Here is a 72,089-nt window from a genome sequence, read left to right on the forward strand (position 1 = left end):
CGCAGTAGCCGCACGTGCATCAACAAAGTAGTGCCAAGCGTGCACCTGTGTCATAAGTAAAGGGCCGGCTGGCTTGACCGTTAAAGGGTGCTGTAACCCCCAAAGTACACTCCAGTCCAAACCAAAAAAAAAATTATTTTCTGTGTTTGTGAATTGTGTGCGCAGTAGCCGCACGTGCATCAACAAAGTAGTGCCAAGCGTGCGCCTGTGTCATAAGTAAAGGGCCGGCTGGCTTGACCGTTAAGGGTGCTGTAACCCCCGAAAGTACACTCCAGTCCAAACCAAAAAAAAAATTATTTTCTGTGTTTGTGAATTGTGTGCGCAGTAGCCGCACGTGCATCAACAAAGTAGTGCCAAGCGTGCGCCTGTGTCATAAGTAAAGGGCCGGCTGGCTTGACCATTAAAGGGTGCTGTAACCCCCAAAGTACACTCCAGTCCAAACCAAAAAAAAAATTATTTTCTGTGTTTGTGAATTGTGTGCGCAGTAGCCGCACGTGCATCAACAAAGTAGTGCCAAGCGTGCGCCTGTGTCATAAGTAAAGGGCCGGCTGGCTTGACCATTAAGGGTGCTGTAACCCCCGAAAGTACACTCCAGTCCAAACCAAAAAAAAAATTATTTTCTGTGTTTGTGAATTGTGTGCGCAGTAGCCGCACGTGCATCAACAAAGTAGTGCCAAGCGTGCGCCTGTGTCATAAGTAAAGGGCCGGCTGGCTTGACCGTTAAGGGTGCTGTAACCCCCGAAAGTACACTCCAGTCCAAACCAAAAAAAAAATTATTTTCTGTGTTTGTGAATTGTGTGCGCAGTAGCCGCACGTGCATCAACAAAGTAGTGTCAAGCGTGCACCTGTGTCATAAGTAAAGGGCCGGCTGGCTTGACCGTTAAAGGGTGCTGTAACCCCCGAAAGTACACTCCAGTCCAAACCAAAAAAAAAATTATTTTCTGTGTTTGTGAATTGTGTGCGCAGTAGCCGCACGTGCATCAACAAAGTAGTGCCAAGAGTGCGCCTGTGTCATAAGTAAAGGGCCGGCTGGCTTGACCGTTAAAGGGTGCTGTAACCCCCAAAGTACACTCCAGTCCAAACCAAAAAAAAAATTATTTTCTGTGTTTGTGAATTGTGTGCGCAGTAGCCGCACGTGCATCAACAAAGTAGTGCCAAGCGTGCGCCTGTGTCATAAGTAAAGGGCCGGCTGGCTTGACCGTTAAGGGTGCTGTAACCCCCGAAAGTACACTCCAGTCCAAACCAAAAAAAAAATTATTTTCTGTGTTTGTGAATTGTGTGCGCAGTAGCCGCACGTGCATCAACAAAGTAGTGCCAAGCGTGCGCCTGTGTCATAAGTAAAGGGCCGGCTGGCTTGACCGTTAAAGGGTGCTGTAACCCCCGAAAGTACACTCCAGTCCAAACCAAAAAAAAAATTATTTTCTGTGTTTGTGAATTGTGTGCGCAGTAGCCGCACGTGCATCAACAAAGTAGTGCCAAGAGTGCGCCTGTGTCATAAGTAAAGGGCCGGCTGGCTTGACCGTTAAAGGGTGCTGTAACCCCCAAAGTACACTCCAGTCCAAACCAAAAAAAAAATTATTTTCTGTGTTTGTGAATTGTGTGCGCAGTAGTCGCACGGGCATCAACAAAGTAGTGCCAAGAGTGCGCCTGTGTCATAAGTAAAGGGCCGGCTGGCTTGACCGTTAAAGGGTGCTGTAACCCCCAAAGTACACTCCAGTCCAAACCAAAAAAAAAATTATTTTCTGTGTTTGTGAATTGTGTGCGCAGTAGCCGCACGTGCATCAACAAAGTAGTGCCAAGAGTGCGCCTGTGTCATAAGTAAAGGGCCGGCTGGCTTGACCGTTAAAGGGTGCTGTAACCCCCGAAAGTACACTCCAGTCCAAACCAAAAAAAAAATTATTTTCTGTGTTTGTGAATTGTGTGCGCAGTAGCCGCACGTGCATCAACAAAGTAGTGCCAAGAGTGCGCCTGTGTCATAAGTAAAGGGCCGGCTGGCTTGACCGTTAAAGGGTGCTGTAACCCCCAAAGTACACTCCAGTCCAAACCAAAAAAAAAATTATTTTCTGTGTTTGTGAATTGTGTGCGCAGTAGCCGCACGTGCATCAACAAAGTAGTGCCAAGAGTGCGCCTGTGTCATAAGTAAAGGGCCGGCTGGCTTGACCGTTAAAGGGTGCTGTAACCCCCAAAGTACACTCCAGTCCAAACCAAAAAAAAAATTATTTTCTGTGTTTGTGAATTGTGTGCGCAGTAGCCGCACGTGCATCAACAAAGTAGTGCCAAGCGTGCACCTGTGTCATAAGTAAAGGGCCGGCTGGCTTGACCGTTAAAGGGTGCTGTAACCCCCGAAAGTACACTCCAGTCCAAACCAAAAAAAAAATTATTTTCTGTGTTTGTGAATTGTGTGCGCAGTAGCCGCACGTGCATCAACAAAGTAGTGCCAAGAGTGCGCCTGTGTCATAAGTAAAGGGCCGGCTGGCTTGACCGTTAAAGGGTGCTGTAACCCCCAAAGTACACTCCAGTCCAAACCAAAAAAAAAATTATTTTCTGTGTTTGTGAATTGTGTGCGCAGTAGCCGCACGTGCATCAACAAAGTAGTGCCAAGCGTGCGCCTGTGTCATAAGTAAAGGGCCGGCTGGCTTGACCGTTAAAGGGTGCTGTAACCCCTGAAAGTACACTCCAGTCCAAACCAAAAAAAAAATTATTTTCTGTGTTTAGCCGCACGTATATATCAAATCGATATAACATAAATGGAGGACCAAACTTTCTCCGATAAAAATAAAATAGAGAAAGATCAAGAACCACTTCCTCCTAGTGCTGAAGCTGCTGCCACTAGTCATGACATAGACGATAACATGCCATCAACGTCGTCTGCCAAGGCCGATGCCCAATGTCATAGTAGAGGGCACATACAATCCCAAATGGCAAAGTTCAGGAAAATGACCTTGAAAAAGACATTTAAATCAGCTGAAGAGAAACGTAAACTTGCCAATATGCCATTTACGACACGGAGTGGCAAGGAACGGTTAAGGTCGATCCCTAGTATGTTCATGACTAGTGGTTCAGCTTCACATGACGATGGAAGCCCTCCTCCCACTAAAAAAATCAAAAGAGTTAAGCTGGCAAAAGCACAGCGAAGAACTGTGCTTTCTAAGAAGATATCACAAATCCCCAAGGAGAGTCCAAGTGTGGTGGTGGTTGCGATGCCTGACCTTCCCAGCACTGGACGGGAAGAGGTGGCTCTTTCCACCATTTGCACGCCCCCTGCAAGTGCTGAAAGGAGCACCCACAGTCCACTTGCTGATATGCAAATTGAAGATGTCACTGTTGAAGTACAACAGGATGAGGATACTGGTGTAGCTGGCGCTGAGGAGGAAGTTGGCGAGGAGGATTCTGATGGTGATGTGGTTTGTTTAAATCAGGCTCCGGGGGAGACAGTTGTTGTCCGTGGGATGAAAAAGCCCATCACGGTCATGCCTGGGCAGAAGACCAAACATTCCACCTCTTTGGTCTGGCAATATTTCTATCCAAATCCGGACAACAACTGTCTTGCCATATGTACCATATGTAAAGGTGAAATAAGTAGGGGTAGGGACGTCAACCACCTAGGAACATCCTCCCTTATACGGCACCTGCAGCGCGTTCATAAAAAGTTACTGTCAAGTTCAGAAACTTTGGCTAAGACCGTAAGCAGTCCAGGGACACCTAAATCCCGTTGTCCTGTTGTATCCAAGCGCCTGCAAACCACACCGTCAACTCCCTCCTCGTCAATTTCCTCCTTAGTCAGGATCGGAAGTAGTCCTGCAGGCCATGTCACTGGCATGACTGACTCTCCTATCCGGGATTCCTCTGGAGGATCCTGCATTGCTACGCCTACTGCTGCCGCTGCTGCTGTTGCTGCTGCTGGGAGTCGTTCATCATCCCAGAGAGGAAGTAGGAACACCACTACTTTTACTAAACAATTGACCCTCCAACAGTCCTTAGCGAGGAGGATGAAGTACGACAGCAGTCATCCTGAAGCAAAACGTATAACTGAGGCCTTGACTGCTATGTTGGTGTTAAACGTGCGTCCGGTATCCGCCATTAGTGCAGTGGGATTTAGACAATTGATGGAGGTAGTGTGTCCCCGGTTCCAAATCCCGTCTAGATTCCACTTCACTAGGCAGGCGATACCGAGACTGTACAGAAACGTCAGAAAAAGTGTCCTCAGTGTCCTGAAAAATGCCGTTGTACACAATGTCCACTTAACCACGGACATGTGGACAAGTGGAACAGGGCAGACTAAGGACTATATGACTGTGACAGCCCACTGGGTAGATGTATCACCTTACGCAGCAACAGCAGCAGCGTCACCAGTAGCAGCATCTCAGAAACGCCAGCTCGTTACAAGGCAGGCTACGCTGTGTATCACCGGTTTCAGTAAGAGGCACACCGCCGACAACCTCTTAGAGAAACTGAGGGAAATCATCGCCCAGTGGCTTACCCCACTTAGACTCTCCTGGGGATTTGTGATATCTGACAACGCCACCAATATTGTGCGGGCATTACATCTGGGCAAATTCCAGCACGTCCCATGTTTTGCTCACACAATAAACTTGGTGGTGCAGAATTTTCTGAAAAGCGACAGGGGCGTGCAGGAGACGCTTTGGGTGGCCCGAAAAATTTCTGGCCACTTTCGCCATTCAGCGACTGCGTGCCGAAGACTGGAGCGCCAGCAAACACTCTTGAACCTACCCCGCCATCACCTGAAGCAAGAGGTTGTGACGCGGTGGAACTCAACCCTCTATATGCTTCAGAGGATGGAGGAGCAGCAAAAGGCCATACAAGCCTATACATCCACCTATGACATAGGCAAAGGAGGGGGTATGCACCTGACTCAAGCACAGTGGAGAATGATTTCCGTGTTGTGCAAGGTTCTCCAGCCCTTCGAACTTGCCACACGTGAAGTCAGTTCAGACACAGCCAGCTTGAGTCAGGTCATTCCCCTCATCAGGCTTTTGCAGAAGCAGCTGGAGAAAGTGAAGGAGGAGCTAAGACGGAGCGATTCCGCTCGGCATGTGGGACTTGTGGATGAAGCCCTTCATTCCCTTTGCCAGGATTCCAGGGTGGTCAATCTGTTGAAATCAGACCACTACATTTTGGCCACCGTGCTTGATCCTAGGTTTAAAGCCTATGTGGTGTCTCTCTTTCCGGCCGACACAAGCCTGCAGAGGTGCAAAGACCTGCTGGTGAACACACTGTCAGCTGAAGCGGAACGTGACACGTCAACGGCTCCTTCTTCATTTTCTCCCGCAACTGGGGCTGCCAGGAAAAAACTTAGGTATCCTAAGCAACCCGCTGGCGGTGATGCAGGGCAGGCAGGACCAAGTTTGGACATCTGGTCCGGACTGAAGGACCTGGCAACAATTTCTGACATGTCTACTGTCACTGCATATGATACTGTCACCATTGACAGAATGGTGGAGGATTACATCGGTGACAGCATCCAAGTAGGCATGTCAGACAGTCCATACCTGTACTGGCAGGAAAAAGAGGCAATTTGGAGGCCCCTGTACAAGCTGGCTCTATTTTACCTGAGTTGCCCCCCCTCCAGTGTGTATTCCGAAAGAGTGTTTAGTGCAGCCGGGAACCTTGTCAGCGAAAGGCGTAGGAGGTTGCTTCCACAGAATGTGGAGAAGATGATGTTCATCAAAATGAATTATCAGCTCTTCCAGGGAGACCAGCCTCCAGAAGGTACAGAGGGACCTGTGGTGGTGGATTCAAGTGGGGACGAGTTAATACTTTGTGAGGATGAGGATGTACACACTGAAGAGGGTGAGGAATCGGTGGATGAGGAGGATGAGGATGACATCTTGCCTCCGTAGAGCCAGTTTGTGCAGGGACACATTAATTGCCAGCTTGTTTTGTGGGGGCCCAAACGAACCAATCATTTCAGCCACAGTTGTGTGGCAGACCCTGGCGCTGAAATGATTGATTTGTTAAAGTGTGCATGTCCTGTTTATACAACATAAGGGTGGGTGGGAGGGCCCAAGGACAATTCCATCTTGCACTTCTTTTTTTTCTTTGCATTATGTACAGTTTGGGGCCTAGTTTTTCTAACTGCCATCCTGTCTGCCACTGCAGTGTCACTCCTAGATGGGTCACGTGTTTGTGCCGCCCACTCGTGTCGCTTAGCATAGTCATCCAGCTACCTCGGTGCAACCTTTTGGACATGAAAACACTATTGTGAGGTGTGAGGTGTTCAGAATAGACTGGAAATGAGTGGAAATTAAGGTTATTGAGGTTAATAATAGCATAGGAGCAGAGAAACCAACAAATTCTGTGATTTTAGCTGTTTTTATGCTTTTTTAAAAAAAAATACAGATCCAAAACACAAAACCCAGAACCCAAAACACGGAAGGGTGGTTTTGGCAAAACCAATCCAGATCCAAAACACGAAGAAAGATCCAGATCCAAAACCAAAACACAAAACACGAAAAGTGGCCGGTGCACACCCCTAATATATATATATATATACATTCAGGTGCATAAATATTGGGACATTGACAGAATTTTCAGATTTTGGTCTCTATTCACCAACACAATGGCTTTGAAATGAAACAAACAAGATGTGCTTTAACTGCAGACTTTTAGATTTAATTTGACGGTAATTACATCCAAATCAGGTGAACGGTGTAGGAATTACAATGGTTTCTATATGTGCCTCCCACTTTTTAAGGGGCCAAAAGTAATGGGACTATCAACTCAAAAGCTATTTCATGGACAGGTGGGGGCTATTCCCTCGTTATTTCATTATCAATTAAGCAGGTAAAAGGTTTGGAGTTGATTATAGGTGTGACATTTGCATTTGGAATCAGTTGCTGTCGACTCTCAATATGAGATCCAAAGAGCTGTCACTATCAGTGAAGCAAGCCATCATTAGGCTAAAAAATCAAAACAAACCCATCAGAGAGATAGCAAAAACATTAGGTGTGGCCAAATCAACTGTTTGGAACATTCTTAAAAAGAAAGAACGCACCGGAGAGCTCAGCAACGCCAAAAGACCCAGAAGACCACGGAAAACAACTATGGTGGATGACAGAAGAATTATTTCCCTGGTGAAGAAAAACCCCTTCACAACAGTTGTCCAAATCAAGAACACTCTTCAGGAGGTAGGTGTATATGTGTCAAAGTCAACAATCAAGTGAAGACTTCACAAGAGTGAATATAGAGGGTTCACCACAAGATGTAAACCATTGGTGAGCCTCAAAAACAGGAAGACCAGATTAGAGTTTGCAAAACAACATCTAAAAAAGCCATTACAGTTCTGGAACAACATCCTATGGACAGATGAGACAAAGATCATCTTGTACCAGAGTGATGGGAAGAGAAGACTATGGAGAAGGAAAGGAACTACTCATGATCCAAAACATACCACCTCATCAGTGAAGCATGGTGGTGGTAGTGTCATGGCGTGGGCATGTATGGCTGCCAATGGAACTGGTTCCCTTGTATTTATTGATGATGTGACTGCTGACAAAAGCAGCAGAATAAATTCTGAAGTGTTTCGGGCAATATTACATGCTCATATTCAGTCAAATGCTTCAGAACTCTTTGGACGGCGCTTCACAGTGCAGATGGACAATGACCCGAAGCATACTGCAAAAGCAACCAAAGAGTTTTTTAAGGCTAAAAAGTGGAATGTTATGCAATGGCCAAGTCAATCCCCTGACCTGAATCCGATTGAGCATGCATTTCACTTGATGAAGACAAAACTGAAGGGAAACTGCCCCAAGAACAAGCAGGAACTGAAAAAATTTGCAGTAGAGGCCTGGCAGAGCATCACCAGGGATGAAACCCAGCGTCTGGTGATGTCTATGCGTTCCAGACTTCAGGCTGTAATTGCCTGCAAAGGATTTGCAACAAAGTATTAAAAAGTGAAAGTTAGATTTAGGATTTCATAGTTTGTCCCATTACTTTTGGCCCCTTAAAAAGTGGGAGGCACATATAGAAACCGTTATAATTCCTACACCGTTCACCTGATTTGGATGTAATTACCCTCAAATTAAATCTGAAATTCTGCAGTTAAAGCACATCTTGTTTGTTTCATTTCAAAGCCATTGTGGTGGTGAATAGAGGCCAAAATATGAAAATTCTGTCAATGTCCCAATATTTATGCACCTGACTATATATATATATAGTCAATATATATATATATATATATATATATATATATATATATAGTCTATGAAAACTGGGATGTTTGTATTTTAAGCAGGAGGTATCAGAAAAGTTACCACAGGGATAACTGGCTTGTGGCAACCAAGTGTTCATAGCAATGTTGATTTTTGATCCTTCAATGTTGGCTCCTCCTATCATTGTGAAGCAGAACTCACAAAGCGTTGTATTGTTCACCCATTAATAGAAAATGCTAACTGGGTTCAGATTGTCATGAGCATCATTATATATAACCATGAGTATTTTATGTCTTGAATGCAGCCTTGAAAAAAGGACACCTATGCGTCTTGAAACGTCGGCCAATGGGTGGTGAGCTGTGTCTATCTTTTTTTTTTTTTTAATAATTCAGCATGGTAATGTTTGGTTTTTCAAATGATAAATGTATGATGTGAAAAGGTGTTTCTATGTGGTGCATTTTATCACAAGATCTACAACAACTGCTGGCGGTTTGATACAATTGTCTATTACATTTTTGTATACAGCAGAGGTTCCCAAACCCGGTCCTCAAGGCACCCTAACAGTCCGGGATTTAAGCATATCCATGATTGAGCACAGATGGTTAGATAATCAAAAGACTGAGGACCTGATTCAGCAAGGAACGCAGATGCAAATGCAATAGCGATTACGGCCGCAGTCTCACTGCAAAAGTATGCTAATCCATTGCGATCGCAATGAAATCTCAGCACAAGCCCTTACCTTACTCAGGAATTACAAACTTCAGTGCACGCTATGAGACCTCAGGTTGCGTAGGGCATGGCAGTGGCTAATTTAAGAACGCCCCTGCAACGGCGTTCAAACGCACTGGCACGCCTGCATTTCGCCAACCACCCTCCTGTTACCACCCACAAATGGCACTTTCTGTCAATCACTGCAATGGGTCTGCATAGTCACTGCGATCGCAGTCCCGATCGCCATGGCTAGTTCATGCACTGCGATGCATACGCACGTGCAGTATGCAACAATCGGCCGATTGCGTATGTATCAGCAACTGCGTTCCTTGCTGAATCGGGCCCTGAGGTACCAAATTAGTCACCTGTGCCCAAAAAAGCATTGTTATGGTTAAAACTTGGATTGTTAGGGCGCCTTGAGGACCGAGTTTGTGTACCTCTGGTATATAGTGTTGCACTTGCTGCATGTGATCTATACTTGTTTAATATACTGTAGAATTCTGGAGTTTTTTAAAAATCCTAAATGAGTGCCATATATGTTATTCAATCTACATGTGTGTTTTAAGATTATGAAGGCACCGGAGTATTTGAATAATTTATAAGATTTTTGCTGTGCTGCGTTATATGCACATATAATATTTATTTATTTATTTAATTAGTTTTGAACGCTTGTAACTTCCATGAGCAAGTTCGCACCATTCCCTGCAGAATGGCGGCTACAGCCACACCAGCTCACTCCAATGCCCATGTCCAATGCGTCTCGGCGCATGCACATCTCTCCGATGACATGAAAATTTTACATTTCTGTGAAAAACTTTGAATATATGACAAAACACAATGAAAATGTTTGCTAGGACTGCAGGTTTTCGCAAACACTAATCAAACACTAATCCTCATAGGGACCAATGATAAATTCAAACAATAATGTTAGTTAACGGCATGCAATGTCCTATGTTATCACAGAGTCTCCTGTAGCTGCCCACAGTTACATATGTTTGCAACTGTATTTCAGCACCATACACTGTATGCCTAGTTGTTCCCTGATTGGACTGTTGCAGTGCATTCACATAGTCTTCATAGCTGGCTCTGCTGTGATTACATAATAATATAATAGAGTAAGTATAGCGCATTGTGATTGGATAGTGATGTCACAGCAGAATGAGCGCAGTCCAATTACTGTGTAACAATCACCTATAGCTTAAACTTTGGCCAATGTAAGCTATGTGAAATCTTTATGATGCTGCTCAGCTTGTGTGATTGGATGAATCTCTGCACCGATAATGTACAGCACCCTTCTGTGACCAAGTCCAATATAATATAACTAGCTGAAGTACCTGGCGTTGCCCAGGTTTAAATCTTCAATTTATTAAGCTAGGCATCGCAGACCAATTGCCACCCCTCTGTGAAGTTTTCATCCAAATCCATACAGTGGAAGGCCCAGATCACGATCCCCGGGTCAAAGTTCTGCCTAGCGTAGGCCAAAGGGAGGTCCGACCAAGACCTAATCTTCAAGTTATTAAGTTAGGCATCCCAGACCAATTGCCACCCCTCTTTGAAGTTTCATCCAAATCCATCCAGTGGAAGGCACAGCACAGGCTTCCCGGGTCAAAATTTGGCCCAGCGCACACCAATGTGAGATCCGACCAAGACCTCAAGCCCCTAGTATGTCTTCTGGGATCCAATGTTACCACCATTTTTGTCCAAATCCATCCAGTGGAAGGCTCAGAATAGGCTCCCCAGGTCAAAGTTCTGCCCAGTGTACACCAAAGGGAGCTCCGACTGGGACTCTAACCCCCTTAAAACTTGTCCAGGATCCACCTGGACCACCTCGCGTTGGTTTCATTCCAATTGAATCCATAAACGGACAGACAAACAAACAAACAAACAGACCATTGAATTTTATATAATAGGTATAATATCAAGTTGCAAACAGCTGCTCTGTGCTCTAAATTTGCTCATTGCAAACATCATGTAACCTAAGCTATGTTACAAAACTTGGAACTGGATCATTTTTTTTTAACTGGGCTTTTTCCTTTTTCTGTGACTCTTCTTGAAGTTTATATACTGTATAGCACTGACTAATCGATAAGCTACATGTATTAACTATTAAGTATACCGTATCAAGTATTGAAAGTTGACACATTAGCAATTGTACTAGCCTGACATGTGTACATAGTAGATAAGAGCTCCCAAACATTGGACCAGATGTGAAGTTTGCAGATCGCACGGGAACCTGCAGGTGTCTGGAGAGGAGCCATGTGAAGGAACAGGCTGCTGAGTCTCTGCTGATAAGCGTCCTATAAATGAGCCCCACATTATGCCGTGGATCTTTCAACGCTTCTAAAAGATCAAAGCAGAGGTAACATCAGCTCATTATGCTCCAACTCTGGGTGTGGATGTTCCTGGGGGTTGCAGGTAACCTCTATAAACACGAATACTCATATTACTGCTTTCTCTATATGTTTAGTGTCCAGAATCTAGAATAAAAGTGTGTATGGAGTGGACCATTAAAGTCAGATTAGAAAATATGTATGCTAAAGCTGTAGACATTTGAAAATTCTCAGTAGACTTTTTCAAGTTGGCGGTCATCATACTGCAGGTCAATAGCATGACCTAACTAAACAGAGGCACAAACCAAGCATCTTGAAAGGTATATCGATCTAAAATTAAGCCTATTAATGCCGAATAAGTGGCAGGAAGCAAGCTGCTGTATAGTTAGGCTGCTTGAGCTCTGGGCAGTAACAATACTATGACCACTCTGGAGGGGGTGAATGTGGACTTTCATTTTTAGATACATAGAAGAGTTGTATCAAACTTTCTAAAGAGAAGTGGACAAGAGGAGAAGTTGCAGCCAAACAGCTTCTAGATATCATTTTATATAATGTTCTTGATAAATGCTAGCTAGTAGCTGATTGGTTGCTATGGGCAACTTCTCCACTTGTTCACTTGTCCACTCTTTAGAAGGTTTAAAACATTTCCCCCTCTGAAGAGAATAGCTCATCCTGGCTGGGATCAGCATCTTGGTACTTTATTGCCTTAACCTATGGTTCAAAAGGTTAGCTTTGGATATTTTGCCTCTCGGCCAGTATACTGTACAATTGTGATTTATATTACAATGACGATTGATTCCTTTGCAGCTGCGGCTCCTCTGGGTGATGATGATGATAAGATTATTGGAGGCTATGAGTGTCCCCGCAACTCCCAGCCCTGGCAGGTTTACTTTACCTACAATGGAGAACGCTGGTGTGGAGGGTCTCTAATAAATGAAAGGTGGATCATATCAGCGGCTCACTGCTACAAGCAGTAAGTACAGTACATGCTACTTCAGGGCAATAATACTCTTCTGTATCGTCCTATACATAGACCAGAAGAGTGGATCTCAGCATTCAGAATTATTGTTTCAAATCTTTATTGTTTCAGTCATATTTTTTTTGCACTTTTCTCAAGTAAAATAGTAGGTGGAAGGACTTGTCTTTATCATTTTTATACCTTGATTTGGAAAAACACATGTGGTGGGTCAGGTTGCCTTGGGGTATCTCTGAGCCTCCGATGGGATATTTAATACATGTGCTCTGAGGTCCGGAGCGGCCTTCGCTTCCGTTTTAATTTTCTCCTTCCTTTTAAATGTATTTTTTAACACAGGGCCTGAATCAGAGAAGTACAATAATGACACCGCGTCTCCTTATGTTGAACGCAGTGATGTGTGAAAATGGGCAAATGTCGCAGACACCAAGATTTGTAATGAGACGCCCACCGGCGGCTTTGCAAATCAAACTAACTGCGTCCAAAGACGCAGCATTGGACACATCCTTCAATATTTGGCTACCTGAGTTACCTTATGGTCGCTCGGAATGGCCAAGGGAACTGAGACGCTGGAGCCATGTTTTCTGCATACGGGATCGCAGACGCAGTCTCCGACATGCACCGAAAATGGTCGCGACACATCTGCATTTTTGCTATCATTCCCCCATTACCTCCTACAAACACTTTGTGATTGTCAATCACACTGCGCTGCACCTGCCAAAGATAATTTATCTTGACGCATGCGCAGTGAGACTCAGATGTATGTGCAGACCACTAATAATCGGCATTGCATTCATCTCTGAACCTGACCCAAAGTGTTGGTCATCGATCATCGGTACAATCATCCGATTGTCAGAAGATGGAACTGGATGCTCTGTAAAATATGCAGTTATGTTCTCCTGATGTTTTATTTTTATCCTATTATGTGGGTTTTATATTATCTCTGCTTGTACCCACATATATATAGTTTGCTAGTTAAAACTGGTTTCAGTATCATACTGTTCTACCCTTTCAGTCCTTTATCTCTTGATCTGACCCAGCTTTTTTTGAAACAAATGAAAATATTCTTACTTTATTTTTCACATATCATTCCGTAGCCCATGTATGGTAGATTGTAATCACCATATGCAGGGACTGCACCTGTTTCCATGTGTGCTAGAGGCTGTAGTAAAACACACACACGAGTTGATTTATTACGGTTTCGTTTTTTTATCTCAACATCAATAACAGATGAAAACAATTCAAAAAGTAAGGGGGAGATTTATGAAAACTTGTAGAGAGATAAAGTGGAGAGGGATAAAGTACCAACCAGTCAGCTACTAACTGTAATTTTTCCAACACAGCCAGTAACATGACAGTTAGGAGCTGATTGGTTGGTACTTTATCCCTCTTTACTTTATCTCTCTCCAAGGCTAAAGCTGAGTACACATTAAATGATATGTGAACCACACGATACGTCGGGCGACTGCACGGTTGACGGGCTGACATATCGGGTGGCCGGTACCCATTAGATGATCCGGGACCTGACCGCTCAATATGTTGGCCCCTACAGCATCTTGTTACTTGGGGTTGTCAGTCGCATAGACAGATTGAGCAGCATGTAGGGACGAGCTGACGGGAGCGTGCATGGCCTAACATTAAGCGATTTTGACAATATATCGGATAGAACCGTTGGATCGCCCAAAATATCGTCTAAAGTGTACCCACTTAAGTACATCTCCCCCACAGCATGCTTGTCCACCCTCCCGATTCGGCCGCTTCCGACCCCTCGGAAAGGCAGGCAAGCCTCCTGGTCCCCGGCGACCCGTCTTCACCCCCGCCACTGCGAATACAGTATGATCCCTGTCAGCAGGGGGGGGCGTTGATGCGATTCACGCTAAATCGCGTCATTGTGGCCCCGTCCCCTGCATCACAATGCCATTAATATCGGCATTGTGAAGAGGGGGCCGAGCCGCGATCACGCTGTCACGCGCATGCTCCACCCCTGTTGACGAGTCATTTTCCCGGGTCACGCCCCCTTTTGAAGCGGCACGCCCCCCCACAGAGGAAGCCCCTCTGCCCCACAGCCTGTAAATACAGTTAGAAGCTTATTGGTTGGTACTTTCTCTCTCACCAAGCTTTGGTAAATCTCCCCCTTAAGTCTCTATAACAGACAAAAACAGTAGTAGGGACACTGAAAATACTTAGGGGATGCTTAATTAGTGATGATGGCCATAAGGTGTTAGCGTTCTGACCGGTTTTCACGAACACCAATGTCACAGATGTTTCTTCACACCAAATAAAGGTGCACTAGAAAATCTGCACTGTTGCTGTACGGTAATTTTTGGTGATGTGCGCAGGAGCACGTTGTGACTGCTCATCGCTTATAATTGAATACGCCCCATGTAATGTAAGTAAAAATGCAGTTTGGTTACATAAACTAGCTAGTCCAATCGCTGGATAGCTGTCATAGTTTGTACGGATGATACTGTTAAATAAAAGGAGATTTAGATTATGTTGAACATGCACAAGACTCTATAAAGCTATAAAGTGCCTCATTGTCCTTGTCTTCTTTGTGTAGACCGAAGACCCTTATTGCTCACTTAGGAGAACATGATACCTCCACAGAAGAGGGGACGGAGCAGCACATCCAGGTGGAGAGCGCTTTTCAGTACTTCTACTACAGTCAGAGTTATCTAGACCATGATTTCATGATGGTTAAACTAGCTAAGCCTGCCCAGTTTAACCAGTTTGTCAAGCCTATACGCTATGCTGTTAGTTGTCCAACCGTTGGGAGCCAGTGCCTAGTGTCAGGCTGGGGAAATCTGAGGACATCTGGTGGTAAGTTTATACTCTTACTAATTCTTATACAAAGATTGGGTCAGATTTATAATTAATATAAAAGTAAAAAAAAACATTTATGCCAGTGTAATTATAGCATCAGTTCGAAAAAAATGTGACTAATACCCCTTTCAGGCATGCCGAGATTCCCGGGAATTTGGCCTGCCTCCGCCAAATTCCCGGTATGTCGCGTATGTCTGAAGGTACCTACCCGGGAAGAACATGTTCCCGGGTAGCCGACCCTCCAATCGACCAGGGAATTTCCCAGGACTTAAGTCCCAGGAAATTACCCTGCTCATGTCTGAATGGTGATACCCGGGAATTTACTCCTGGGTTTCACCAAACAGCTCCTGATTGGCCGGCCACGGCTGCCTGCTGCATGGTGATGACATCAGCAGCAGCCGGAGTGAGACAGGAGAGACGGCGGACATATTGCAACAGAACCGTGGTCTGGAATTGGTGAGGAGAGGGGACAGGAGAGGAGTGGCAATAAAGGCCTTTATTAAATAAAACTTTGTTTTGAAAACACAAATGTTGTGCCATAATTTTTTTAAGTTACACCGTTGAATTAATGTTGCATGACCTCATTAATGTGTGCCAGAAAGCGTCTACTTTAAATGAGAAAGCTGTGATCTTCTGTGTAGAAAACAGAAAAACCCGGCTTATGTCTGATAGAGGTCTACCTGGGAATTTCCCAGGTAGAAGCTGTAGTGTAGGAGGGTCTCGAGCAAATACACCGGGAATTTGCACAGGAGAAATTCCTGGGTCTGAGCAGGACATTTCCTGGGTCATATGTCTGTAAGGAGTATATGGTGAAATAACCACAAAAACAATATATATGCACCTCTTTATGTTTTCTCTTTCCATTAAAAAAATTATAATTAAACAAATTGGGAAATAATAATAATAGTTATTTTATATATATATTCAGATAGAACTGTTGATGCATAGGAACAGAGCCGGCCCTAGGCAATGTTTAGTTCTGCCTCTGACCCAGCCCCCTCTCCCTGTCTCACAGCACTCATCACCCAGCAGCACACATCACAGAGACAGCCAACAACACCCATCACCACTCTCCCACACAGCAATCATCATCCAGTACGAATCACCCAGCACCGCACCCCCATACAGAACCCCTCTGCCCTCTCCCAGCACAGCACCCCTCACCCAGCAGCACAGATCACAGACATGCCCAACACCATACGTGCCGACTATCTGGCTGCCCCTTCCGGGAGGGAGCTGCCAGATCGGCATTACTGGGGGGCGTGGCCAGCAAACGGGGGCGGGGCCGGCCAGATGACACATTTTGTGGGCGGAGTGGGGGGTGGAGCCACACAAGCGCATCATTTTGGCCCCGCCCCCGCTACACACTGCCGATATTACAGGCAGTGTGATGCAGGGGGCGGTGCCAAAATGACGCGAATCTCGTCACCGCCCCCCTTCGCTGCCAGGGTTTTACAAACAATTGGGGTGGGACAGGAGGGGTCGGCGGCAGCCGGGAGACTTGCCTGCCTTCCCGGGAGGTCGGGAGCGGCACCCGATTTTCGGGAGGCTCCCGATTTTCGGGAGGGTAGGTAAGTATGCCCAACACCCATCACCAATCACCCCACAACCGGCCAGCACACAGCACCAGCACCCCTCACAGCAGTCAGCACAGCACCCCTCACTACATGCTGAGCTGACTTTGATCAAAACATATTTATAACAGTCACTTACTTTGCAGCTCCTGCTGAATCCTCCTCATGCGCTTTGTGGGGGTGGCTTTGTAGTGGTGACGCTGGTAGGCTGCAGGGAGTCAGTGCAGGCTCAGCCTGCTCGACTCCGCAAAGGCCCATTTGAGAAGGAGCAGCTGCTGCTGGGCATGAGCAACAGCCCTCCAGTGACCAGTGGCCATTTTTGTTGATGCACAGTGCCCACTGTCCCTACTGTGCACAGTCTGCTACTCTGCTCCAGCCTCCCTGGACCCGCTTGCTCCCGCAGCGGCAGCCCACTGTTGTTGGCTGTGAGCTGCTTGCTGCAGCTGCTGCCCGATCAAAGCTGAGAGCTCCGATCGTGGCCGCCTAACTACTAGCAGAGCCCTGCCATCCAGGTGCCCCGCCCCCGCAACCGCCGCCAGCTGTTCCGCCACGACCAGCCCGCTCACTGTCTGCTGATGCCAGGCCCGATCAGAGCTCAGCTGACAGCTCCATTCGTGCCCGGCAGCAGCAAACAGTGGACGCTGCACAGCGGCTGTAGCAGCTACCCCAGCCGGCAACAGGTGCGCCATGCCTCAGTGTCTGCCCCAAACCTCCGCTGAGCAACGACCCCAGGCAGGCATGGATGCCCCTAGGCATTCCAAATACCATTTGATGGTTTATATATGTTTTGCTATATTTGGCAAACATCCGTTACTATGGGGACACTGGAAGATACAAAAATAACATAACACATCAACTAACTAGGGGACCCAGTCACAGCGAGGAGACAGCGCAGAGCACTCTCCTCATCAATCATCAATTAGTTTTTACGTTTCACGAGGTTTGGCAGATCTTTCTAAAAAAAATCTTGTTATGTATTTAGTTGAATTTAAAAAATGATGACGGAAATCCTCTCTATCTGAGTCTCTGGTCTCTGTAACAGCACTTGGCACAAATACAGCAATTGGTGGCTAATACATTGTAAATTGGTGCTTCATGTTCAAGTCAAAAGTTTGTGACATTAGATAGGGTTTACTAGGCGCGGACTAGGTGAAAAAACAAGTACCATATTATTTCCCATATTAACATGTTGCCATGGATCAACCCTTAGGCCCTGAATCACAGGTGGATGCTAAATCATACAGGCTGCAATTTATTTGTTTCACAGCTGTCATAATACATACTTACCTACCCTCCCGATTCGGCCAGGAGCCTCCCGAAAATCGGGTGCCGCTCCCGGCCCCCCGGAAAGGCAGGCAAGTCTCCTGGCGCCAGCGACCCACCTGCATAAACCCTGGCAATGGGGGGCCAGTGACGCGAATCGCGCTGAATCGCGTCATCGTAGTCCCGTACCCTGCATCACAATGCCATTAAGCCTCGGCATTGTGAAGAGGGGGCGGGGCCACGATGATGCAATCGTGCTGTCACGCCCTATGCCCCATCCCCAATAGTGTGTCAACCTCCAAGCCACGCCCCCTTACTCCCACGCCACGCCCCCTTCTTGCCGTGAGACTCCCCCTGTGTGGTTGCCCGACAGCTCCCTCCCGGAAGGAGGGAGCTAAATGTCGGCAACCCTGTAATAACATGCAAATGCTAGTATCAGCTTTCCCTGTGTGTATCTGCGAGCGCTGGAGAGTGAAAGCCCTGAGACGCCCACTTTCAATGTCCGATGTCAGTACAAATACTCAAACTGTCCATCACTGGCGCACCATCGCGATCACCACAGACACTTAATACGCCCTCTGGCTGGCGCAGTGTCTCCTTCTGAACTTTCTCTAAACATGTTCTATGTTGCTGCGACTCTGCGTTTGGGAATACAGCAGCGTTCACTGATACACCTGTTGCACTCCCATAACACAGCCATGAGACAGCCTTTTTTTGCAGTCCCTTCAACTTGCCTCCCAGTAACCTCCCAGGAACGGCCATGACTTTCCGCCGCCAGCTCAAATGGGAGCGATTCTATACACAGCAGCATAAACTCATTGGAACAAATGCGCATTAGGGGTTTCCAAACCTTTTCACGCCTGCACAGTAGAAAATACTGGCTTAACTACGCAGACATCGACACATGCGTCCACCTCTGAATCAAGCACGTATTGGGAGATGTATAAAACTTTGGAGAGAGATAAAGTGGAAAGAGATAAAGTACCAACCAATCAGCTCCTAACTGTCAATTTTTATAGGCTGTGTTTGAAAAATGAGTTAGTAGCTGATTGGTTGGTACTTTATCTCCATCCAAGGCTTAGTACCTAGACCACCTTAATCACTATTTGACAATCTGATATAGTATAAATATCAAATGCATTCCATGACTGCTAAAACTGATACCTATGATAAACAAATGAGTTAAAATATAAAAATAAAATGTATGAGGTATAATTATAATACATAGGTTTATTTTGCAGTGCAGTATCCTGATTCTCTGCAATGCCTGAATGTTCCTGTGCTGTCAGAAGCCAGCTGTAAGGCTTCTTATCCAAACAAGATCACTTCAAGTATGTTCTGCGCTGGTTACTTAGAAGGAGGAAAGGACTCATGTCAGGCAAGTATAGACAAGGGCAAAAATAGAAACTATTTGAAATGCTTAATGGACTGACAAATTACGAACTGAGGCCCTGATTCAGAGCAGGACGCTCTGACAGAGCGCTCGCTCTAAATCAGGGCCGGCCTTCTTGTTTTTTAGAGCGGCCCCCTGGCCACTTGCATAGCTGTGGGTGACAACCCACAGCTATAGCGAGCGGCCAGGAAGATGGTCAAGACCATCGCGACCATCGGGCTTGCGACTAAACCCTTGTGGTAGGGTCTCGTTGCCGCAAGCCCCAGAGAGATTTTTTCTCAAACAGAGCCGAAATCTCTCCCACTGACATCACTCGTGATGTGTTTGGGGCAAGCCCCAAACGGAGGCGTTAACATGGGAACGCCTCCGTTTGGGCAGCCACTCCCCCGGTCCGCCCACCAAAGGGGGCGTGCTGTCACTCAACATCGACAGCACGCCCCCTTGGTACGAGACCCGGAGCGACGGCTTGCCCGTCGCTATCCGGGTTTCGCGCATGCGCACGACGGAGCCGGCTCCGTCGTGCGCATGCGCACTGGGCCACCATCGATCCGAGCGGGTCTGAATCAGGCCCTGAGTTTCTGGTTTAGATTATGTTTTTATTTTTGAGAATTGCAAAATTGGAAGGGCTGACAGGTTACATATTATGACTAATCCCCTAACCATACAGAATATACTATGTAGCTAAAGTGATATAGGGTTACATATATAACACATCTATTATATCATCACCTATGGAGTCAGTCTAGCACCTGCTCACTGAGGAGTGGGGCCTCCCTGCAGCTCTCTACTGAGCCGCTCAGTAGAGAGCTGTAGGGAGGTCCCGCTCCTCACTCCCCTCACAGCTCTCACTGGCTGCTTGATTACCACACAGCTCCTCTTCTCCCCCCAGCAATGTTTGGATTTCAGGAATGTTCTCTAAGTCCTGTAAGCGCCTGGAGCAGCTAACCCACCCCCAGCACTCTTACTCATCTGTGAGCCCCCAACCATGAACCCTTCATCCCGTGGTCCCATCACCTGCAGGGAGAAAGGACAGAGATTAGAGAGGGAGAAATTGGGGATAAGAGTTACGGGGTGATAGATGACAGAACAGAGAGGGACAAGGGGGGGGGGGGGAAGAGATGAGAAAGATACATTGGGGGGGAGGAATGGTTAGAAGATAGAGGGAGTCAGAGTATAAAAAAACCCTGCAATGCTAAGCACAAAACCTAGCGACTCGGTGAATGACAGGTATATAATACTTATATTAGTACATACATGTGCCATTAGTAATAGTAACTATATTATACATACTTATATGCAGATTGCTTAGTAATTCTTAAAAATAAAATAATAATAAAAAATACCAGGTCATTGGATAGAGAGATAAATTAGGGAACATATGTTGTTGTTATAAGGAAAACGGATAACAATAATGCTAAGTCTTCTAATCTTGTGCAGATGTAACCAGGTAATCAGGGCCACAACTGTGTGTGTGTGTTTGTGATGTAGTAGTGTGGAATCAGGTGCATGTTTAGTGTGGATTTGGAGGGGATATCTATCCATAATGTTATTTCCTATTTCCCTCATTGTGTCAATGTTCTATCCTTGCCACAAACATATTCAGCGAACTAGAACTGCACAAATATATATGCCTGCACAGCAGATTCTAGTTTCACCTCAGGTTTTGGTAGCAACTAGCAGGGCAGGCTCAGAAGAGAGTCACATGGTGCCACATGTAATATACAGAACCATACCTGGTGCCACATGTAATATACAGAGCCATACCTGGTGCCACATGTAAAATACAGAGCCATACCTGGTGACATGTCCACAGCAATATATAAATCCAAGACTAATGTGCAGAGCCATATCTATCGCCAAGGCTAATATGCAGAGCGCTATCTGGTGCCAAGTTTAATATGCAGAGCTATACCTGGATCTACAGTAAGAATGACTGGCTTTTTCACTTTATCACTGCACTCCCTCCTGTAAATACATAACTGGTAGAACCTACTGCTGACTCAGGGGCTTGGTGCGCCAGGATCCTTCTTTTCGCTATCTAGCACTTGCGGTTAAACTTCCCACTATGTGGTCCTCTGCTGATCATATTAGCAGAGTAACCAGGTGTAGGACACTGGGTCTGTAATCCAATAGCATAGTTAATGTGATATATACAGCCAAAGGCAGTACAATGGGCCCTGGGTGTACAGATGTTAAGTGAGTTGTGCAGCAGAGATCCTGACAGCGGTTAGTCCACACATGTAATAACTTAACCAGGTTTTAGGTTTATTAACCAAGTAGAATAACAAGTTGCATGTAGGCAGAAGGTTAAACAAGTGTAGTAAGGTATTGGATGCGGCTTGGAGCGTAAGGGTATTGCTGGGCATTGTAGTGCGTTGGGTGGTAAGATGTTATACACCTTGGTGATTAATGACGCTATATGCCCCTACACAAATGGTGGTGGTACAGAGTACTTGTGGTACACGACACGTAGGCCACTGTATGGCTGGCTTACGCTGGGGATCTCATAGGGCACATGCACAAGCATGGAATGCTAGGGAGGAAAGACGCGCCAACAGGGTGCACATGCGCAGTAGCACATGTCAGAGGTCAGACCTCCTGCTTAGCTGCAGCGGGTCCTAGAGACCGTCGGTTCTGCTGCTATTTTGATTGAGCCAGCGCTGAGCTCTCCTCATCCAACAGATCAGAGCTGGATTAAGAAATCATTGGGCACTAGGCAAAATAATATTTTAGGACCCCCCCATAACATTAATAATCCACCCCAATATAACATTAATACCCCATGCACAATAGCCCCTTCCTTCACCTTGACCACCTTCACCAGTCCCAACCTAACATTTTAAAACAACTCTACTCAACATTAATAACCCCGCTATTAGCTACACAGGGGCATGACTAGACCTAGGGGAGCCCCAAACCAAGATTTTCATGGCCCCCCCCTAGGTTCCCGCCTCCCTTGCTCAGCATTCTCCCCACGCACTCCCCCCGCACCCACCTCGCTCCCCTCTCCCCAAATAACCGACTGACTGATGCTGGGAGGAGGCGACCACGCCTCCTCCCAGCATTCCTGTGTACAGTTTGCGGTATGGCTGTGTATGCCACCGCACTGCCTGAATTATGCACGCCCCTATAACAGCATCCCAACGCACAGGTACGCTCGCGTTCACCTGACCACCCCCCGCCACCCCCCACAAATGGCACTTCCTGTCAATTAATATCGGAAAGGTCTGCGGACACACTGCGTGTAGTTTGTGTACCCAAACCCGTTTGCACTGGCTAGTTCGTGCACGCGCTGTGCGATGCATACGCAAGCGCAGTGCAAAAACATCGGCCAAGTGTGTGCGTTCTCTCCTATGCGTTCCTTGCTGAATCAGGTCATATGTTGGAAAGATTAAGTTAAACAAGACCTGCAAAACATCAAAGTCTAAATTTCGCTAATTTATGAAAAACATAAATATATTTTATTTAAATCTTTCCAAATTGCCACCTTACTTTTTAAACTAATTCACTTGAAACCGATGACATCACTGATGGATTGTGCATTTGAAGGAGGCTTTATTGTGCCTTATTGTGATTACTATACAATACTGTGGTGTAGTAGCTTGAATGGGATGTAGTCAAAAGGTCGACAGTAACATGATCGACAGTCGTAATGTTGACACCACAATGAAGACTGTTTTTGATGTTGATATTTGGCCTGATTCAGCAAAGATCGCAAGTGCAATCGGCCGATTGTTGTATTCTGCGCATGCGTATGCATCGCAGTGTGCATCGGGACCCATCGCTAACCCATCGCAGAGTGATTGACAAGAAGTGCCATTTGGGGAAGGTGACGGGGGTGGTCGTCGAAATTCAGGTGTGCCAGTGCGTTTGAACGCTGTTGCAGGGGCGTGCATAAATTATCCACTCCATTTACAGTATAATAGCTATTGTAGTCACAGTTGCGATCCGTACTGAATCGGGCCCCTTGTTAAAATGTCAATAGGCAACTGGTCGGCATTGTCAGAATGTCAACAGATGAAATATCAACATTGTCAGAAATTCAACATTGGGGTTAGGCTGCGGGTAGGAGGGTTAGGCTGCAGGCAGGAGGGTTAGGGTCAGGCTGCCGGTAGGGTTGAAGTTAGGCTGCGGGTAGGGTTAGGTTGCAGGGGGGTTAGACACTAGGCAGAGTTTGGCTGCAGGGGGGGTGTTTGGTTTAGGCACTAGAGGGAGGATTAGGGTTAAGGAGTAGGGGTTAGGGATAAGGGAGTGATACTTACCAGAACGCCGGGGATCTCTTACTCGGAAGTGATGGTCACATGACCTCCGGGATTCGGAAGACAACGCTGCGACCATCGGGAGCAAGATGAGTCCTTGCTGGGCCACCAGGACACAATGGCGACAGTTTAACATGTCTACATTTCATCACTGTCTATATTATAACCATATTGACATTCTCATGCTGACATGATGAATGTCAGCATTTCATACCCAAACCGCTTGAATTGTAGGTAGATAGAAAATGTTTTGCACTGTGATAAACTTTATTATCAGACACCAGAGACGTGATATCAGACATCACTCATGTCACAGTATGGGAGTTACACATACACAATGGAGACTGTGACAAGCTGCTTTTTCACTTTGAATCATCCTTAATTTGAAATATTGTGGGAAAGTTGTTTTGCAATAAGAGTTCATGACATTGCAAATTCATAATGAAAGCCCAACTTTATATAGATTACATACCATGATTTATCTATATTTGTGCAGGGCGACTCTGGGGGACCGCTGGTTTGCAATGGAGAACTATATGGAGTGGTGTCATGGGGGCAAGGGTGTGCGCAAAGAGGATACCCCGGCGTCTACACCAAAGTCTGCAACTACATTGACTGGATACAGCATGTTATTGAGAATTATTAAAGATGAACACGAAGAGAGCAAATAGAGTTGTATTAAAGCATCGTACATGAAGTTTCCAGTGTTTATGAAGTGTGTATGTTATCGTCAACTGCCTGTGGTTGCTGAGACTGTCATAATAACAATAATGAAACACCAGAAGGTATCAACCACAAATGTCTTTAAAATAGTAGTTTCTTACAATAGAGTAGAAAGAATGTGGTAGCGATACAGCATAAAACTGAGATATGCGAGGACACCTGTTCAGAGAGATCTAACTATATAGAAACATTCTGTGGCAGTTTAAAGTTGTTCTTTTATTATTGACTTTATGTTTGCAGCATAGTTTTATTAGGTATTTTTAGAAACAGAAATCTGCATTATATATCAGGACGTGCCCAGAATGAATCCAGAAACGTCCTTTAAGAATGATTTCATTTAAAACCACGAATGAGTGAGAGATGACCTTTGTAGTTCTGCCTGTCACTTACATCTAGTGGGTAGAAATAGCTGTGCTCTTAGGTGCAGCAATGAGCGCTCCTTAAAATTGGCCACATCCACCTCTTTATCTCATTTCATTAATCTGTGCTTCATAAGCGAAACAAACAGCGCACCCTCTCGCCTACTCACACCTCTCAGGGCCAGATTAAGGTTTGTGGTAGACCAAGGACGGGTGACTTGTGCCTCTACACATTAAATTCTCAAAATTCTATACTGAAGATGTTGTTAAATATAACATGTAATACTTCCGGATCACCTGACACAGAACCTCCAGTTCACATTGTGCCAACGCCCCCTATGCTGGTGATGTAGCTATGTGCGGGGGCCGCTGAGCGCCTGCTTCTGCCACCCTGTTGTTAATCCGCCACTGCTTCTGCTCCTACGTAAACTCCACCATCCTATGGGCTTCGGTGGAAATCTAAGGTACTAGTGGTATAACTAGTCTATACTTGCCAACTGTACCGGAATAACGAGAAGACTCACAAGTTTTGGCTTGTGTTGAAGATGGAGACTGCCACTGCGCAGGGAGACTTCATTCCCTGTACCAAAATGGCCACCATTGCCAGACACCTCCTTGCTGCATTAGCTATCCCAGCACTGTGACCAACGTCGCAGGCTGGTATCACCATCAGAACCATTGCGACTGATGGTCACGATGGTTGCTCCTTCGGTCAGGCTGCGAGAGCTGAAGCTTCCCACAGCCTGACCAGGTGCTGGCCATGCAAGAGGCCAGGAATCTGAGTCTGTTGACACAGACCCAGGCCTCATTCCTCCCGGAAAATGGGGTCTACACCCCCCTCCCCGTTTCCAGTAACGGTGACAAGGCACGCCCCCTCTCTGCCCCCCAATCATGTCACTCATGCTGTGGCTTGGGGGGGTCTGTGAGCGAGATCGTAGGACATGTTCTGCACATGCGCAGAATGGTCCTGTGCAGGCGCACAACCCAAACAATCGTAGATGTACGTTCATAGTCGGATGAACGTATATCTCTGAATCAGGCCCTGTGTCATCAGCAGTGGAGCTGACTAGAGTACAGAGGCTGCACAATTATGTCTGTGAGAAGTATGCATACAGGAGCACGTCATCCAACCTGTACACACACATTTCCAACATCTTGGATTCCTGGGAGAGCAGGTCACCCTCTTGCATCCAGCCAACTTCCTAGTCAGCAGGACGGTGGGAGTGTAATGGCACAATTCTGAGTGAATCATATCATCATGGTTCCCAATCCCACCCCTAACTAAACTAAGATTCATGGTATTGTACTACAGTGGGCGGGGCAATGATGACACAACCCAGCGAGTCATCATCGTGGGGCGTGGTCAATCTTTGATTTCTATAACTTAATTGTCATTAGGTAGGGTTTACCTTCTAAACTAGACTTTCAGTAATGATATAAAAGTAAATAATCTCTGGCAGTGTTATCCTGTACCAATTGCAGCCAGTCATTGTTATCCTTCCTGTGCCATGCAGGCAACTTCCTACTTCACTTTCAGTTTTACACATATTGAACTTTCCACCTCATATAATACAGAATATGATGACTCCATCACCTCTTACCCAATATTATTTGTCTGTAGAAACACCAGGGAAAACATGGGGTTGTTAATATAATTTTTACTTTCAATTTGAAACTCATTTGTAGGTTACTTTGCCGTCCGCAATAGGTTCAGTCACTGCAGCTGTATAGATCAATGGGGATAAACAATGCTCCCATATGCTGGTACAATAACATAAATGCCTTCATTCATACATATCCCACTTCTTATTCTTGCCCCTTTAGGACAGCTCCCAGGAGGAACTGCTGTTGTCAACAGTGTGGGGTGGGTGAGGGTTTAGGGGGAGTGGAGGAGCAATTGGTGTCATTATGGCCTCTCCTTTAGGGATAGTACCTTTGGATTGTCAGATTTATGATCATGGCACGTGGTAAGGATCATGCACAGGAGTGCAGAGAAGGGGGGGGAGTAGGAGCTGCCATACCCCCTCCCTCCCTCTTACCTGTCAGCAGCCGTTCTTCTCAGCTCAGCAAACGCTGCTGTGTACTGGGCTGCAATAGGGCCAGGGAGGCTTCTGCTGCTGAGTCTCCAGGGTCTGTGCGCTCCCCTCCCCTGGATTTGCCCCTGGCTGCGGGACCACAGTGCCCCTTTTTTCAGAGCGAAACAGCACTGCAAATACTATTATTTTCTAGCTTTTTTTCTAAAGGGGGTGTGGCCATGCCTCCAGCGATTAGATCACGTCCCCAAAAAGTACCAGGGCTTAGGGAAGCTCTCTACGAGCCTGGCCATGCACAAGGGTGAGGCCTCTGAGCCACCTTTTCTTGGCAGATTTCAGCCCATTTTCTTAACACTCTAATAATGACTGGCTCTCTGTCTGACATGGTATGATGGTTAAGTGGAGATGCATTGCTCGAGGAGATAGAAGTGGGTACATACAATTGATTTGCATGGAACAGTGCAAGCACCATTCAATGACCAAATCATCCCAAAAATTGATAGGATTACCCTTGTATATACTCATAGCATTACAAAAGAATGACATCCAGTTCATGCAAATTCAGAGAGAACTTGAACAAGTTTTGAAAATATTTTGGTCTCTTATTATAATACTGTCCTTTTAAATTCTTTATGTGGCTGCAGTTGCTTCAAGCACTGTCAGTAACCAAAGGGTAAAGGTCGATTACTAGATTTGATCAATAAAAAATTGATCTAAAAAAACATCAAAGTTGTGTTTCAGGGGATAAATCGCACATTTACTAACACTTAAAAATCTATATTTAAAACAAAGGGCCTGATTCAGACCCACTCGCAAGCAGCTGTCCGCTCGCAAGTGGGTCGATGTTGTGCTCTGCGCATGCGCACGACGGCGGGAGCTCCGTCGTGCGCATGCGCCAGACGCGACGAGCGAAGGACTTTCCTTCGCTTGTTGTGTCTGATCAAAGGGGGCGTGCTGTCGATGTTGATTGACAGCACGCCCCCTTTGGTGGGCGTGCCGGGGGCGTGCCTCCCTGACGGGGGCGTTCCCACGGGAACGCCTCCCGTCAGAAGCCGGCCCACTGACATCACTAGTGATGTCAGTGGGAGTGATTTTGGCTCTGATAGAGCCAAAATCACTCCGGGGCTTGCGGTTGAAAACCTCAACCGCAGGCTCCGGCTCGCAGTTTCGATGGTCGCGATGGTCAAGACCATCGCGGCCATCAAACTGCACGCTCGTATAGGCTGTGGGTAGTGACCCACAGCTATACGAGCGTCCAGGAGGACGCTCCATTTTTATGGAGGGCGGCCCTCATTCAGAGCGTGCGCTCTGCTCAGAGCGTACGGCTCTGAATGAGGGCCAAAATCTGTTAGTACATGTGCCACTGAAACACAAAATCGACCATTAGTAAATTTATCCCCTAGTGTTTTAAGCAGGATAGTACATTTGTTTTCCTCTAAAATGATTCTTATTTTGGAAACCACTCAGATGTAATTTGAAGAAACTATATTTTATGCTTTATTTTATATTTGTAACTTTTTTTGTTTCTTTGGTTTAAATAATTCCACCTGTCATTGGAACAGACTGCTGAGTGATCTGCACACACTGGGCCTAATTCAGACCCGCTCGCGAGCACTGAGCGCTCGCAAGCAGGTCGATGTTGGCCAAGGGCGCATGCGCACGAGGGAGCCGGCTCCGTCGTGCCCGGATAGCGACAGCCAAGCCGTCGCTATGGGTCTCACTACAAAGGGGGCGTGCTGTCGATGGTGAGTGACAGCACGCCCCCTTTGGTGGACGTGCTGGGGGCGTGGCTGCCCAGACGGAAGCATTCCCATGGGAACGCCTACCGTCTGTGGCCGGCCCCACTGACATCACAAGTGATGTCAGTGGCAGTGCTCTCGGCTCTGATAGAGCCGAAAGCACTCCAGGGCTTGCGGCAACGAGACCCTACTACAAGGGTCTCGTCGCAAGCCCGATGGTCGCGATGGTCTTGACCATCACGACCATCTTTTTGGCCCCTCGCTATAGCTGTGGGTGGTCATCCACAGCTATGCGAGCGGCCAGGAGGCCGCTCTAAAATTCAGAGGGACGGCCCTGATTCAGAGCGAGCGCTCTGTCAGAGTGTCCGGCTCTGAATCAGGGCCACTGTGACATAAAGCTGGCTCGCCCAAATAGATGCTGCGCTGTGTCACTATAGATGCAGAAACAAAAACAAAAGTTGGTCACAAAGTCAGGGGCGGATTGGGAATTTAAAGTGGCCCTTGAAAATTCAATTAAAGTGTCCCTATGCGCGCGCCCCAAAAAATGGGCGTGGTCTTGTGCCAAAGGGCGTGGCCTTGTGTTTGCAAACCATTCTCCCTGTTTCGTCATGCTGGGGGCATGCCCACTGTCCCTCTTCAATGAATAACCAGACGGAGCATGTGAATGAGTATTTTCTTACCTATATGATTTCTCTGCAACAGGGACCCTCTGAAGAAATTAATGCTTCCTAGACAGGCAGTGTCTTGAGTCGGTATTCACAACTCATGCAGGAGATCATATGGTCTGGAAGCCGCCTGTTTGTGTAGCAATAAAGCCAATGTCATCAACATATAATGGTTATATAGTCTATGTTCAATAATGAATAAAAGAGAGGAGTACCATGGGGCTGTGCTGGGCCAGTACCGACAGTGCCATTCCTGGTACAGATCGCTGCACCCTATTTTGCTGGTACAGACCGGCAAAATGGGTTATTAAAAAAAAACAAGTGTAAAGAAATTAAACACTGCTCAACTGTACATCTTGTTGATAAGCTGTGGAGTGCCGCCGACTTGTATCTTTTGGCATTTGTTGTTCCCGGGATGGCACCTACTCATTTATTTAGTGGCGTGCTGGTAATTTTTGTGTATATATATTAGGGGTGTGCACCGGCCACTTTTCGTGTTTTGTGTTTTGGTTTTGGATCTGGATCTTTCTTCGTGTTTTGGATCTGGATTGGTTTTGCTAAAACCACCCTTCCGTGTTTTGGGTTCTGGGTTTTGTGTTTTGGATCTGTATTTTTTTGAAAAAAAGCATAAAAACAGCTAAAATCACAGAATTTGTAGGTTTTTCTGCTCCTATGCTATTATTAACCTCAATAACCTTAATTTCCACTCATTTCCAGTCTATTCTGAATACCTCACACCTCACAATAGTGTTTTTATGTCCAAAAGGTTGCACCGAGGTAGCTGGATGACTATGCTAAGCGACACGAGTGGGCGGCACAAACACGTGACCCATCTAGGCGTGAAACTGCAGTGGCAGACAGGATGGCATTGAAAAACTAGGCCCCAAACTGTACATAATGCAAAGAAAAAAAAGAGGTGCAAGATGGAATTGTCCTTGGGCCCTCCCACCCACCCTTATGTTGTATAAACAGGACATGCACACTTTAACAAACCAAACATTTCAGCGCCAGGGTCTGCCACACAACTGTGGCTGAAATGATTGGTTCGTTTGGGCCCCCACAAAACAAGCTGGCAATTAATCTGTCCCTGCACAAACTGGCTCTACGGAGGCAAGAAGTCGTCCTCATCCTCCTCATCCACAGATTCCTCACCCTCTTCAGTGTTATGTACATCCTCATCCTCACAGAGAATTAATTCGTCCCTGCTGGAACCACAGGTCCCTCTGTACGTTCTGGAGGCTGGTCTCCCTGGAAGAGTTGATCATTCATTTTATGAACATCATCTTCTCCACATTTTGTGGAAGCAACCTCCTACGCCTTTCGCTAACAAGGTTCCCGGCTGCACTAAACACTCTTTCGGAGTACACACTGGAGGGGGGGCAACTCAGGTAAAATAGAGCCAGTTTGTACAGGGACCTCCAAATTGCTTCTTTTTCCTGCCAGTACAGGTACGGACTGTCTGACATGCCTACTTGGATGCTGTCACCGATGTAATCCTTTAACAGACAGACGCACGCTTGTCGCTGCTGCTTTGAGGATTCAAGTGCGGCTACAGCCCACACAATTCACAAAGACAGAAAAAAAAAAAGAATATTTTTATTGTTTGTGGAGCACACTTTGAGGGTTACACCACCCTCTAACAGACAGACGCACGCTTGTCGCTGCTGCTTTGAGGATGCAAGTGCGGCTACAGCCCACACAATTCACAAAGACAGAAAAAAGAAGAAGAATATTTTTATTCTTTGTGTAGCACACTTTGAGGGTGTCACCACCCTTTAACAGACAGACGCACGCTTGTCGCTGCTGCTTTAAGGATGCAGGTGCGGCTACAGCCCACACATTTCACAAAGACCGAAAAAAAAAGAACAATATTTTAATTGTTTGTGTAGCACACTTTGAGGGTGTCACCACCCTTTAACAGACAGACGCACGCTTGTCGCTGCTGCTTTAAGGATGCAGGTGCGGCTACAGCCCACACAATTCACAAAGACAGAAAAAAGAAGAATATTTTTATTGTTTGTGTAGCACACTTTGAGGGTGTCACCACCCTTTAACAGACAGACGCACGCTTGTCGCTGCTGCTTTGAGGATGCAAGTGCGGCTACATCGCACACAAGTCACAAACACATAAAAAAAATAGTTTTTTATTTTTTGGAGCACTTCGTGAGTTACACCACCCTTTAACAGACAGACGCACGCTTGTCGCTGCTGATTTAAGGATGCAGGTGCGGCTACAGCCCACACAATTCACAAAGACAGAAAAAAGAAGAAGAATATTTTTATTGTTTGTGTAGCACACTTTGAGGGTGTCACCACCCTTTAACAGACAGACGCACGCTTGTCGCTGCTGCTTTGAGGATGCAAGTGTGGCTACATCGCACACAAGTCACAAACACATAAAAAAATTTTTTTTGATTTTTTGGAGCACTTTGAGAGTTACAACACCCTTTAACAGACAGACGCACGCTTGTCGCTGCTGCTTTGAGGATGCAAGTGCGGCTACAGCCCACACAATTCACAAAGACAGAAAAAAAAAGAACAATATTTTAATTGTTTGTGTAGCACACTTTGAGGGTGTCACCACCCTTTAACAGACAGACGCACGCTTGTCGCTGCTGCTTTAAGGATGCAGGTGCGGCTACAGCCCACACATTTCACAAAGACAGAAAAAAAAAGAACAATATTTTAATTGTTTGTGTAGCACACTTTGAGGGTGTCACCACCCTTTAACAGACAGACGCACGCTTGTCGCTGCTGCTTTGAGGATGCAGGTGGAATCTAGACGGGATTTGGAACCGAGGACACACTACCTCCATCAATTGTCTAAATCCCACTGCACTAATGTCGGATACCGGACGCACGTCTAACACCAACATAGCAGTCAAGGCCTCAGTTATACGTTTTGCTTCAGGATGACTGCTGTCGTACTTCATCCTCATCGCTAGGGACTGTTGGAGGGTCAATTGTTTAAAAAGTAGTGATGTTCCTACTTCCTCTCTGGGATGATGAACAACTCCCAGCAGCAGCAACAGCACTAGTAGGAAGTGGTTCTTGATCTTTCCCTATTTTATTTTTATCAGAGAAAGTTTGGTCCTCCATTTATGTTATATTGATATATATACGTGCGGCTAAAGCGCACACAAACACAGAAAATATTTTTTTATTTTTGCTGGAGAGTACGTGCACTTTGTGGGTTACACCACCCTTTAAGAAATGAGCCAGCCGGCTCTTTACTTATGGGACACAGGCGCACGCTTGGCGCTGCTCCTTTGTTGATGCACGTGCAGCCACAGTGCACACAAGTCACAAACACAGAAAATATATATTTTTTTGGTTTGGAGTGTACTTTGGGGGTTACAGAACCCTTTAACGGTCAAGCCAGCTGGCCCTTTACTTATGACACAGGCGCACGCTTGGCACTACTTTGTTGATGCACGTGCGGCTACTGCGCACACAATTCACAAACACAGAAAATAAATTTTTTTTTGGTTTGGACTGGAGTGTACTTTGGGGGTTACAGCACCCTTTAACGGTCAAGCCAGCCGGCCCTTTACTTATGACACAGGCGCACGCTTGGCACTACTTTGTTGATGCACGTGCGGCTACTGCGCACACAATTCACAAACACAGAAAATAAATTTTTTTTTGGTTTGGACTGGAGTGTACTTTCGGGGGTTACAGCACCCTTAACGGTCAAGCCAGCCGGCCCTTTACTTATGACACAGGCGCACGCTTGGCACTACTTTGTTGATGCACGTGCGGCTACTGCGCACACAATTCACAAACACAGAAAATAATTTTTTTTTTGGTTTGGACTGGAGTGTACTTTCGGGGGTTACAGCACCCTTAACGGTCAAGCCAGCCGGCCCTTTACTTATGACACAGGCGCACGCTTGGCACTACTTTGTTGATGCACGTGCGGCTACTGCGCACACAATTCACAAACACAGAAAATAATTTTTTTTTTGGTTTGGACTGGAGTGTACTTTCGGGGGTTACAGCACCCTTAACGGTCAAGCCAGCTGGCCCTTTACTTATGACACAGGCGCACGCTTGGCACTACTTTGTTGATGCACGTGCGGCTACTGCGCACACAATTCACAAACACAGAAAATAATTTTTTTTTTGGTTTGGACTGGAGTGTACTTTCGGGGGTTACAGCACCCTTAACGGTCAAGCCAGCCGGCCCTTTACTTATGACACAGGCGCACGCTTGGCACTACTTTGTTGATGCACGTGCGGCTACTGCGCACACAATTCACAAACACAGAAAATAATTTTTTTTTGGTTTGGACTGGAGTGTACTTTCGGGGGTTACAGCACCCTTTAACGGTCAAGCCAGCCGGCCCTTTACTTATGACACAGGCGCACGCTTGGCACTACTTTGTTGATGCACGTGCGGCTACTGCACACACAATTCACAAACACAGAAAATATATTATTTTTTTAGCACTTGGGGGGAGCACCCCTGATGGACAGAGCACCCCCTGGACAACACTACAGCACCTCTTTAGGACTGGGACACTGCACAGGACTTTGGAGTGGACACAGCCCCTATGGAGAACTGACTGCACAACACAGTCCAGCCAGCCCCTATGGACTTTGAAGTAGTGGACACAGCCCCTATTAACAACAGCAGCACAGCACAACACAGCCAGCCCCTATGGACTTTGAAGTAGTGGACAACAGCAGCACTACACTACACTACACAGCCCTAACTCCCACCCTCCCTCTTCACTGTCCACAGCCGAGTGAGAAAATGGCGCCGACGTGGGTACCTTATATAGGATCCAAAACCCGCGAGACTCGGAAGGCGGGAAGATGACGTTTTGCCTCGATTTCAGAATCCGAGTCAGGCGGGAAAAGTCGAGCCTGACTCGGATCGGACTCGGATCGGGGGGGCTCGGGGGGGTTCGGATTTCAGAAATCCGAACCCGCTCACCCCTAATATATATATATATATATATATATATATATATATATATATGGTCAAAGAAGCAAAAAACAGTGAATAAAGCGTAGTTAATATTTAATCAAAGTGCATAAAAGACTTACACACAAAATAAAGATAGTCCGGTACTCATGATCACCGTCAGCATAGGGCTCTCATATACAGCAAGGAGATGCAATCACTGCCGCCGTTATACCTAGCGGTACAACGCAAAGTCCCATCTCCGGATCAAGTTCATAGGACTCCACTTCCCATCAAGCAGCGCCACAGCATCGTGACGTCACCGGTAGCCACGTCCAAACGCGTTTCGTCTTTCCGACTTCGTCAGTGGGTGTGGCCTATCGACGAGTATCTGCCCTTTTTATACTGATGTTGTTTGGTGGTAACCAATCGGCATGCCATAACACTATTTAGAAGCCGATTTAATTTATAAAAACTGTCATAACATAATTACCGATTGAATTAAAAATAGTTCATAAAAGCTCATACATGTTGCAAACACAGTCTCTATCACAACAGTATTATTCTTACTAGACACAGCACTACATGAATGCACAATATCATTATATAAAAAGCGGATGAGCAGAATCCCACTATAAAGGCTCCAACAGCGGTGGCAGCCATTTTGTTGGAGGTAGGTATAACCATATATTATTAGTATTTGTTACAGCAGCTCTTTATAGGGATCGACCCTTTACATAATTTAAGATGATATTAACATATAGCAGCTACTTTCATAGGAGGTAGTTGAGGCGTCCAATTAGAAAGTCTATTAGAAAAAATATTCATATTTAAAAGTGGGAGGATAATCAAATTTGATAGAACTAAAAAATAGAGTATATAGTGGGAATAACGCTATACATAAAATCCATATGACTTAGCTACACCATACATATATAATTAAATTTAATAGCCACAAGAAACTACAATTGAAGATATTTAGCACTGGCATACTGCCATTTAGCATTGTTTGTCAATAGAAACACGTTTATTACAAAAGGAGTGATCTGCAACATAATTAGTCAGAAAAATATGGCTAGTAAAGCGGACTGGAATTAGAAAGTCGATGTTGCAATATTACTGTACTACAGTCTTTGTAGCAGCATTATTATATAGTACAGATAATCATATAGAACCAACACAATTTTATAACATAATACGAGGAAGGAAATAAATAAATAAATGGATAAATATGGGAGAGAGAGCAAAATGACACGGTCAATAACACATTAAGCAGATAATACCCACATACATGTAATTACCAACACGTTCATATCGTTACCAGCTATAATTTAAAAGATACGTTTAGGAATAGAAAGAGAGAGGATGAACAAATTATATTTTAAACCAGCAAGAAAGGGACTAGATCACACCCCTCATTAAGTCCCTGAGGAGTCAGGTACTGAGGGTGTGTATCCAGAATGTTTCCCTCCTAGAGGAAAGGAAAGGAAAATAAAAAACTAGAGGAGGATATTATAGAGACTAAAGTCAGAAAATTTAAAAGAGATCTGATAGATTATAGAAACAACAAAGTCAGAACATGGTTCGAGGTGAAGTATAGAAATACGGAAAATAAGAACTATGAGGCTGGTGATTACTCATGGAAAAATGTAAATCATGGTAAAAAAGCTGCAAACAAAATATGGACAAAAAGCAGTAATATATTCTTGAGAAATAGGTATGAAGTTCTGAACCCCTCAAATGAGGTTAACATTTTTTATTCAATCCCAGAAAGCCCCATTACAAACAGAGAACTCTAAGCTCCACAATGTCCCCGATGGGGGTGAAAAGAAAAAGTGTAGAACAAAAAGAGGGACGAGAGGATGAGGGAAAGAAAAAAGTAAGAAAAATGTTCAGACAATAGGTGCTAACAGCATATACAACTTGTCGAACCATATCTTAAAGAAAAATGAGGAAAAGTTGTTGAATAAGGGATTGTCTTATGCACCGCTTCAAGTTTTAGCCTATTTATAGATGCGAATAAATATAATAGAAATATTACACTAAAATGCCATTTTTTGAAAGAAGACATAAAAGCTTCAGGGATAATAAAGAACTATGATAATCAGGGATTTACAAGTCTGAAACAAAAATCAACATACTACCCGATTGAATCTAAGGGCAATTATGTGGATACGTTTTCAGAACTCATTAAAAAAGATTTTGATAAATTATGTAATGAAAAGGATATCTTTAAGGATAATTTATCAAAAAGGGAGAGAGACGGCCTGAAAAGCTTAGAGAAGAATAATGGCCTCGTAATTAAATGTGCTGACAAAGGTGGGGGCATTGTCCTTATGGATAGGGAAGCCTACATAAAAGAGGCATATAGACTAATCAATGATAAAAGAACCTATTCTAGCCTGGGGGATGATCCAAGTAAAAGAATAGGTGAGGAAATCAAAGAAATTTTGAACAGAGGGCTAACGGGAGGCTCAATCAACAAAAATGAATATGAATATATGAGGATAGATAAACCTAGAATACCAATCTTCTACTTTACTCCAAAAATCCATAAAAGATTAGAAAATCCACCTGGAAGGTCGATCATATCCGGTATCTGCTCAGTAACCTCCAGAGTGTCTGAGTTTGTTGATATCTACTTAAAAAGATATGTAACACAATTAAAATCTTATGTTCAGGATACAACACACATCTTAAAAATCTTAGATACCTTTACATGGAATGAAAACTTCAAATGGTGTACTATAGAAGTAGAATCGCTGTACACAAGCATTCCCCATGATAAAGGACTCTGTGTAATTGAAAATTTTTTATTAAACGACCCCACTATTGATGTAAACAAAAGGCACTTTATCCTGGATTGTATTAATTATATCTTAAAAAATAATTACTTTATATCTGAGGACCAATTTTACATACAGCATCGCAGGACGGCGATGGGAACCTCTTTTGTGCCTAGTTTCACAAACTTGTATATGGGCATATGGGATCATGATCATATATATAATAATAATCCCCATTTTGATAACATCGTTCTATAAAAAAGATATATAGACAACATAATTATTGTTTGGAAGAGCACCAAAGAGGCCTTTGATGAATTTGTAACCCATATTAATCAAAATGACCTGAATCTGAGGTCTACTAGTAATTTTCATAACACCAAAATAGAATTCCTTGACTAAGTTCTAGATACCACTAATTGGAGAAACGGTGAGAAGATTAATTCCTACACATTTGTGAAACAAGTAGACAGCAATAGCTATCTACATTATGACAGCTGCCACTTGAAATAATGGAAAAGAAATATCCCGTTCTCCCAAATGACTAGAATTAGAAGAAACTGCCAACAAAAAGATAACTTTGAAGAACAAGCCCAAATATATGAATAAAGGTTCCATGAAAAGAAATATCCCCCTGAGCTCGTTCAAGATAGTATCAAAAGAGCCAGGGATATAGATAGGAAAAGTCTCCTAGAATATACAGAAAGGTTCTCAGAAAAAGATAGACCTCCTTGTTTCGTCCCCTTTGTTACCAACTATAATAGGAATGAAAAGTGTATAAAAGCAAACACTGGGACATCTTGAAACTAGATCCAGTGCTGCGAAAAATTATCCCAGATAAGCCAAATGTTATATTTCGCAAAGCACCGACGCTAAAAAACAGACTGGCACCCATCAAATTATCTCTATTAAATAATATTAACACTAACTTTATTGAGAATATAAAGGGGTTTTTTCTATGTACACATTGTAAAATGTGCCAATATTGTAGTAAAAACAAAAAGGAATTCTTTAATTTTGATAATAGCAAGGGAAGAGCGATTAAGAGCAGAATGAACTGCCTTACTAGTTTGGTCATTTACATGATAGAATGTAAATTTGATAAAAATACATAGGAAAGACAAAAAGACAACTAAAATTGTGCATACTAGAACACTCAAGGAATATTAAAAATAAAATCTTAAACCATAATGTCTCCAGATTCTCCCTTTAATGTCAAAAGTCATCCCAAAGTAATTTTTCCTTTAAAGGAATTGAGCATGTAACCCTGGACGAAAGGGGAGGTGATTTGGATAAAAAACTATCTAGGAGGGAAACATACTGGATACACACCCTCAGTACCTGACTCCTCAGGGACTTAATGAGGGGTGTGATCTAGTCCCTTTCTTGCTGGTTTAACATATAATTTGTTCATCCTTTCTCTTTCTATGCCTAAACGTATCTTTTAAATTATAGCTGGTAACGATATGGACGTGTTGGTAATTACATGTATGTGGGTATTATCTGTTTAATGTGTTATTGACCGTGTCTTTTTGCTCTCTCTCCCATATTTATCCATTTATTTATTTATTTCCTTCCTCGTATTATGTTATAAAATTGTGTTGGTTCTATATGATTATCTGTACTATATAATAATGCTGCTACAAAGACTGTAGTACAGTAATATTGCAACATCGACTTTCTAATTCCAGTCCGCTTTACTAGCCATATTTTTCTGACTAATTATGTTGCGGATCACTCCTTTTGTAATAAAAGTGTTTCTATTGACAAACAATGCTAAATGGCAGTATGCCAGTGCTAAATATCTTCAATTGTAGTTTCTTGTGGCTATTAAATTTAAATATATATGTATGGTGTAGCTAAGTCATATGGATTTTATGTATAGCGTTATTCCCACTATATACTCTATTTTTTAGTTCTACCAAATTTGATTATCCTCCCCCTTTTAAATGTGAATATTTTTTCTAATACTTTCTAATTGGACACCTCAACTACCTCCTATGAAAGTAAGATGCTATATGTTAATATCATCTTAAATTATGTAAAGGGTCGATCCCTATAAAGAGCTGCTGTAACAAATACTAATAATATATGGTTATACCTACCTCCAACAAAATGGCTACCGCCGCTGATAGAGACAATATAGTGGGATTCTACTCATCCGCTTTTTATATAATGATATTGTGCATTCATGTAGTGCTGTGTCTAGTAAGAATAATACTGTTGTGATAGAGACTGTGGGCCTGATTCAGACGGTCGATGGTGGCCCAGTGCGCATGCGCGAGACCCGGATAGCGACGGGCAAACCGTCGCTCCGGGTCTCGTACCAAAGGGGGCACGCTGTCGATGTTGAGTGACAGCATGCCCCCTTTGGTGGGCGTGCCGGGGGCGTGGCTGCCCAGACGGAGGCGTTCCCATGAGTACGCCTACCATCTTGGGCCGGCCCCACTGACATCACAAGTGATGTCAGTGAGAGTGCTTTCGGCTCTGTTTGAGCCGAAAGCAATCCAGGGCTTGTGTCAACGAAACCCTACCACAAGGGTCTCGTCGCAAGCCCGATGGTCGCGATGGTCTTGACCATCGCGACTATCTTCCTGGCCGCTCGCTATAGCTCTGGGTGGTCACCCACAGCTATACGAGCGGCCAGGAGGCCGCTCTAAAAATCAAGGACGGCCCTGATTCAGAGCGAGCGCTCTGTAAGAGCGTCCGGCTCTGAATCAGGGCCTGTGTTTGCAACATGTATGAGCTTTTATGAACTATTTTTAATTCAATCGGTAATTATGTTATGACAGTTTTTATAAATTAAATCGGCTTCTAAATAGTGTTATGGCATGCCGATTGGTTACCACCAAACAACATCCGAATAAAAAGGGCAGATACTTGTCGATAGGCCACACCCACTGACGAAGTCGGAAAGACGAAATGCTTTTGGGCGTGGCTACCGGTGACGTCTCGACGCTGTGGCGCTGCTTGATGGGAAGTGGAGTCCTATGAACTTGACCCGCAGCTGGGACTTTGCGTTGTACCGCTAGGTATAACGGCGGCAGTGATTGCATCTCCTTGCTGTATATGAGAGCCCTATGCTGACGGTGATCATGAGTACCGGACTATCTTTATTTTATGTGTAAGTCTTTTATGCACTTTGATTAAACATTAACTTTGCTTTATTCACTGTGGTGCGCATACGTTTTTTGCTTCTTTGACCAGAAATCTATGCATATACTCCTGAGGAAGAGGACCTATTAAAAGGCTGCTGCAAACTGTGACACATACGTGAAAACAAGAGGACACACTTCCATGTTACTATTGGACTAACTCCATTGCTCACGGTGATATACTTCTTCTTTGTCTATATATATATATGTATATATATATATATATATATATATATATATACAGCAAACAATGCCCCGGCCTTCCGATGTATATCCAATGGATCCTGCTCCAGTGCCCTCCTAGAGGGTCAGCACCCTCAATATCGCTAACAGAAGATGAGAGGCGGCACTCGGAGACTAGTACACCGTTTGTACTAGTCTCCGAGTGCCGCCTCTCATCTTCTGTATGTATATATATATATATATATATATATATATACACACACACACACACACACATGCACACACACACGGAAAAAATGTGCATGCAGGGATCTGTAAAACCATACAGTCACTGGTGGAAAATAAAGAGAGAGAGACGGAGAGAAGAGAGAGAGAGAGACAGGGAGAAGAGAGAGAGAGACAGGGAGAAGAGAGACAGGGAGAAGAGAGAGCGAGATAGGGAGAAGAGAGACAGGGAGAAAAGAAACAGGGACAAGGAGAAGAGAGAGAGAGTGACAGGGAGAAGAAAGAGAGAGAGACAGGGAGAACAGAGAGAGAGATAGGGAGAATAGAGAGAGGGGGGAGGAGCCAGCACTACAGAAGTGCATCTGTAAGCCAGTGCCGAATCATCATGGCCGGAGGAAAGAAATCATTTACTATGTATATATATATATATATATATATATATATATATATATAAAAGCACAAAATCTGCAGCTAGCAGCCCCCTGAGCCGTCGGCCCACCGGGAAAGTTCCCGCTAAAGTCTATGGCCAATCCGCCCCTGCATACAGTACATTCACAGATATTTTAATACATTACTTCCAGATATTTTTTATTATTACTGGACTGTCCAGAGTAATCTTGGACGGATGGAAACCCTACTCACCTCCCACGGTGAGACATGACCCTGGGGATCATGAGAAGCTTTCCCAGCTTTACAGGTCCCCCAAGGAACGGTATCAGCCAGGGGCGTAACTATACAAAATGGGGGCCCCATAGCTAAATTTTATTGGGTCCCTCTAGGTCCCAGGCCCTCTAGGGCCACGTGACCCTCCCTCTTGGCTCACGCCCCCCCTCACTCCTCTCTCCTCGTCTTACCTGCACCGTGATGATAGCGACCACACCTCCTCCCAGTATCACTCAATGAGGAGAGTTGGAGGCCGACGTGATCACGGAGGGGGAGGATGCGACCACGGAGCAGGTAAGTTGAGGAGAGGTGAGTAAGGAGGGTGCGGAGGGGGGGCCGTGGAGCGAGGCCTGGCACCATAGGTGCAGGGGGAGGGTCCAGGCCCCATAGCAGCCGCACCCCCTGCACCTACGGTAGTTACTCTACTGTAGCTACATAAGATTAATACCAGTGTCCTCAATTCATAACATGATCTTTCCTATCCTTATATAGTAGACTAATATAAAAGTCAATGAAGGGGAGTCAGAGCCAACCAGCAGGACATGACTAGGAAGGAGCAGGTAAAGCGAGGAGACGGGAGTGAAGAGGGTGCGGGGTGAAGCGAGGGGAAGTGGACCGAGGCTTGGCATCATAGGTGCAGGAGGAGGGCTGGGTCCATAGCAGCTATATCCCCTGCACCTACGGTAGTTATGCCACTGGTGTCGTTTGATGTCTCTTGATGAATAAATCAGATACTGTAACTCAGTCCTAGGGAAGTCAATCCCAGGTTCCTGTCCCGTGGGATCCTACGATTTATCCTAAAAAAAGGGATTTTAATCCCGGAAATGGAGGCAGCAATCTCTGGATTTTGGGATTAGTAAAATTAAGTCAGAGAGAGGGAAGTTTTGAATAATCCAATCATCGCTGTGCTCGGCCTGTACACCCGATGGGTGAATGAAGTGTACACACAGCGAGATAGGCTGCTCCCTTGGCTCAGGGGCTTGAGGAGGTGGCTTTTGGGGAGAGAGCGAGACGCGACATCTGTATTTGCTGCTTGCTGTCCACAGGAACCATGTCCAGACCGGTCAGGAGAGTACCGTGGGTCAGCGAGGCCAGTGCAAGCGCTTCCCCTTCACCCCTACACCGGCTACACGTGCTGCTCTGCCTCTATTGCACACGCTGTGTATGTAGCAGGGCAATGCAGGCTACATATATGTACTAAGTACAGCATTGGCAGCATCTAGATGTGGCGGAATACTGGCGTTCTGTACTGGTTTTCCAGGCTACACACACATTTAATATGTATCCCATTTCCAGTAGCAGGACCCCTGGCTGCATGTGGTAAATGGAAAGATTGTGGTCATCCATATTCTATTACTTTAGCAGGAGGCATCTTATGTTACAGCACTTGGTCCAATGTCTCCCCGAGTCCGCAGTGTGTTATACCCCCTGTTGTCATGATTGTGTATTCATAATTATCTCTTACGTTATACATAACGGGGGCGATTCAGAGGTGGATCCTATTGCAGTAGCAGCTGCTTCTTTGGTCGCAGTCGCTACGGTGTCCTTATTCTAATGCCGCAGCTCTCAGGTTTAAGAGAACTTTTGTCTCCTGACTGTAGCAGTCTAAATAATGGCTGTAGAAATGTTGTTACCATAAAACGTAATATTATGTTACCTAATTTTATTGACACATTTTTTTTTACATATATATTACATGTAAAATTTTGACATTTTAAGAAAAAATTCCCATGATTAAAGAAGAAAGAGAAGCATATACAGTATAAGATAGGAGACGCTCACATGACATTTTATAATACAGTTGCATGCACTATGACAGGGGCAAATGACCTGTGCAGTCCTGAAGATAATGGTCTACAGCCAGGTCTTGTTATTATTGATAGTTACAGACAATTGTCACTCCTGTGATAGTCAGATATTACATGATCCTGGAATAGGAATGGTTAGATTCAGTCCCTTCCCGTGTGACAACAACCATGCTAGAATTAACAACATGGTTAGAAAATCTTTTGAAAACTCTGTAAATTTCTTTCCTGAACTTCACTCCAACAAAAGCATATATGATCGGGTTTATGCACACGTGCGATAGACCCAGTGCTAGAGCAGCGGTCAATCCAATGTCCAACTTCTTCTCTAGATTGCAGTTTCGCCCAATGTAACCCAGTCTTTGAAGGCTGTCGATGAGTTGCAGGGATTTATATGGTGCCCAGCAGAAGACAAACACAAGAAGAAGGACTACAATGACCAACTGAGACCTTCGTGAGTGATTTAGCCTGGACCTTTGAAGCGTGCAAAATATCTGAGAGTAGAAGAACAACATGAAAACCAGTGGAAAGACGAAGGCAAATGCAAGATCTACCAGTTGCAGAGCAATCCTCCATGAGTCAGGTTGACCCTGGTCGAAATTATAATAGCAAACTGGTTTCTTGGTCAGTGGGTTAATTCCGGCCTCTCGAAAGTAAAACTCTTGCCAAGACAAAATGCAGGAGATCCCCCAGACGAAGAAACAGATCAGCATTGCGTGGATGGGTCGCTGCTTTTTATGAACATCCACCGCGTGGACAATTGAGAAGTAACGATTTACACTGATGGAAACTAAGAAGAAAATGCTGCTATACATATTTATAGTAAACAAGGCTCCCAACAACTTACAAGGGACGTAGCCAAACATCCAACCATAGACGTACTGGACGGCCCAGAAGGGAAGAGTCAGTCCAAGCAGGAGATCAGATAAGGCCAGCTGGAACAGATAGTGGTCTGCCAAATGCCAGGGGCAGCGCCGGCTCATGAGAACATTCAGGACCAGTCCATTTCCCAAGAGATCCAACACGAACACCACCATAATTGTTGCTGGGATGGCATACTTTATAAATGCACTGTTTGGCGCAGCTTCACAAGGCGAGGTTATCTCGGAAGAGACATCCCCATATGTCGCATCCTGGAGACAGAATGACATAATTTATTATTACTCAATGGACTGCATAAAGCAAACTGCTGCTGAACACCAGAAATGTAATAAGTTTGGTGAAGAGAACATTTCACTTTTGTTAAAGACTACATCTTGTAAAAGTGGCAAAAAAGATTTTTCCAACCAATTAGCTACTAACTGTCATCTTTCAAACAGATGGCAGTTAGGAGCTGATTGGCTGGAGCACCATTATCATACGTAATGAGTTTTATCGCTTGCTGTGAATGATAAAACTTGTCGATAAATGAAGTCCTAAGGGGCATATTTATAAAAGAAAAATGTGCAGGATATCCTCTCAAAACACTCATTTTTAATGGGGTACCTGCAAATGTTAAGGGTCCCCAGGATTTACCATGGTGGGACTGCAGCAGTTATCCGCCGCAGTCCTTACATTTCCAATCACAAACCCCTCGTATTCTAAGTAGCTGCAGTTGTATGATATATCACATTGTATGATATTTATTATTATTTATATGAGTTATATTAGTACTTATTATTTATAATGTCTTTCCAATCACAAAGCAGTCCCCACCGAGCCTTGCCCCGGCACCTATAGTAGCCTATGAGCTACCATAGCACAGGTTTTTTGACATGCTGTTGTAAAGTGCTTCTGTCATGTACATCTGTATGTTTGATTGTGCACAGACTGAGATGCCCACCAGGAGCATCCGTACATGCTGTGATAACGCCTGGTGATCTTTAGACGCCACCATCGGGCAGACCATTAAAACTTGTGTCAGCTCTATGGCAGGTGCGGATTTACCATCGAGCTGAATCAGCCCCTTAAAGTAATGTATTAATTCATAAAGTTTGATTACATTATCTTTCATGTTAACATAAGTTACAAGACTTTTTCTTAATGAGTATAAACAGTTGTAACAAAGTGTAAATTGCACTGTTCCCTCTAGTTTCCTGGTTCATTACTCTTTGCAAATGTGAAGGCTTTAACCCAGAGTATATGTGAGGTTTTCACCACAAGTGATTTAGGTACAGTAGTAAATGGGGTTTTCATAATGACTCACTAATAGTCCTAGACTCTTGTAATGTAAAAAAAAAAAAAAAGGGCAAAGTTGAGGTAAGGTCTTAATAGTGATAAGGCTATTGCCCAGAGGCCAAATCTTTCACTTCCAGTCATAAGAAAAGCCAGGACAAGGAATACCCTACTTCCCGTTAGTTCAGCCCTCGATGAATAGGCTACTTCTCATTCATTTTAACTTTTATACATATCATCCTCGATTTAATATTATTGACTTTGTGAATGCAAAATAAAATAAGAACTGCTGTTTTTGAGGGGCTCATGTTGAGTTGGACGTGAAGTGCACTTTGCTGGGTAAAATATGAATTTAATTTCTGTACATGCATACAAAGCACTGCTGTTGTCTGCAGCACAATGAACAGTCAGTCACCTCTTCAGCTTATGATCACTTGTGGTGGAAGAGGCAGATTGGAGGGAGGGGCCTGTCTTTCAGATAAAATGATAGTATGTGTTGGTGCAAATGCAACCTAAGAAGACTTGGACATTTACGCATATGCCACAAAAAAAATAAACCTTTACCTTGCGCTAAAGTTTGAAAATTGTTCTTGTTTGTGGAAGTTGATGTATTTTTAACAAAGTAGCTTCCCCTCTTGTTAAGCTGCCCATCCACTAGGCGATTTTGACAGGCGATAGCACGATAACAACATCGTTATCGTGCAATCTCTTGCAAATCGTCCGCAAATCGGGCACTTTAAAGTCGGAAACGACCAACGATGCGCGCGCCCGCTGGTCGTTTCCGTCATCAATCATCGGGCAAACATGCTGGTCAACCTCAGGTTCAGCATGTTGCCAGATGATTGATGAGCTTGCACTGAACGACTGCTCGTTCAGTGTAGGCTTATCACAGACATAGAAACGACAGCACGATTACAATGTCGTAATCGTTGTGCTGTTGTTTCTATGGTCTGCTAGTGGATGGGCAGCATTAGGCCCCTGCCAGTTCGGACATACAATAGCTCACATACACAAACAAACACAGAGAGGGCACCTATGGTGTAGTAACTTCAATAAAACATTAATGATGTTTCAATAATCATTATGCGTCCATTTTTTGAAACTTTAATATCTTTTCTACTGTAGACATTGTTTTTTTTTTATAGCTTCTATCCTTCCACAATTTGTGAGACTTTTATTCCTGGTGGAAGGATACCCTTTAATTAAGTGTACCTAAGAAACCAGGCCCCCAGCCAATCATTGGATAATATTCCAATTATGTAATGCAATTTTTAAAACAAACATATACTGTTACATAATTGAATTGACCCCTATGTGACATATTTATTTGGAGTTTTGTTGTGCCTTAGAAATAAACGATAATAATGATTAGCTGACTACTTTTAAGTACATTGTTTTAAATTATGATTGACAATTCTGTAATGTAAAATACTATCACTAAGGTTACGTTAATAATTAAGATGTTCCACACAATGGAAAATCTCTGCAATGCCATGGAAATGAAAGAACATTTCTACATTTGTCTTCCGCCCCTTGTAGCTCATTTACAGGTCTCTCATACATATCAAAATCTAAGTTTAGAGTCTTAGGTGTAAATTTACTATGAAACCCTTTTCAAAGCCACTGCGCTGTCAGCAGTTTCAACTGCTGGATTTAAAAGGGCACTAATATTAAACACAATACATGCCTGGTTTTGCTTTTAATATTATTGTCCCTTTAAATGTAGTGACTGAAACAGACAAGCACAAGGTGGCTTTGAAAAGAGCTGCAATGTAAATTAACCCCTTAGATTGGCAGACCGGCATATAAATTGCATTGTGCCCCAATCTTCTCAACCAAACAATTTTTTTTTCTTGTCAACAATACTGTACATTGCTAATAAATGTCAGCTATACTCTAATACTTTCCTTGCCTACATAACAATGACTGGAGCTTTGTGCTGTGATTGGTGTATTTTCAGTAGAGATGTGCAGGTCCGGTTCCCAGAGAACCACCAACAACCGAATTTAGGGGTACCGAGTCGAACCAAGCCCGAGTTCAGAATCACTTTGGGGTACCAAGTCGATCTCAGTCCTGGTTGGGATCTTCCTGCGGTTCGGAACTTGGATTTAAAAACTGTACTCGGGTTTTGGATTGCATGCTAACAAGTCAAAATTATGTAATTTTAGCTATTTATTTAAATAAAAAAAAAAAAAAGATCCAAAACCAAAAACACATTAGGGTGGTTTTCCAAAACAAAAAACACAAAGATAAATCTGGATCCAAAAACAAAAACAAAACACGGGGGTCAGCACATATCACTAATTTTAAGGGAAGAATAGGATGACAGTTATATGAGATGCCATAAAATGAGAAAATGTATTAATAATAATAATAATAATAATAATAATAATAATAATAAATAAATAAGAATTTTGTGAAACAATAATTTATTATTTGCAGCATTATCTTCAACCTGTAAAAATAACAATGCTTTTCTTGCTGAGAGCTGTCTGTGGGGAGGACAGGAGGTGTCAGTATTACATCTTCAATAAATATATTTATTAAGTGTACAGACTCTCTCCCTAATGTCTGAGAAGGAAACATGCTCTTGTGATTAAAAAGCAATGCAGCTTTGCCATCTTAAAGATGCTGCATTACTGACTATGGAGCAGTGATGTGCGGTGAGGTGAAGCAGGTGAGTCTTTCCTGTGTATACTCCATAGTTTTGACTATAACAATAAGAAAAATTGAAAGTAAATATATTATAAATATGTTTGTATATGTTTATAGTCAAAACTCGGCCTCACCTGCCTACCTATTCCGCAAATCCCTGATCAAAACACACCAATTTTCCAGCACTATATACTGATGGACCTTTGTATAATGCCCACATGAGTCCTCGGGTTCATATATGTATTTGTAAATCTGGCTCTGATACTAGCCAGTGCCTCCCCAGGCATTTACCTCACCGCGCGTCACTGCTATGGAGATGATGTTGAAATAATAATATTGTGGATTTTCCAATATACACATTCCCATTAATAAGCTACAGTTTTGGATATTTGCGCTCACACTGCAGTGTTTTAATACAGCTCCCTCACTTACTTTTTCTAAACTATCGGCACACGTTCATCTTCCTTTTTTTTTTTAATACTTTTTAATACAATGTAGCTTAGATATACTTACTATATAGTCAGCCGTGTTGTCTATAGTGCTGAACTCCATCTTTCAGTAATGGTGTATGGATTGGAATTGTCCTGGCACTGCACAGACGCTGATTATACACAGTGAGGACACCTGTCTTCCTGCAGTCAGAGCAAAAGACTGAGAGAAGGGGGAGGCCACAAGGGGGAGGCGGCTGGTGTCAGAAAAAATGTTTGAAGAGTTATTAAAATATAGCAACAATTGACCATGGTGCTAGTTAGTGTCTCTCCAGTCACTAGTATATCAAAATATAGAGAATCTAATTGTCTCTTAATAAATTTCTAAATCTACAGCTGCATGTCCACACTTTTTAGGTGTATGAACACCTAAATAGAAATTCAATAGACTACAAAACAGTTAGGACTGCGCTCTATAACATCCAAATTGTGAGATGGCAGAAATGATATATAGCAGTCAGGGTTTACCAAAAACCTTTGGTTTTAATCACATAAATAAGTTATATGCATATACATTTAAAACAACAATTTACAATATACTAATAGGCTTGCTAGTGAATGCACAGCTAATCAATAAGCCTATATATATATCTCAATCCAGATTAACATCTGTTATTCAATATGAGTATAAATATATAAAATATTGTCCTGCAGGAACATATCATACTCAGAAGATAAGTGTTAAATCTCCTTAACGTACATACAGTTCCTAGATTTGATGTAAAAAACCTTCAATTGAAAAGATAGAAAAAAAGAAGACATCCGTGGTAAATGGTGGTAAAATCACTGAGTGCTGGGCAGTCATTTGAGCAGATAACAACAGCGGCCGGGTGTCCCCCTCCCTCCAGAAGGAAGAAGTCTAACTACCAACAACTAATGTTTTTTCTTCTAAATTCCATGGAATGTAATGGAATCAGTTGATCCGAGTACCAGCACTCGGAGGGCAGGGGTGGAGCTTTCCATAGGCCCCACCCAGGGCTGGACTGGCCCACAAGGGAACTGGGAAAAATTCGGTGGGCCCCACTGCCTAAGAGCCCACCCCTTCCTCTAGGACAGGATTCAGACTGTGTACACAAAATATAAATTTTAACTCTATTGTGCTTAACTATTACGCATGTGTTATATTATACTGCGTTCCCAGGACTATGGTGTATTCACTACAGTGCATTGCTGTACATTTTCATGCATGCCCCTTCAGTATTTACTGTATATATTTATAATGCACTCTCTAATAGTTAGCCAAGCCTCTGTGGTGGCTGACCAAACCCCCTCTGGTGACTAACCACACCCATAAAGCATGGGCTACTACCACTGCATTCCTATGGTGGGCCCTTCATGCCCCAGTCCGACACTGGCCCCACCCTCCTATGGTAGATGGAGGGGCTTTGAGTCAGTGGGGCCACCAGGGAATACCATGGTTCCCCAGCAGGCCAGTCCGAGCCTGAGCGCTATTATATATATCTCATTGGAGACCTACATGTAGATATTGCTTCTGGATTTTGTTCCTGCATGAGAAATATTTTTTTATGATACATACTGTACTCAACTCTGCTTAGCATCCTGTTATATGGGACTTATGCTCTTTATGTTGTGTTATACACATGGACTTGTGCATGTGTGATGCTAGGTGTATTTCACATGACTGCATTTAGCAACTGTTTCTGAGCTATTTATGGTACACATTTCCCAGCAGTTTCATTATTGCCCTTTTGGGTGTATTTTTTGACATCTTTGTAGTATTCGTTTAGTATCACTATGACACAAACAAAAAATCCACTGGTATTTACCAATATTTACCCCTCTGACGAGGTCCAGCGAAGTCCTCCTCGTCTGTGAGATCCTCTGCTTGGATGCTGGCAGTCTAACACTGCCAGTGATGAGGGTCTTGTGTAATGTGCATGCGTGACGGTCCATCTGCGCATTTGCATGACACGGGGATCCAGCAATGCCTGAAAGACTTCACTGAAGCCGAAAGGGCAGCGCCGGGTCCCCATTGCCGTCAATAGGGACCGCATCACTCTTGTTATCTATAGATGATCTAATCTTAGATTACTGCTGTGTCATAAGCCGCCGCTGCATCCTGTTGGACAGGGGTTGCTAGGAGATAAGGATGCCGGGCTGCTTCTCCGTGAGGTCTTCCTACTTGGCTACTCCGTCATCTTCGCTCTGCTCGGATTGGTTCCTTCTCCTTTTTCTATCTTGCTAGTTCTTTGCTCAGATGCCGGTTATAGCACTTCAGTACGTGTCATCCAGTTCCTGAGTTGGGTCACCTCGTGTTGTTCCAGTAGTTTCATGTCCAGTCTGCTATTCAGCTGTCTCAGCTGCACTTCAGCCTTTTTGGCCGCATCACAGCTTTCACCATCTCCCGGCTCTCGAGTGCAACCCGGCTGTCTCTGCCGCACCTCGGCCTGTTAGGCCACATCAGCCTTTACATCACCCAGCTCCCAAGTCGCATCCCGGGTGTCTCAGCTGCTCCTCGGTCTGTAAGGCCACATCTTAGTTTCTACATCTACAAGCCCTCAAAGCTGCAACTTGGTCACAAAACCACAACCTTGCCAAGTATCCACCAGTCCTCAAGGCTGCGACTTGGACACCAGACCACAACCTTGCCAAGTATCCACCAGCCCTCAAGGCTGCGACTTTGTCACCAGACCACAACCTTGCCAAGTACCAATCAGCCCTCAAGGCTACAACTTGGTCACAAGACCACAACCTTGCCAAGTACCCACCAGGCCTCAAGGATGTGACTTGGTCACAAGACCACATCCTGCTAAGAATCTACCAGCCCTCAAGGCTGAGAGTTGCCCTCAAGGCCGCATCCCTGACAGGAATCAATCAGCTCTCAAAGCTGCGACTAGGTCACTAGGCCTCATCCTAATCAAATACTTATCAGCCCTCAAGGCTGCAACTTGGCCATCAGGCCTAACCTCCTCCAAAGACTACCATTTCAGTTGATCCCATCGCACCGCCTCAAAGCTGCAACTGGGTCACCCGGCCTCACCTTTGTCAAGGACTATCATTTCAGTTGACCCCATCCCACGGCCATCAAGGCTGCAACTGGGCCACTCAGCCTCACCTCTGTCAAGGACTATCATTTCAGTTGACCCCTTCGAACCATACTGTATAATCCTCAGCACTATTGCTTTAAATCTGAAGTGAATCTTACCTGGGATTCATAACATGCTGTTTGTTAAATGCAGAAAGGAAGTCATAACCCCTTTAGCGAGCGCTAAAGGGGTTATACTTCATTGATAAATGGGGGCCTTAATATGGGTGATTCAGCTAATGGGGACAATGAGACTTCAATCAGCTAGCTTCTGCGGTCAGGATATGAACCTGGTGGCTAAATAATCACTGGTATTTCAATTTCATTCCATATGGGGCACATAGCCGCAGGCCTGTCATAGTGCCCATGCCCTGTCCACCGCCGAAAGCATATACAAATTTGCTAGATCTCAGTCTAATCGAGCATCTATGGGATGTGCTGGAAAAACAAGTCCAAGCCATGGAGGCCTCACCTCATAACTTACAGGACTTGTAGGATCCGCTGCTACCGTCTATTAAGTCCATGCCTCAACACACAAATACACACCCTCTCATTTAAAAAAATGAGCTAACTCTAAATATTTAGAAATGAAACATGCTCTTGGAGCCTAATACAGAGTTTTTGGATGCAGCAGCGTTGCTAGCATAATGTAATGCAGCTGAAGGCATCTGTAGGAAAAAGACATCCCATGCCAGCATTTGCGATCCAAGTGCTGCTTTCGAAGAGGCAGCATCGGATCACCATACTGACCATGATTCGCAGTAATCATTGCTCAGCTGGAGTCAGGAAGTCTGCAACAGAAGACGCAAACCCTAGTTCCAGTATTCCCAGAAAACAGAGCCAACACCCCCCATTTGAGGGAATGCAAGCCAGCTTCACCCTCTTCCCAGCCCCAAATGGCAATCATGCTGTGGCTTTTCTTGGACTGCGAAAAACCTTGCATTAGAAGTCCGACACATGCGTAGTACAGATCCTGCACATTTGACGATCATCTAACATCGGAGATGTACGCACACCATCGGGTTTGCATACATCTCTGAATGAGGCCCTTGGAGCAGACATTCTGTATAAGGTGACATTAAGGATCATTTACAGACTTCAAATAATGCTTCTGTATGTGAGCAATTACACTTATTTAGTTGGGTACTAATGAAAGTCAAGCAGGAATGTGCAGGTAGCCCCGGGCTCCTCCTCCTCCTCCCTGCACCCGGAAGAAGATTAGGATGAGACGGAGGACCCAGGAGGAGCGCGGGCCGGCGACCATGGACAGCAGGTGAGTGGGGGCCAGCGCTGGGCGATGGCGGGGCAACGAGGCGGTGGCGATGCGTCTGGTGCAGGGTCCAGTAAGAAGCCCATAGGCTTCTATAGGGTAATGCCAGGATTTTCTGGCGTTACCCTCCGCACCAGAAATGCGGTAAAAACCCTGAAAACAGGGTTTTTTTACCACATATTTCCTTTAGTACATCCCGCCCTATTTGTGATACCATGAACAACTCGTGGGTGGTTTAGAAGTTTCTCTTCTCACTCCTAAATTTACCCTGTGGTGACACGTGATAGGGAAGACAGCTGCCTTTAATATTCCAAAATCAGCTGCTTGATTGTCTTTTCCTTCTTTCCCACACCACAGCAGAGAGGCAAGTGTTTTCACCCCCCCTCCCCCACTTGTTGGACACAGTAAAGAGATAACCAGTGGAAATAACATTACTTTATTACACAGATGATGACATAAGGAATTCACTTTCAAACCTCAATGACATCATTCTTCACTTCTATTATTTAGTTCTCTCATGCTTTTCAAGGGAGTCAAATGACAAACAGCACAGAATACAGTAAATGGAGAAATTCAAAATTTTACAATGTTATATACACCAGTGACGAAACATATACTATATAAATTTATGATTAATCTAACTGAGAGTTCCTATGTTAACTTTTTTTTCCCCTAAAACTATTATTGGTTATTAATGCAAATAATCAATTCCTACAAATAGGATTAAACACTTTATATGTATTACAAGTTTTCACATTCAATCTTTGGACTGTAAGCTCCATAAGCAGGGCCCTCCTCTCTCCTGTTCTCATTACCTACTTCTCTTGCACACCAGCTACACTCTATACCCCTTCCTTGGGCTCTCTGTCCCTGTAATCATATCCTCCCATGCCAATAGCTACAGGCTAATGCTGAATATTTCCATTGCACCCCATGCATCAGTGGCTGTGTTGAGTTTTGTAGTGCTAATTGTTACTTGTCCACTGTATTGTACTGTACTGTTTTATGCTGTACTTATTGCCTTTCCCTCAAACCACTTGTGGCACCCTATAAATAAAATGTAATAATAATAATAATAATTAATAATAATAATAATAATATATTACCACATCTATGTGTGTGCCCTTTTCAAAAGTGTTCCAATATGCATCAGACCATACAGAATCCGTAGTAATAAAACACATTGGCCCCGATGGAAAAAAACAAACACAATGACCCTCACAGGACTTAAAAAATAAAACATATAGGGTGCAATTCAATTGTTTTATTGCACCCGATCTTCTAAAGTGATGGGAGATTGCGGGGCGATATTTAATCTATGCCAATTTTCGCACTGATTGTGTCCAAAAAGGTAATGTTTAGCAGCATAAAATGGCTAAACCCAACCAAAGTGCTGGGCGTGACCGTGACAAGTGCCGTTTGAGTGCCCAAATGGGTAATTTCTTGCGCATCTCAGCTCATCACCCCCGGGGGCTGCAAATTGTCAGATGCGATGGGGGGACAGCTGCCAGCACAAACAATTGAATTATGCCCATAGGCTTCACAAACACATAGGCCCCCGAAAGGAAAAAAAAACAAATACAATGGCACCGATAGGCGAAAAATAAAACACAATGGCTGCCACCAAAATAAAAAAAACATATAAGCTTTGCATGAAAAAAACAAACAAACAAACAAACACATTAGCACAGAGAAGAGAGAAATAAAATCAAATGGCCTTCACAAGACGTAAAAAAATTAAACATATAGGCTTCACATGAAAAAAAAAAAACACATAGGACCCGCTAGAAAAAAAAAATACCTTAACACCAATAGGAGAAAAATAAAACACAATGGTGACCAAAGAAAAAAAATAAAACATATAAGCTTTGCATAAAAGAAACAAACCCATTGTACCAGTCACACTGCACTCCCCATCTCACCCACACTATGTTCCCCTTCCCTCATCCTACCCACACTGTGCTCCCCATCCCAAACCGTGCTCTCCTTTCCTTATCCCACCCACACTGTGCTCCCCAACCCACACCGTGCTCTCCTTCCTTTATTCCACCCACACTGCTCTCCCCTTCCCTTATCCCACCCACAGTTCTCCCCTTCCCTTATCCCACCCACACTGTGCTCCCCTTTCTTTATTCCACCCACACTGTGCTCACCATCATACACTGTGCTCCCCTGCCCTCATCCCACCCACACTGTGCTCCCCATCCCACAGCGTGCTCTCCTTCCCTTATCCCACCCACACTGTGCTCCCCATTCCACAGCGTGCTCTCCTTCCCTTATCCCACCCACACTGTGCTCCCCATTCCACAGCATGCTCTCCTTCCCTTATCCCACCCACAGTTCTCCCCTTCCCTTATCCCACCCACACTGTGCTCCCTTTTCTTTATTCCACCCACACTGTGCTCACCATCATACACTGTGCTCCCCTGCCCTCATCCCACCCACACTGTGCTCCCCATCATACACTTTGCTCCCCTGCCCTTATCTCACCCACACTCTTCTCCCCATCTAACATATTTCCCCCCATCCTACATAGTGTTTTTTCTTCCCCATCCCACATAGTGCTTCTCCCCCTTCCCACATGGTATTAGATTTATATTCCCCCTCTATGTCCACGTGGATAGTAGGGAATGACGTTGGACAGTAACTGATGATGTCAGGTTACATATACTGAAGGGGATCTATACACTACCCTTCTCACAGTGCTTTTCCCTCCCCCCATCCCATATAGTGGGATCCCCTCCTCCACATCCTACATAGTGCTATACCCTCCCCCATCCCACATAGTGCTTTCCCCTCCTCCACATCCTACATAGTGCTATACCCTCCCCCATCCCACAAAGTGCTTTCCCCTGTCCCCACTCTCAAAGTACTTTCCTCTCTCTCCCCCAATGCCTTCCCTGCCATTCATCCCACATAGTGCTTTCCCCTCCTCCACATCCTACATAGTGCTATACCCTCCCCATCCCACAAAGTGCTTTCCCCTGTCCCCACTCCCAAAGTACTTTCCTCTCTCTCCCCCAGTGCCTTCCTCCCCCTCTCCCACATACTGTTCCCCTCCCTCACATCCCACAGTGTTTCCCCTCCCTCACATCCCACATAGTGTTTCCCCTGCCCTCCATCCCACATAGTGCTTTCCCCTCTCCCACATGTACTTTCACCTCTCCCACATAGTGCTTTCCCCTCTCCCACATGTACTTTCACCTCTCCCACATAGTGCTTTCCCCTCTCCCACATAGTGCTTTCCCCTCCCTCACATCCCACATAGTGTTTCCCCTGCCCCCCATCCCACATAGTGCTTTCCCCTCCCTCACATCCCACATAGTGTTTCCCCTCCCTCACAGACCACATAGTGTTTCCCCTGCCCCCCATCCCACATAGTGCTTTCCCCTCCCTCACATCCCACATAGTGTTTCCCCTGCCCTCCATCCCACATAGGGCCTGATTCAGAGCTGGACGCTCTGAAAGAGCCCGGTCTGAATCAGCTACCCACAGCTATTGCGAGCGGCCAGGTTGATGGTCGCGATGGTCAAGACCGTTGCGACCATCGGGCTTGCGATGAGACCCTTGTGGTAGGGTCCCGTTCATTGCAAGCCCCAGACAGCTTCCAGCTCTAATAGAGCCGGAAGCTCACCACTGACATCACTGGTGATGTCAGTGGGGCCGCCCCCAAATGGCAAGCATTTCTTCTGGAATGCCTCCGTTTGGGCAGCCACCCCCCCTGCCCCCTCCCAAATGGGGCAAGCTGTCAATCACCATCGACAGCTCGCCCCCTTTGGTGCGAGACCCGTAGCGATGGAGCGCACGTCGCTAGCCGGGTTTTGCGCATGCGCACGCCGGAGCCGTCTCCGGCGTGTGTATGCGCAGTGGCCAAACATCGAACCGCTCGTGAGTGCAGAGTCTGAATCAGGCCCATAGTGCTTTCCCCTCTCCCACATAGTGCTTTCCCCTCTCCCACATAGTGCTTTCCCCTCTCCCACAAAGTGCATTCCCTTGCCCCCATTCAACAAAGTACTTTTCCACTGCCACCCATTCCACATAGTGCGTCTACCTATCCCACAAAGTGCTTTCCCATTCCCCCACTCCCACACCACAGAGTCCTTCCAGGCAGGCTAAACTTACCTGTAACACTGGCAGGAAAGTGAAAGGCACTCACCCAGGCCAGGGCTGTCTTCTGGCTGTTCTGCATTGCACCGTCCCATCTCTTCATGTCTGAGTGACAAAACTGCCGGGGACTGTACAGGCTGAGCACTGGTGTGGGGGTGGGGCTGCCTGATGACTGGCTTAGAGATCCGATGAGTCATAAGGCAGCCCCACCCACACCCCAGAGTTCACTCCTATCCAGTCACCGGCAGCAGACTACTGCTGAAGCTGGCCGGATCCTGCATGTAGCTGACGTATCGGCCCGGGCGCCAATGGTAGGGACAACCTGCCCTGGCCCAGCCCGCCCCTTTCTCCTCACGTTCCCATCACTGTCACTCTGCGGATTCCAGCACCCTTCACAGGACGGCGCCCTACTCGGCCGCGTACCTGGCGTAATGGACGGGCCGGCCCTGAGCAGTACCATGGCAGGAGGACAGTATCCACTAGTGTGATATGGACAATTGTGGACTAGTGAACTTTTCAAAAACATTTGGCATGGTGTGTATGCACTATGGGGCTGATTCAGATCCGCTCGCGAGCGCAGGACGCTCGCAAGCGGGTCGATGGTACCAAATTGCGCATGCGCACGATGGAGGGAGCTCCGTCGTGTGCATGCGTGAGACCCGAATAACGACGGCCACACTGTCGTTATGGGTCTCGCACCAAAGGGGGCGTGCTGTCGATGGTGAGTGACAGCACGCCCCCTTTGGTGGGCGTGCCGGGGGCGTGGCTGCCAGACGGAGGCATTCCCATGGGAACGCCTCCCGTCTGAGTCTGGCCCCACTGACATCAGTAGTGATGTCAGTGGGAGTGATTTTGGCTCTGATAGAGCCAAAATCACTCCAGGGCTTGCGGTCACCGACACCCTACCGCAGGGTCTCGTCGCAAGCCCGATGGTCGCGATGGTCTTGACCATCGCGACCATCATCATGGACGCTCGCTATAGCTGTGGGTGGTAACCCACAGCTATGCGAGCGTCCATGAGGCCGCTCCATTTTCAGGGAGGAGGGCCCTGATTCAGAGCGAGCGCTCTGGTCAGAGCGTCCGGCTCTGAATCAGGCCCAATGTCTGTACTTACCACATCCAAAGAGAATGGTTGTTCTGTTTCAGCAGGGTCCTCTTGCTGCTTCTCCGGCCATGAGCGCTTGTGAAACTCTCTGCGGCTCCTGCTCGTGCAGGAACTTGAGGAGGTCAAAGTACCACAAGGTACTGGTGTATACCTCATCTGCCCCCGCTCCGGATGCCAGTGACTCCTGCTGTTTTTTATTATCTTTGACGTAAACAGTGCGTAATTTCCGGATTTTAGCTTTCACCCACTTCAGGGAAGCCTCATCGTGGAATGGCTTGCTGCTCTCTTGAGTTTATTGCTGTAGTTAGGCCCCTTTATGCGCCACAGACATTTGTGGGAGCGATAGCGCTCAAGAAAACCAGTGTCAAATTGGCTCTCTCTTGCACTGGTCATTTCTGTGGGGAAAAAATGTTTTTAAAATGTGAAAGTTTTAATATTTTAACAGTTTAATTATTTTAATTAGTTGATATGTTTTAAATGTGTTCTAAATATTCTTTTTCTTTAAACAATTGGGGGACAACTTGCATTGTGCTACACTGTCATAACATTGGCTGGGGGAGTTGATACATTGTGGGTGCGGTGGATATTAACCATTGATGGGCTAGTATATGCATTGGTGGGGCAGTGGTTAATACACATTGGGGGTGCAGGGGTTAATACACATTTGGGGGGCAGTGGTTAATACACATTGGGGGTGCAGTGGTTAATATGCATTGGTGGGGAAAGGGTTACTATGCATTGGGGCTGCAGTGGTTAATATGCATTGGGGGTGCAGTGGTTAATATGCATTGGTGGGGCAGGGGTTAATACACATTTGGGTGCAGTGGTTATTATGCATTGGAGGTGCAGGGGTACATTGGTGGTTCAGGGTGTACATAGTAGAATACAGGCGCTGGGGACACGCATCTCCATCATAATAGTACTGGAATATGCCACTTTTTACATGATTGGTCGTTACGAATTATTGAAAACGGCCAAATTGTGTATGGGCACCTTGCTTTTCAGTCTGTTGATTTTGCTGCCATTATCTATTCCTTTGTGCTTCCAGATTGGTCAAGTGATCCATGTCTGAGTGATCCGACACCTTGGATATATCAGGAGCTCTCTTATGAGCATGTTTTATGCTGTTTTTTTTTACTTTAACAGTATTACACTAGTTCACCATTTTCTATTGTAGTTACCATTGGAGAGGATTTTTTTCTCTGGTGAAGTGCATCCTGAGGGAAATCCATATTCTAGATTATCTTTTCCATATACTTCAAAAGTTACATGCATAATTATCATTTCTCTCGTATTGTATTTGATTTATATGGGGCACAATTAGCTCTCCAGTCCATCCACCCATCGTCTGTAAATATTTTGGCACAGCCACTGATTACATTTACCGTACCGGAACCCGGTTGCTTCACAATCACAAGTGCATTGCGTCACCGTAATCCATGAAGTATGGTGCAGGACTCAGATCAATAAAAAGCAGACAGCATCTTTACATCACCGTTTCAGTGCTATTTATTTCAGCACTGTCATCAGGATATATATATCTTATAAATGAGAACATCCGTTTGCTTGTCTGATTGTGATAAACTCCGGAACCACTGAACCGTGATGTGTTTTGCACCATTGTGTAGGTAATTTTCCCAGGCAGGTTTTAGGCTACAGATCATCATGATCGGTCATCAGGGGGCTGTGGGAGAGGTCCTCTGCACTGGGATGTAGTCAGCATCCTGCAGTGCGGGATCCCGACGGGCGAAATCCCGGCGCTGAAATTCCGACAGTAAGGTAAGTATCCTGAAGGTAAGTATCGGGCGTTGGGGGGAGGGTTAGGGTGCGGGGTTATGGTTAGGCATTAGGGGAAGCGTTAGGGCTAGGCACTAGGGGGGAAGGTTAAGTTTAGGGTGTGGGGAGGGGGTTAGGTTTACGCACTGGGGAGGGAGGGTTAGGTTTAGGGTGTGGGGAGGGGGACGTTAGGGTTAGGCACCGGGGAGGGAGGGTTAGGGATTAGGGTTAGTCTTACGTTGTTTCATTATGGGTGTCGGGATTCTGACTGTTGGGATGCAGCTGTTGGTATTCTGACCAGTGGCATCCCGACCACCGGGATCTCATATCCAACCCCCTGCACTGCTCTCAGCAAGTCTAAGATATTTTCAGCACTATGCTCCAAAGAGGAGATTTTGCTGTGAGCAGTGAGAAGAGTCCAGAACCTGCAGTAAAGAGGGAAGCTGCCAGATGAGGAGACCCATTACAAAAGCACTGGAGTACTGTATCTGCTGTTCAAGGACCTGTTATGTGTGGTGATTGGTGGTGCTACCTCTCATCTGGGGGAGGGCTGCAGCACTGTCCTCACTGACGAGAATACCAGAGGGCAGTCACTGAAAAGAACAGAAAGGCTGGCTTAGTACAAGTCCTTAGAGGTGGTTTCTGTGCAGGAGGCACGGCTCAGTACCACGGAGCTGGTGTCCAAGTGGCAGAGATCACCAGAGTCCAGCCCACTGAGGGAGGGAGCTAACTGCCGAGGGACAGACATCTCTCTATCTCTCTCTCTCTCTTTCTCTCTCTCTCTCTCTCTCTCTCTCTCTCTCTCTATATATATATATCTAAAGGTCCCCTGTTTAGGGGCCTGCCTGTTTGTTCAGGCTAATCTTTTGAACCCCTGGATGGATTTTGATGGGGTTTTCACTATTCTATACAGCAGTGGTTCTCAAGCTCAGTCCTCAGGACCCCACACAGGTCATGTTTTCCAGGTCACCCAGCAGGTGCACAGGTGTACTCATTATTCACTGACATATTTTAAAAGATCCTTAGGTGGAGCTAATTATTTCACTTGCGCATGATGCCAGAATCTACAGCGCTCAGTGCCACTGAGCCGCAGTTAGAGAGGAGGGGGCCCAAACGGAGGCTGCACATGGGCCCCCTCCTCTCTTAAAACGCCCCTGGTCCTGAGGACAGAGTTTGAGAACCTGTGCTATACAGCATTGGTAGAGGAAAGTTTAGGTGTATAAATCATTCATCTTGGACAAAAGGGAGCCGAGCAGAGACAATATTAGTGAAGCAAAGTCACAGAAAAAATATTGCACCAAGCTGCTCTATAGGAGCTGACCAGGGTGCTGAAATAGCAAGACAGCATCTGAAACTGAGGCTTGGAATGAAACAAGTCACAGAAAAACTGTCGTGCTGTGTGACTGACTGACAGGGTCCAGGGCTGCCCTCTAATTGGCTCTCTGAGACAGTGACAGCCAATCAGAGATAGCAATGTGGCCTGTTGCTTAGCAGCAACCTACTAGAGAGGGGAGTGAGTCAGGAACTGAGTAGGGTCAAATCAGAGACAGACACAGAGTAAGAGACAGCCTCCAATGAACCCATGAAGATGCAGACACAGTAGCCAGGAAGGAGCGACAGGAGGCATAACTATCAGGAATTCCAAAAAATAACCAACAGAACACTATTGAATGATTTCCATTCGATGGTGGCAAACAAATGACATGGTAAAAACTCATCCATCAGAACAAAAACGTCGATGGTTAGAAACCATCGGATTCCGATGTCCATCCCTACGCTGAACATGCAGGCGGACTGCGGCCACCACTCCTTCACCGTGAAGTGTTCCCTCTCCAGCATGATATTCACACTCAGCCACACACCATTGGTGAACAGGAGGCACCTCCCATGGCAGTCAGTGCTGTTTCCGGGTAGGGGCACCACAGCGAGGAGAACAAATAAAGAAAAATAGGAAAGCTCAGAGCGCAATAAAGCAGCCCGTGGAAAAATGATGATAACATAACTACCCTAAGCAATTCTCTTAAACATGTACCTTAAAAAATAAAAATATCACCATATGAATTCTGCAGGCGTTGTAAGTATATCAATTTTCTATCAATGTCTGTAAACTCTGATGTATTTTCCAAATGAACCCAGAAAAGAGAAAAGAAAAAAATACACAACAATAGTGAAGTAAGGCCCTCATTCAGAGCCGGACGCTCTGAGCAGAGCGCTCGCTCTGAATGAGGGCCGTCCTCCATAAAAATGGAGCGTCCTCCTGGACGCTCGTATAGCTGTGGGTCACCACCCACAGCTCATACGAGCGTGCAGGATGATGGTCGCGATGGTCTTGACCATCGCGACCATCGCCAGTGCGACCAGAAGCCTGTGGTCGGGGTTTTCGACCACAAGCCCTGGAGTGATTTTGGCTCTATCAGAGCCAAAATCACTCCCACTGACATCACTAGTGATGTCAGTGGGGCCGGCTTCTGACGGTAGGCGTTCCCTTGGGAACGCCTCAGTCTGGGAGGCACGCCCCCGGCACGCCCACCAAAGGGGGCGTGCTGTCACTCAACATCGACAGCACGCCCCCTTTGATCAGACACAGTGAGCGAAGGAAAGTCCTTCACTCGTCGCGTCTGGCGCATGCGCACGACGGAGCTCCCTCCGTCGTGCGCATGCGCAGTGCACACCATCGACCCACTTGCGAGCGGACAGCCGCTTGCGAGTGGGTCTGAATGAGGCCCTAAGTCCTGATAATGGGAAGGGCTTTCCAAGCTATATAAAATACTCCTACCAGCTGTTGTGGTCTACTGATTGGAGTAGACTAAAACCGCTCAATCACACATCACCCCCTATCGATCTTCACAGTTCCGTAATGTGTCATCGATTGTACATGTAAGCCAAGAAGAATAAAACTATATAGTGTATTATAGTTTTAATAATAAGACACATATAACAAGTAACAAATGGTCCCTCAATAAAATATCAGCGTCTACCTTAAGTAGACATATAACATGTAGAAACACATAGAAAAACTATTCCATATGGATGGAATCAGGTTATGGATAAGTCTCTCACCAGATGAAAGTGTCCAACAAGGTGGACATAAGGGCATAAGTGATGGATCTCTCAGGCGTCCCCAAAGTCCTTAACAAATGAAGTCCAAATCGAGAGGAATATCCAAAATGCCTGAGTCCAAGTACAGGTAACGTGTTTCGATTTTCAGCTTAATCTTTATCAAGGCATAATGGTATATATAGTGGGAGGGGGTATATATACTACTGCACATGAACAGAATAAAAAACCTATTGCAAGACATGGATAACCTGCTGCGCTCACCTATGGGGGCCTCTCCTTCACTCACTCTGTCAGACCTGACAACCGCCAAGGTGGTGGAGTTGGCATCCTCTTATCCCCCAACTGTACCTTTTGCATTATCCCACCTGAGCCTTCCCTTTCTTTCTCCACCTTTGAGGTCCACTCTATCCGTCTCTTCTACCCCATTCATCTCCGTGTTGCAGTCATCTACCGTCCCCCAGGCTCCTCCACCCAATTCCTTGACAACTTTGCCGCCTGGATTCCCCACTTCCTCTCTGCTGACCTCCCCTCTATAATCCTTGGTGACTTTAACATCCCTATTGACATCACAAATCCTGCATCCACCAATCTTCTTGCCCTCTCTTCCTCCTTTGGACTTTCTCAATGGACCTCCGCTGCTACCCACTGCCTTGGCCACTCCCTTGACCTCGTCTTCACCCAACTGTGTGCTCTCTCTGACTTCTCTAACTCTCCCTTCCCCCTCTCTGACCACCATCTACTCTCCTTCACTCTCTCAAGTCCTCCACTCCTCCCCTCACCCAAAGCCACCATCACCAGACGCAATCTTGAGTCTCTCGACCCTGCTGTCCTGTCTTCCTCACTTGATACTCTCCTTTCTCCTCTATCAACCATGGCCTGCCCTAACCAGGCAGCCTCCTTCTACAACATCACCCTCATTTCTGCACTTGACTCTGTTGCCCCCTCCTCCTCTGTCCCCATCCGTCAGTCCAAACCCCAGCCCTGGCATTCCAAACTGACCCGGTTTCTCCAAAAATGCTCACGCACAGCCAAGCGCCTCTGGAAGAAATCTCGCTCTCTGGTGGACTTCCTTCACTTCAAGTTTGTCCTCTCTTCCTACAGCTCGGCCCTTTCCCTCGCCAAGCAATCCTTTTTCCAGTCGCTCATCTCATCTCAGTCCTCCAATCCCCGCCGCCTCTTTGGTACTTTCAACACCCTCCTCCGCCCCCCACCTCCACCCCTTCCATCCTCCTTCACTGCATTTGACTTTGCCTCCTTCTTCTCTTCCAAAATTGAGACAAATTCGTCACAGTATATCCCCCAATCTCCCTGCTGCAAAACCACCTCCCCCACCATCCGCACCTCCCGGCCACCCCATCTTGTGCTCCTTCAGCCCCACCACGGGTGATGAGGTCCACTCCCTCATCTTGTCCTCTCCCTCTTCCACCTGCCCCCTTGACCCCTCCCTTCTCGCCTTCTACGCTCCCTCTCCTCCACTGCCTGCTCCCACTTTGCTCACCTTTTCAACTTATCTCTCTCCACCGGCATCTTTCCCTCATCGTTCAAACATGCTCTTGTCACACCTATTCTTAAAAAACCCAACCTTGACCCGTCCTCACCTGCCAATTACCGCCCTATTTCTCTTCTCCCTTTTGCCTCCAAACTGCTTGAGAGGCTTGTCTATAGCCGCATCACCAGTTATCTCTCTGACAACTCCATCCTTGATTCTCTCCAATCTGGCTTTCGCCAACGTCACTCCACTGAAACTGCCCTGGCCAAAGTCACCAATGACCTGCTTGCAGCCAAATCCAGGGGCCACTTCTCTCTGCTCATCCTCCTGGACCTCTCTGCAGGCTTTGACACCGTGGACCATACTCTCCTCCTTCGCACCCTTCAGACTTTTGGGATCTCTAACACCGTCCATGCCTGGTTCACTTCTTACCTCACCAACCGCTCCTTCTCTGTGTCTTCCTCTGACTCCACCTCCCCCCCTTCCACCCTTCCCGTTGGTGTCCCACAGGGTTCTGTCCTGGGCCCACTGCTCTTCTCCCTGTACACTTCTAAACTAGGAGAACTCATCAGCTCCTTTGGCCTCCAATACCACCTCTATGCCGATGACACACAACTATACCTCTCCTCTCCTGAACTCTCCCCCTCTGTCCTCTCTCAGGTAACCAGTTTCCTCTCCGCCATCTCTTCCTGGATGTCCGAGCGTTCTCTGAAGCTCAACATGGACAAAACCGAGCTCATCATCTTTCCCCCTAATAGAGTCTCCACTCCAACCAATCTCGCTATCACTGTTGACAACACAATCATCTCCCCTGTCCCCCAACTTCGCTGCTTGGGTGTCACCCTTGACTCCACCCTCTCCTTCACACCCCACATTCAATCTCTGGCTCAATCCTTTTGGCTCCAGCTACGCAACATCACTCGTATTAGGCCTTTCCTCTCCCAGAATGCTACCAAACTGATTATTCATTCACTAATCATTTCTCGGCTTGACTACTGCAACCTTCTCCTAACTCTTGCTCCCCTCCAGTCTGTTCTCAATGCGGCAGCTAGACTTATATTCCTCTCCCGCCATTCCACTTCTGCTGCTCCCCTCTGCCAAAACCTGCACTGGCTCCCATTCCCCTACAGAATCCTCTTCAAACTCCTCACCTTCACATACAAGGCCCTCTCTAACTCTACTGCTCCCTGCATCTCAAACCTCATTTCCTTACATACTCCCTCCCGCTCACTTCGGTCTGCCAATGACTGTTACCTCTCCTCCACCCTGGTTACTTAATCTCATGCACGTATCCAAGATTTTGCTCGTGCAGCCCCCCTTCACTGGAATGAGCTCCCTCGCTCGATCAGGCTCTCCCCAACCCTGCAGAGCTTCAAATGTGCACTGAAAACCCACCTGTTTACCAAAGCATACCCTTCCACCACATAACCATGTTATCAGGTCTCTGTCCCTCCCGCCTCAGCCATCTCTACCTTGCTTACTTCCTGCTCTCAGGTCCCCCTCTACATACTCATGCCTCACGTCATCTGTCTGTCTCCCCTTTCCCCTAGATTGTAAGCTCCTAGGAGCAGGGTCCTCCTCCCCACTGTCTCACAGCCTTCTTCTCTAGCACTTCTATGACAGCCCTCACCTTCCCAGCTGTATTGTGTATGGAGAATTGTGTTGCTAATTGTTACTTGTGCTCTGTTTATAAGTTGGTTACTGTATTGTAATGTAATGTTCTGTGTACCCTTTACTGTATGTACGGCGCTGCGGACCACTTGTGGCGCCCTATAAATAAAATGTAATAATAAATAATAATAATAATAATAATAATAATAATAACCTAACTGATTAAAGTCCTATACAAAACTGAGTAATGAACACTGCCGGAGTTGTCAGTCCGGGATTTCATTATAACAAGCTCCTTCCGTGGCTTTCCCGCTATTCAACAAACACGGAAACCGGAACCGGATGTTAGCGCTGAAACCGGAAGAGATGTCCCGTCGCAGCCGGATGCATATTGTCATTATAATCTGGATCAGTAGTTTTCCATGTTGCCACGTGTATGCCACAGACCGGAACTCCATAGAAGTGAGTATCACATCTGCCTCAGACATTGTATATTGGTAACCATAGTAACCGTTCTGTCACTCACGCTTCTTGTAAAGGGTATGTTTACATCCCACATAATAAAGTGCTATTAAAGATAAAATACCCTCAAATGGAGGTGTAAAGAAAAAGAAACATTAGATACTAATATAAAATAAAAACCACAATAAATAAATAATACAATAAATATAAATGGACAAGGAATACATGTAGTTAAAAAATCATTCTAAAAAAACATTTCATTTCGAAATCCTTAGTAAGACCATTAGGAATTAAGGTTTTAAAATTAAAGATAAAATTATATTCTGCCTTCGCTAAAACTTCAGTAGTATTCATATATCTACATCCTGAGTTGATTTTTCTCAGCCCATAAAAATTAATTAGGAAATTACTGTCATAATTATGAAAATCTTTAAAGTGCTTTGATCGTGCATGTGTCTCTAGGCCTTTAATATTTCTAAAGTGTTCACCTAACCTAATTTTCAGAGCTCTACTGGTTCTTCCTATATAGAATTTATGACAGGTACACTCAGGCCCTCATTCAGAGCCGCTCGCAAAAAGCGAGCGCTCGCTCTGAATGAGGGTGGCCGCTTTTTTTTTTTTGACCGGTCTCCTGGCCGCTCGCTAAGCTGTGGGTGACCACCGGGCTTGCGACGACACCCTTGTGGTAGGGTCTCGTCTGCCACAAGCCCCAGTGAGCTTCCTGCTCTATTAGAGCAGGAAGCTCACTACTGACATCACGAGTGATGTCAGTAGGGCCGCCCACAAATGGCAGGCATTCCTTCAGGAACGCCTCAGTTTGTCCAGCCACCCCCACTCCCCGCCTATAAAACGGGGTGAGCTGTCGATCAACATCAACAGCCGCCCCGTTTGTAGCGAGCCCCGAGAGTGAGTGAATATCTCACTCTCTATGGGGCTTGCTCACGCGCGCGGCACGCAGGGCGCGTGCGCCGTGCCACAACATCGACCAGCTTGCAAGCACATAGTGCTTGCGAGCGTGCCTCAATGAGGCCCTCAATTCCAAAGAGAACATTGCTCATTGCCATGTTCGGCAGCTGGGAAGGGGTGCGCATGGAGGCTGTGGAAAAATGCACAGGTGCTCCAGCCCCAGTGACATGCTGCTGATAATGTTTACAGAAGCTGCAATACAATCTTCATCCATGATCCTCCTGCCCTTCCCAGCACATACCATTGGTCGGGCCCCAGCCAGCTGCAGGGCAGCAGCTGTGAGGATTGTGGTGACACTGGGGATGTGTAGAGGGAAGGAGTGAGAAGCAGGGGGTTGTGGTGAGATGCAGGGGGTTGTGGTGAGATGCAGGGGACTGTGGTAACATGGCGTAGGTTTTTATGAGATGCAGGGGCCTTTGGTGAGGTGAATTTGCTCCAGATGCCGGGGTTGCTTGTATCTCTATAAAACAAACTTGCAGGTCTGGGCACTTCAAATAACAATTACATAGCATGGTCAAGGTGCCTTAACACAGGGCCGACTCTAGGGGTGTTCGACCAGTGCGGTCGAACAGGGGCGCCACCCATAGAGGGCGCACCCCTCCCCAACATCACGATTTTAGTGGGACAGTACTGTCCCATTGTTCCACCCGTGGGCCGAAGTGGCCTACGGGTGGTCAAATCAGGAGGTTGGGGACCCCCGCCACTGCAGCTGTGCGGCGATGCCGGACCCCGGAGTCTGAATGGATGCTGCGCTCATGTGCGTGGCATCCATTCAGTGATGGGAGAGGGCTGGGGGGAGCACAGCTGGTGAGGCTCCCCCCAGCCTGATATTATTTCGAGGTGTGCCATGCGGGCATGCCCCCAAATAACGTCAAGTAAGGGGCATGGGCTATGGTAAGTAGAACACATCCCCATTTTTGATCACGCACGCCAACGCCCCGTGATGTAGGGGCACACTATAAAGAGATGGCACAGGGTGCTCTGACCACTGGAGCCGGGCCCTACCTTAACATAAACATCATATAAAATCTAAAAGGTGCAGCACTCAGACCCATATATATGAAAACACTGGACTCAAAAGTAGTGATGAGCAGTTCAGTTTTTACTTGGTTCTTTTCATCAAATGAGCACAAGTTTGGATTAGTTTGGATTTGTCTTATTGGCTATCCGAAACATGCAATACATACAAGGGCAGGGGCGCTGAGGAGATAGGTACTAATTACTAATTATCCGACCCACCCCTCTTCTTACCAGTTTGCAAAAAGTTCCCCCAAGCCTGGGTCGGCTCTCTGCAGCCCTGTACAAGTGATGCTCCTGAGTGTCTCTGTGCAACATGTACAGCAGCCATATTTGAGGAAGTCATATGCTAATTCTGTTACTGATTCTGTATAGCAAATATATGAAAAGAGATTTTAATTGATCAGTTCATACGAAATGTAAGCTGTATTTAAATTTTAGTAGACAGTTGTCTGATTTGTGTACGAGGTATATGGGCAGGATTACACCCTGCTGTATTATGTCATCTCACTATATAAAGGGCTGATATGGCTCTGTAAGAGAGTCTATATCCTCTTAACATCAGGAAGGATTGTACTTCTTTGACAAATATATGTTGTGATTGTCCCAAGCACCTTTAGCAAGGGACTTGTCTTGTTAAAGACATTAAGCAATAAATTACTTGTTTTAAGATGACTCCATCTGCTTGTATCCTGTGATACTTGTTTTAAGACGCCTCTATCTGCTTGTATCCTGTGACTACCAGAGTAGCGCCAAATGCTACTCTGTTCTCCGGGTGTTCTGGATTGAACCTATTGTCTCCAAGCTGAAACTGGCACAAAGTCAGAGTCTACTGCGCTGCCAGAGAGGAAGGGACCCGTACTGACATAACATGATAGCATAACAGCCCTATGCCCACCACATATAGAAAATGTCCACCACATACATTAACATGGTAACATAACAGCCTCCTGCCACCACATTTAGACAATGCCCACCACATACAGTGACATGGTAGCATAACAGCCACCTGCCTACCACATATAGACAATGCCCATCACATACATCTACATCGTAACATAACAACCTCATGCCACCACATTTAGTCAATGCCCACCACATACAGTGACATGGTAGCATAACAGCCTCCTGCCTACCACATATAGACAATGCCCATCACATACATCTACATCGTAACATAACAGCCTCATTCCACCACATTTATACAATGCCCACCACATACATTAAAATGGTAGCATAGCAGCCTCATGCCACCACATATAGAGAATGCCCACCATATGTATACACACAATAGTGGAACAGTGCCAATGATCACCACACACAGAGAAAATGCCCACCATATACATTATCATGGTAGCATAACAGCCTCATGTACACCACAGAGAGACAATGCCCAGCACACATATACACACAATAACAGAACAGTGCCGTGTCCAATCAATATACAGACAATACCCCCAATAAATAAATATTTGCCAACAAAACAGCACCAAATCCACCTCATGGAGTTTCTGGCACACCATGAACACACTATTGATCACCATACACAGTTGTTTGCCACCATAACAGCCCCATGTCACATAATAGTCACATTTCCACCCACAAACAACTGTAGGTCAGTTATTAAACACGAGCCATATTTAAACTAAAAGTCCCATAACTACCATACACAGTTAATGTAAACACAACAGTCCCAAGACCACTGTAAACAGTTTCGTGCCAACATAATAGGGTAAATTAATTTATTTCTACATAAATGCTCCTGTATCTAGCAATAAAAACCACCCCCAAACTGGGTGTCATTCAAGGGAAAAGGCTATCATGAGCGGTCAATTAGTATCTGGTGCTTAGGACGCCACATGTTCTCTGCCTATAGTCTCAGGGAATGTTAATAGTGCCTATGTTTTATTAAGTGTATTTTTATATTTTAATGACCCTAATGTGGATTTAGGCGAGGGTAATGCATGTTAGTTTTTAAGTACAAACTACTGTTCAGCAGGAACCTGGTGGTGGTTACAAGTAGTGAGCCCAGCATGTCAAAAACAAAAGGCAAGAGACAAGAAAGTAACAACAAAGGTTGCATTGTGTCTATGAGCTGCGATTAGCATCATGACTTCCCTATTCTAGCAAGTAATATTTAAATGAGGAAGTAAAACACAGTTAACAAATCTTTGTGGAATTGCACACTAAGGTCTTGCGGTTCACAGCGTTCTCACATAATTCGTTGCATCTCTTTTATCCATTCTTACCATATTTTTTGAAAGCTCAAAATATATTTAAACTGCTGAAGTTCATATACTGTATGTATAAACTATATATATATATAACATGAAGAGACAGAGCACTGTCTACAACAGTGATGGAATGCACATGCACGTTCAAACACACAACAGTGTTAAGCGCCATTGTAACATCTAACTGGTCTTGACATCCCCTTTCAGTCCATCTCGTGTGTAGACCAATTCACCCCAACAGGTGAATGATCCTTATTATCTGGACTGGTGGTACATGGCAGTATCCCTTTCTGAAGTACCTGCCCAGAATATCACTGGCCTCAACACACCCGGGAAGCCATGTGGTAAGACCTTAACCCTACAAATAGCGCTTCTCTTCCTATACAGATAATACCACTGTCCATGCCTCATTCCCAGCAATAAGTTAGTGGCACTGTCGAAGCTGGATTATTGGCTGAGACAAGATCAGTTTAAAATTGGATCGCAGCGATGCCATCTTGCGACTGGCCGCAAGACGCCATCTTGGAAATGAGATCGCAAGACGCCATTTTGTGAATGGCCGCCCAAGCGCCATTTTAGATAAACTCACACTTTAGTACATTTGGCGATATTACTATTAGCATCATGCGATTGCATCTTTCACCATTTCTCATACACACATTAATACGCACAATTGCGCTGTTAACTAGTCGCATATTAGCGAATGCCTAGGTCATGCACACGCATCTGCCCCAAGTTAACTAGCGTCTTTACATCAAACCCCACATACTCACACATTACATATTCACATACAAGGTTCCATAAGCTTTAAGGTATAAGATTCAAGTATGCACATTTACTATAATTGCTATGAAATAAAGATTATTTTGTAACTAAGGTTTTATACGTGATAAGTAAGCCATGTTTGGTATTGTGCTGATGCATACTCTCTCAACAGTATTCCGGTAACATCGATCTAGAGATCGCAACATGCATTCTCAACTTATGGACCGCAGAGACTTCAAGCAACAAAATGTACATTTTATGACCAACTGTTAGGATTTGCATGAGGCAGGAAACCAGAGACCACCAGTTGTAAGAGGCTGGACTGTGTCTATTTGAACCAACTTGTTAGATGCCTTGTAACATATGCCCTCTCCTTTAGGACCAATGGTATTAGCAACAAACTTCTCTATTGTGTTGTCTATTTCTGGGGGGTATAAATATGTGTGCTCTGACCCTGGGTTTCTAGTCTTCGTGCTGAATGCTGATTGACGAGGGGTTTCTTGCCGATGCCTACATCTGGTACAGAGCGCTGCGTATGTATACTGTACTTGGGTCTGTATAATTCCTTTGCGCCAAATTGTTCTTATAACTAGCGTGTAACTGACTGTACTTTTACTTGAATAATACTTTGTGCTTTGGAACCGCAGGTTCTAGATCTGGAGTCTTTATTTACTGTATAACTGCATACGCAAAATAGCGTTATCCTTAGAGGTTTATAGGCAGGATATCAGAAGGTATAGGCAGGGGTGTATAGACGTTCAAAGGCAGTATCATTAGCGCCCTGGACTTTGACTTGGCCATTGTAGAACATTCACCTTTTTGTTGTAGAACCATGCCAGTGTTGCCTTGCCTTTGTACTTGGGATTAGTGTGCTGCTGAGAGGTGAACTTTCTTCCAAGCTTTAATTTTCTATCACTCTGGAGCAGGTTGTCTTGCAGTATCTCCCCATCCATCAGTCCTTTGATTTGTACAGAATGCCCAGTCCCCACTAAGGAAAAGTATTCCTACAGTATGATGCTGCCAGCCCCATACATCACTGTTAGGATGGCATTTGCTGAGGAATGGCAGTGTTAGACTTGTGCCAAACATTGGGTCTGATTCTGTGCGCAAGTGCAAAGTTGCTGCGTTTTTGCATACAG

The 72,089-nt window shown here is 45.3% G+C and overlaps 2 protein-coding genes across 2 annotated transcripts; one reads left to right on the plus strand and one right to left on the minus strand.

Annotated features, from left to right (window-relative positions):
* Positions 1-11,257: 11,257 nt before the first annotated feature.
* Positions 11,258-24,143, plus strand: LOC148450986 (trypsin-3-like). Its single transcript, XM_088462410.1, has 5 exons — positions 11,258-11,297; positions 12,020-12,185; positions 14,746-15,005; positions 19,087-19,223; positions 23,994-24,143. Exons 1-5 carry the CDS (start codon positions 11,258-11,260, stop codon positions 24,141-24,143), a joined length of 753 nt encoding a protein of 250 aa, XP_088318536.1.
* An 18,472-nt stretch (positions 24,144-42,615) lies between these two features.
* LOC148450987 (C-X-C chemokine receptor type 3-2-like) lies at positions 42,616-48,172 on the minus strand. Its single transcript, XM_088462412.1, has 2 exons — positions 48,068-48,172; positions 42,616-43,878 (listed from the first exon to the last, which is right to left on the minus strand). Exons 1-2 carry the CDS (start codon positions 48,104-48,106, stop codon positions 42,859-42,861), a joined length of 1,059 nt encoding a protein of 352 aa, XP_088318538.1. The 5' UTR covers positions 48,107-48,172; the 3' UTR covers positions 42,616-42,858.
* Positions 48,173-72,089: the final 23,917 nt, after the last annotated feature.

This window comes from Taudactylus pleione, unplaced genomic scaffold (assembly GCF_031769625.1).
Source record: "Taudactylus pleione unplaced genomic scaffold, aTauple2 ptg001230l, whole genome shotgun sequence".
NCBI lineage: Eukaryota > Metazoa > Chordata > Amphibia > Anura > Myobatrachidae > Taudactylus > Taudactylus pleione.

Excerpts from the sequence above, each read along its gene's own strand:
- LOC148450986 (XM_088462410.1), top strand. The coding sequence starts at position 11,258 with ATGCTCCAACTCTGGGTGTGGATGTTCCTGGGGGTTGCAG. Across the intron at positions 11,298-12,019 it reads GATGTTCCTGGGGGTTGCAG|CTGCGGCTCCTCTGGGTGAT; the intron begins GTAACCTCTATA and ends ATTCCTTTGCAG. Across the intron at positions 19,224-23,993 it reads GAGGAAAGGACTCATGTCAG|GGCGACTCTGGGGGACCGCT; the intron begins GCAAGTATAGAC and ends ATATTTGTGCAG.
- LOC148450987 (XM_088462412.1), bottom strand. The coding sequence starts at position 48,106 with ATGGAGTTCAGCACTATAGACAACACGGCTGACTATATA. Across the intron at positions 43,879-48,067 it reads ACAACACGGCTGACTATATA|GATGCGACATATGGGGATGT; the intron begins GTAAGTATATCT and ends TTCTGTCTCCAG.